Below are 57,417 nucleotides of genomic sequence, written 5' to 3'. Positions count from 1 at the left end.
ATTCTTCATCTGAGCTGTCAACGTTTAAAAATTCCTTTTGTAATATATGAATGTGATCTGGGATTGTCATGTTTCCTGTCTTCCTCTCAGGCTACAGCTCACAAAGCAGCATGAACAAGCAAGGCACATACATTGTTTCACATGAACCTCTGGGGCTACATCTGATAACTCTGCCTGGAGTAGACAAGTATTGTACTCCATCCAGAGTTTGACACAAGAAGACTATTTTTACATTCATCTGCTGAATGGAGAAAGTTTCTCTGTGCTCATCAAAAGTTTAAGGTGTGTACCTACAAGCAGGATTTATGACATCATAACTAGTTTGGAGCCAATCATGGTCCAGCATTCAAATTAAATAAGTATGATGTGGAAACTTTATATTAGTCAAACTGAAGGTTCCAGGTATAAACATGTTTATCTGATATTGGTATTTAAATAACACATTTTTAAAAGCACAAAATGTGACTTTTTCTAATAGTGGCATTATGTTTTGTGATTCTGAAAAATGAATCTTAGTTTTGTCAGGCCTGTAAAGTTTACATTGTATTTTACATACTGATACTGAGTGTTATTCCTACATTTACCAGCAGATGTCAGCAAATCCAAAGTAATAATAAAGGAAGGCTGCGGAGTGTAATAATAATGTTGCAGGTAAATGACTCCATGACTTCATGTAAACGTTACTGCTTATTAAAATAGGTAGTTCTGGTTGTCGTCTCTGATTGGTGCACCAGTTGGACAACATGCTGAAGGCACAGTAATCATACACACCTGTGATGAATCAAAATGCTAATTAGCCCGCCAGTTAGAATGAGCATAACCTACATTGCTCGTGGAGAGAACGGTAGGGTTATCTTATTTTTACAGTCATACCATAAAAACCTAAATATTTATTAAACAGTTATATAATACAGTGAAGCCAAGCTAAAATAATACTAATACTAATCATAATAATATGTGCTTTTGGCCCTCCAAACTAACTGAATATGTGAGCTTTCTTTGCATTCCTTAGTTCATTTTCGTCATATTGAGCTATTTTAAGATCCACCTCCTGAAGGCTGTTTTCAAGGCCAACATTTCAACATGTCAGGACAAGCGCAGGTCTAATAAATAACATTAACAATGATTGCATTCCATGTATGCCAGTTGGTGGACTTTGGTATTGTGTATGCCAGCTCACCAGCACAGCCTACCTTTACTGGTGAATTGTAACAGAACTCGAGTAGGCCTACATGTGGGACTACTTTACTTTAATATTTTCATTTCATGCTCGCCTACGTACTTCTACTTCACTACATTCCAAAGGTTAATACTTTTTACTCCACCTTTACATAACTACTGATTTGCGTTCATAACATAAGATTATCTTAATGCGTCACATTGCATAGGCTAACAATTTTAAACTGCGCAACAGTATAGTGCACGCTAGTTAAAGTTAGCTCCACCTCGACCATCTCCAACATTAGTGCTGCTTACACATTAAAAAACAATATTCACATAAAACTCACAGGTACAAGTATATGATAGCATAAGGAACTTGAAGTTGAAATTTTACTTGAAATTTTTCTGGTGATACTTTTGTACTTTCACTTAAGTAAGCTTATTAATGCTTTTCCTTGTGATGAGACAGGCTTTCTTACATTGTGGTGTTTTACATAAATGAGGGAATACAATTCTTTCACCATTGTATGGACCCTAAATGCTGTTTAGCCACTGTTACCTGTGATTGCTACAAGTCAAAATATCTGCTGTTAAAAAGGTTCATATCGACTCAAATGTCAAACTAAGGAGGACATTTTGGGATTTAACGTCTCCCAGCAGCGCTTGTGTAACACTGTGACGCATTTTGGGATTATAACAAAATTGCTAATAAACTACCAAATTATGGGCTCTGGGGACGTTATACAATATATTTATTTTTAAATTAGCTACAGTGAGTGTTATAAATGACATTTAGGAACAGCTGAGGTCAAATAAATTGCTAATTGCGGTCTGACTAAATGCTAAAGTTCAATGATAATGATACAGTTCTTCTACCAGCTTCAATCCCTTCTCTGTAACGCTCTCTCTCTCTCTCTCTCTCTCTCTCTCTCTCTCTCTCTCTCTCTCGCTCGCTGTGTGTGTGTGTGTGTGTGTGTGTTTGTCTCACTTCAATTCAATTCAAAGAGGCTTTATTGGCATGAGAAACACATCTTTACATTGCCACAGCGTGTCTGAAATAAAAAACAACAAAATAATGTAGCCAACATAAACAGAAGAATTGTGGTTTTCTTGTTAGAAATGCATAAACCGATAATTAAAAAGTAATTTAAAATAGAAAATAGAGCTGACTTACAGTTTAAAAAAAAAGTAAAATAAATGAGAACTCTTCAAACACTATAACATTTATTTAAACCAGTGTATTTAAAGATAATTGTTCTGAATGTACAGTAAGTCTCTCTCTGTGTGCGTGCGTGCGCGCGCGCGCGCGCCTCTGTCCCAGTCGCGCTGCCTCTCAGTCAGTGTGAGGAGCAGCTGGCGGTCTGTGCTCTGCTCGGCTCACTGCTAGCAATGGCGCTGCGGGCTGGCCACCTCTTTCCTCCGTGTCTACTCGCGGTGGCTTTGTTATTACTTGCTAGCGGACCACAGTTTGTACTTTGTTGTCCGAGTCGCTGTTTATGCTTCCGAACCACCGTGAGATGTATGCATCTAAACCTGGAAACCGTACCAGCAGTCTCTCCTCAGACTACCATTCTGTAAGTAGCTTTTTCCTTAAATCTAACGGGAACTCACCCTGTGGGCACACCAGACGGGAATGCAATGAATGCTCAAAGCACTATGCCTCTCTCCACGTTTCAAGCCTCTGCTAAATTCATATTTGTTGATATTATTGGCGTCAATAAATCAGTCTGTTAAAACCAACTTTTTTGGACTTTCAGCCACTGGTTGAAGTTGGAATGAAAACAAAGGCTACTTGATAAAATAGGTCTTGTGGTAGTGAAGAGGTTGTTACAGTGTCTCAGGACGTTTTCACCAAGTTAAGACACCTGCCGAAGAGTTCAGCTGTTGGCTGTAGAGGTTAATGAACAGGGTTTTTAGGGTCACACAGCTGGTGAAGTGAGCCGCAAGCAATGTGGAGGAGGGTTAGGCTCTTCAATAGGTCCCTGCATGAGAGAGTTTGTATGAGCAACACAGCACACATCTCCCTAATGAAGACACGCTTTAATGACTTTAAACAAAATGCAAAGTTATAGTCCAAATAGATCTGATCTTAAGCACACTCTTCACTCTTCACTGGGTGTGTTATCATGTTTTTCCAGAGAAGATTCTTGCTCGAGGTCAGTCTCAACCAGCAGGCTTGCTTTTTTACAATGGATCTTTAGTGTGATAGAGTCATGATGTGGAGCAGTTTCTTGAGTTGCTTCCTTCACTTACGTCAGAAAAGGTATCGTTGTGTTTGGACTGTTTTTGTGTCTCCATGTTTGACTTTCCTTCTGAGATGAAAGGAAGGAAATACTTCTTACTTGACACACACTTGTGAGTGAGTCCTGGATGTCAGGAGCACTCTGCTATGGTCACCCAGCTAAACAGTTTCCTTTTTTGATGTAGCTGGCGACAGTCTCTCAGAGCCACAATGAAGGAACAAAAAGCTCCAGATCAGTCCAATCTCCCAAATATGTGGCACCCTTTGTCTGTAATTGGCGGCTGCAATCTTGTTGTGCATTTCAGTCTATAATGCATGGACCTATAAATAGCTTCATTCAGCCTGTAAGCAGGGGGGACAAAGGGGCAACTCAGCCAGCCTGAACCACACCAGCCACTGCAGCATACTCACAATTAGCCTTGTCCTCCCAACATCTGGGGTCAACCCACAGCCTTGAAGGGAGACCAGGGTGCAGCCATGCCCAGATACCCCCAAAGGAAAGATGAAAGTCCATCTTTCACCACAGCAATGAAAGGATTGTTTAGGTCGTCTGTAGGATGTGTCTAAATCTGTTAGAGGGTTGATCAGAGCAGGAGGGCATGCTGCGGTTTTCCCCACAAGCTTTCATGCTGGTGAGCTTTGAAGCGGCAGCCACTTGTCGCCTTTCCTCCCCGCTCCGCTGTCATGTCAGGACATGAACACAGCAGCTCCTACTCAAGCCTTCCCTCTTTTCCACTGTATAAAATGTTCAGCAAATCACCGGTCCTCCGCGGTGACAAAACACCGCTATACCAAACTTGAGTTGACCCAGGCACTGTTGTGAAGAATGTCTTACAGTGAGGTTGCAGTTTGAGGTCTGCATGCAGCGGCTGATCAAATTAAGCCTCATAACACGGCAGTCAGAGTGGATTCAGTATGTCCCCTAACAGAGAGGTTGTATGTTAAAGAGTCTACAAATTCTAAATCCTAAGAATATTTGTGTCTTTTGGACTTTTTCTTGCTGTAGAGACACTTCACATGGAGCTAAGTAATGTGTCAGTATAGACACTGCATTCCTCCTATCACCTGGCAGGATGCCATACTCCTAAATAGGGATTTCTTAGGAATGTAAAACAATCATTTCATAGGAGTGTCAGATGATCAGAAAGGTTATCTGTTAGAAAAGTGATCTGATTTCGTTATATTTTTATTTACTGGTATATTTTTTACAGATATATTCTTGCTGGCATGAGTGATATCTTTAATGTAGTGGTGTAAAACCCTCTGAGATCTATTTATAATCCGGTAGCATTAGGGACATCATTAGGGTTTAACAGGAGTAGAACTACAAAACACGCAGAGGTGTCACTTATCTTTATTGTGTCTGTTGGATTTTTGAGGTTGACATGAACAGCAACAAAGACCTTTTCCCTCCTTTAGCCCAGGTGATCAAAAAGCATGTGGGTGACTCACCTTAGACTTCCGCAGGCTGGGAAACCTCTGAGTGTTGTGTGTTTGTAACCATAACAATTCAATCAGTGTGTAGACGTCTATATGCATGTGTAGGATTAACACACACTGTTCAGATAACTTTGGAACAATGAATGTGTCTTCAACTTCTTGAAAACATCTCTTTCTCATTGCTCTGAGCCACACTGCAGTAGAGAATCAAAAGTCTTGGCTCAGAGGTACTACTGCACATGGGCTCTGTGCCAAGAGCTTTTCTACATGACACTTGGAGCAAGGAACATTGACTTTTTTTCCCCAGATTTTTTTTTTTTGGTTCTTTCTGGCCTACATTTGTTTTTCAGCTGTTTTCTCAAAGGACTTTCTGTTTGAGGCATGATAGTAAATTACATTTCCTCTCTTTAATGACACTGCTGCATATCTTCTCAGGGATTTGGTGGCGTTGGAGAAATGATTACTTTAACATTAGCGCTATTCTTCCAACATCATATATATATGGGTTGTTTTACTTTTTGTGCTGGATTATGGGTGGTAGGCTATTACCTCAGCAGCTCTTTGTATGACACACAGTGTCAGAGTCTGCCAGTGTAACTTCATTTCACAGGTCAGTGTACCTGTGGTTTGGACATTTTAGCTGTTTGCTTGTCATTATTTTTGAATATATTATTGCCTCAATGATTAGTGTATTCATTGGTTGCCAGGCAACTATTTTGATAATCAGTAATTTAACATTGAAGTCATTTTTTGAAACAGATATGCCAACTCTTGTCTCGTTCCAGCCCCTCCAATGTGAGCATTTGCTACTTTTGATATCATTGTAAAGTGAATGTTGTTGGGTTTGTACTGGTGGACAGACAAAACAAGATATTTGATAATGTCACCAAGGACTTGTGGAAAATATCATGGACATTTTCTGATGTTTTATAGTTGACATGATTAATTGAGAAAATAATCTGCACAATAATCAATCATGAAAATGATGATTAGTTGCAGCTCTAGTCTTGTTTTTATGCTGCTTGAGTGTGGAATTATGTCATGTTTCAACACTGGAGCCTTAATGTACACATTTATGTACAGAATGTGTCTGCACAGCTGCTAACAGTGTCAGTCTGTTAATGCACTACTGTATGAAGTGGTTTGTGTCTGTCTTTCGGTGTTCATCATGTTTATTTAATCTGTACGCAGTAATTCAGTTGGTTTCTAATGTATTGTGATACTTGACGTTCTTAAGCACAGTTATTGTAAACAACAATTTGAAACTGTGCGGCTAGATGTCAGTTCAGTAGCTGTGTGTGCTGAGTGAACGGCAGTATTGAATGGAGTGAATGTCCAGATCATGAGTGGACACTGGTGTTTGTGGGTGCAGGACGGCCGGTGAGTCCGTTCAGTGGGGGTTGTCGTCACGCTGTCACCAGGCTGTAGACCTGATAACGGCTGTGAAAAGCAGACACATTTCTGTGTCCCCCCCTACTTGAGCTCTGAATGGTGGTCAGCAGCCAGCCACCTCCCTCTGTCTACATGTCTTAAGGTTGTTTACCCCTCACCTCGTGCACTGCCCCACAACAGTGGCCTGGTCTGACTGAGTGACAGTGTTAGTGAGTCAGGGAGGGAAAGTGGAGTTCCATTGTGTGGAATTTGCTGCAGTCAGGCTTTGTGAGGCGCTCAGTCTCTGCAGCATTATGGAATGCAAAGCCAGAAATCCCCAAAGCTTTGCTCATTTGCACAGGGAGATTGGGCCCAAGATAGTTGTTGAAAGGAACTCTACTGGCCCCTTCCTGTGCCCATCCAGTTCAGGACAGCTGGTGAATTTGGGGAGCACTGTTTCACATTTCTTTTAAATTAGTTCCTGAAAATGTATCTTAAATAAACGCTGAACGCTGGTTATTTTAAACCTGGGCCTTATTTTACTTGTCATATTGGCTAAAGGCTTGTGATGAAAGTTCAAAGCTTACTGCACTGCAATGACATGGGTGTACAGGGATACTGTTCTTCATGCAGGGCCAAGACAACTTCTAACAAATGAACACAAAAAACACATGAAGAGCATGAAGCACATATTGTGAGCACAATTTTTCTGTTTGTCATAAGATTTTATTGCTGCTCTTTTATTGTCTGATTTTATTAGTTCTATATGTCCATAAAGCACTTTGTACAGTGTTTTATAAAGTTTTTTGTTACATTCATAGAAATCATACAAACCATCAGCAAAAAAAAAACTGTAGTAGTAGTTACACATTTAATATTAGAGATGTTTTCGGCAGCTTCACTAACTTTCACCTTGTGTCCTGAATTGTGGAATTCAGTACAAGAAGTAACAAGCGCCACGCTAGCAGCTCTGTGAGGCTGCATGGAGGCACAGTGGTACTTTGAGTTAAAATCATGGCTGTAGTAAAGAGCTTGATACGGCACAGCCTCTCTGCCTTGCTGCCAATTTGTCCCACAATTTGTGGCCATCAGCGGTTTTGCCTCCCCTGTGGTCCAAAAACCATTTTCCTCATAGTCCTCCACCTTGGTATTATGAAGTTTTAATTCATAAAGGTTTTATGTTTGTAAAATGTGTCCAGAGCCCAGAAAAGTTTTTTTTTTATGTGCATGACATCATCTATCTACCCATCTAAGTGCATGGGCCTAGCAGGAACATGCGGGCGAGGCATGTGCAGTCAGTGGGCCACACAATGCTGAAACTAACCCTCACGCTAGAAAACTTAATGCTCTACTTCCTCAGTGAGCAACTTTAATTCAATTTAATAGGCACAATGGTGACAATTGTAACATGCTGATGTTGAGTAGATGTTATGTTTACCATCTTAGTTTAAGGTGTTAGCATGCTAACATTTGCTAATTAGCAAATTGGGATTAATCCTCTGGGCAACATGGATGTCTGGTTATTCAAGTGTATAGTAGTTGATGTATTTTTATTGCAGTCTGGATCAAAGTGGTGGACTGACCTTGCCATCCTTAGAACTATGCTGCTAGCATGGCAAATAAATGTGAGTCCAGTCCACTGATGCCGGCAGTCCAGTGCATTTAAGTTCACAATGATAGTGATAGTCTGTGATATGGCCTTAAGGAGAGAGAAGACCAATGGCTAGTAAGCAAGCTAAAGAAGGGACTGTTGTATCTATATGACATTGTAATTAATGACAAAAGGATATTTAAGTTATGTGACTGTTACTGTGTTAAAATGGATGATGTCAGTGACAAAACTATGAACTATGAAAAGGCTCAGGATGACAATAACTGGAGTTGTTCATGTTTGATGGTGTCTGACATATGGAGCTATATGCTGAGAAAAGATGATATTAACCTGCTTAAGAAGAATCTTTGATGCATCAACATAAATCTGCGTGAGATGCCCAGACACTGATCATTTACAGCTGTCTCTGAGCAAACCTAGATGAGACAGTGGTTAAGGAAATCTTACAAGACAGTTTATGTTCAGTAGTTCCGGTGATTGTTACCCTAGTTGTGTGTACTGTATGTGCACTACTCCTTCCAGCTGTCTTTGGTCAGGTTTCTGTTCTAGTAGTGACTTCTCTCTCATGACTTCTAGTTTACTTGCCATCTAAAAAAATGTGCTCGAAAATGAGTTCCCCTTGTATTCATTTTATTTGTATGACTCTTAGCCGTATGTAGTTGTCTAAATACTTCTGGCACTGTGGGGTTCGATAGGCTCTCGCTGTGCACTAGTGCTCCCTTGACAAGACACAAATCCTTGTCATTTTTACACAGGATGTGTTTAGTAGAGAACCATCGCAGCCATGTTTGGAGATCCTGGTTCACTGTTCTTCCAACCAAGCAAGAAGCCAGCCATGTTCTTGTTTAACTAAGAATGACTCACGCGCATTCGAGAGTCCTTGGCAAGCCCACTTGGGCATGTGTCACAAAGCCAAACGACTCCTCTGACTAGAGAGAGAGAGAGAGAGAGGGAGAGAGAGAGAGAGAGAGAGAGGAGAGAGAGAGAGAGGAGAGGTCCACACATGGCACTCAGATGCGAGTAGAATTGGGCAGCAGCCAGCTTCACTCGTCGTTCTGGCTCAGACAAGAATTTACAGAAACCTCTTCTGAAATTTTCCTTGCAGCTATAGTCCACATTTGCACAGCTCAGCATCATATGATCTTTGTTTTCTCTTTGAATACACAGAACCGTTCAAACTCAACACATGCTAAATGCCACGGTCGAAGATATGCACACCAGCGGCAGCGGCAGATATGTTTTCTCATTAGTGCTGCGAGGGCGGTTAATTATTTAGCAAGTACACTCCAGTTTGCATGTCACTTATTTTCACACAATCATTTCTGAGCAGTAACACAACTTGTACATCAGAGCAACAGTCTGACAGCACAGCTACACACTCTCATAACACACTGATTCAGCACAACAGTCAGCATCTACAGACATGTGCCAGCTACAGTGTACACACTCAGCACTTTCAAACACAAGATTTGTTTGTGATTTTTGTCTTTATCAATGAATTCAAGAACTTTGCACACACTGAATGTCGCATGTGTACCGGCGCTGCCTTCTCTTTTTGATTATATTATTATTCAGCCATTATGTGCAGGATTTGGCGGACACATGTTGTTGTCGAAAGCATGTTTTGCATCTGACCGGTTCACTGTGCTACAGCAGAGCAACTAGCCACAGATTCACTGCTTTCTGCTGCAGCTTTTCCATCAGCTCTCTCCTCAGTACCATCACAGTTTTGTTGCTAGATGGTCAGAGGGAGTTCACATCACTTGTGCTGTGTCCATATAGTTGAGCAGCATCATTAACCCGTGTGGCACAGATAAGTAACAAAATACAAAAATGAAAACATGTAGAGCAGTGAATGATTAAATAGACCAGACATAGGCTAAATATGGCCAGCCTTTACAATCACAGATCATTAACCAGAGAAGAAGATGACAGGAGCTTGGCAGTGCCACACAGAGTTAAAGCTCTTGACTTAAGAGCAACATTGAACTATTTTACAGGCTTTACTGGCCTGCCAAGAATAGGATCCTGATAAAACAGTGAATCTTTTCAATTATTTTAAAATTCAATTTACATCAATGATTAAATGACAAAATGTTACAATACAAAGTACTGACTATTAGTACAGCTTAAATACAGACATGCTAGTATTTATTTTGGCCTCTAAAATTATGAATTGATTAACCTGTTGTCCAACATTCAAACTCTCATGTCTGTTGGGATAAAGTCTCGGTGGGGAAGTTTGTTATGGAAACCAGTAGACATATGAGGGATGGAGTTCTTATCACGCAGGCTATTTGCTCAGACTGGATAGGTTACATACTGGACCCAGTAACAGCCCAGCATCAGGTCCCCTAGTGTTGTGATTGACATCACTGTATCAGCATCAGTGTGTGTCAGACCTGCCTGCTCAGGAGACACATGGTTGACAGAAGACTTTTACAAGGATTATCATTTAAAACATTCACCTTAAAGTTCAAAATACCATTAGCAGCATTAAATGCAGGCCTCCCAGAGCTTTTGGGAGGTGAACTTGCTCTGTGTTCATGTTGTTTTGTGTTGACTTCAGTCTGTACTGAGCTCAACTGCTGTGGAAGTAGAGCTGAGTAGAGTAGAGGCATGTTAAATGTAATTTTCCTGTATGGAGCAGAGTAAGTGTGTCCCTGAATCACCTCTGTGCACTCACTGGACCTGTACTTTCATCTCAGACACAGTGTGCCCAAAACACTGCAGGCAGATTGTTAGCATTGTCTACTCTAAATAGGTCATTCTAATTATCTTTTGAGAAATGTAAGTCTTGAGTTTAGTTTATGCCAAAGAGCTGCAGTGCAATCAAAGGAGCTTAATGGTAAAATCATGCATTCAGTCTCCTAAAAAGTACAGTACAAAAGTCTCTAGAAGTAGATCCCTGGGCTAGTTTTTCATTAAAAAATCATTTTCTCTTTGTCTGTGGGCTTTGTTCTTATCAGCATGGCATGTTAAATTGTGGGCCTGCCATCCTGTGTGGATAGATGACAAATTTCTTTGTTTTCAAAAAGAAATTAAATGATCTTTTGTTCTGCCCTCACAGTATCAGTGCTATTGTTGTCAAATTCCCATGGCTCCCTCATTAGTGAGCCAGGGAAGCTGTTCACTTTCAGGCTTTTTGTTTAGACAAACTCAGAATAGTCTGTCAGCCCCTCTGCAGGGTTGTTAGCCTTGCTGTTTTATAACTCCCTCTGGCGCGTTGCCATCAAAACACATTAATGGGAGCTAACAGACTCATTTAATAAGTCCCGGAACAAATATCATAAAACATTCAAGCAGACTGTGCTCATTTTTGATGACAACATCCCAGCATTCTCCGGTCCCTCAATGAACTATTTGCTGAAGAATGTCTCACAGACGTCTTGTTTACTAGATGTCCTCTGTGCTTCTTCCTGTATTTTTTCCCTTTGTGGACTGACTCCTCCCCTGCTTTTTTCTCGTTCTCTGACGACAAACCATCACAAAGCAGCTTTACAGAGCATCTCGCTCCTCTGACAAATTGTAATCACTTCCTGTTTAATTGTTGTGAAGTTGTTGTTGATGTTTGCTCTCATGATTGCAGAAGGAGCACTACTGCTAGTGTAGATCTTGTGAATTAGTATAGTGAAACAGATGAAGTGGGGTCAGTGCAGATGCGTCACAGAAACAAATGACATTATCAGGGTATTGATGGATAGGCAGGGTCAGGTTCTGGCCCACACACACACACACAAAGTTTTTATTAACTGATCTGACAGACAACACAACCACTCAGAAAAACACACAGTACTGCTCAGAGTGCCATTCAGTCTCACTCACTGCAAGCCTGAGAGCACACAGGATACAGTATATCAGTACTGATGTCATCAGCTCCAGTACTTCCAGTACTCGCTGGTCATCTGAGCCGCACCTCCCCTTCATCAAGAGCTGATGCTTTAAACACACCCAGCTGCTACAGACAACACTGTGCTTGACCTTATTTAGCCTTCTTTTCAAAAAACACCATGAAAGTGCATGTACACATACACACACACACACACACACACACACACACAAACACAGCAAAAATAACATATCCACCAGCAAGGGCAAATAGTTCAGTGAACTACTCACATTCACCCACACAGCTCAGGGTAAATACTGTATCTTAAGAGGGTTTGAATAAGAGACATTTACTTTAAAGCTGTATTTGCTCATCCATTAACCTATAGAGAGTATATTACGTCCAAGTTCAAGATAAAGCTTCGTATGAATCCCGAGAACGAGCACGCAGCTTCATCTTTCCTCCAGACGTCCCTCAGCAGGAATCAGAAGCGCTGAACCATTGCTTTCATGCCTGCATATCAGATGGGTGCTGCTTGAACCAGCACGTAGCCCTGCGCTAATGCTCCCCTCATGCCTTCATCCCTCAGAGCTGGAGGCAGGTATGCAGGACAGCCCCTGCCTCAGCATGCCTGCGTAGTGCACTCTGCACCCTGGGCCCGTTGCCTGGAGAGAGATGTTTTCCTAAGGGTGCAGCACCTCTTCACCTAGCAGTGATCCCTACTCTTCACACAGAAGACCCTCACCTCTATTCAGTGTATTTGACAGTTCATTTAATGAGCGCTCCACATGCATCAAACCCTAATGAGCTTTTTGTTGTTTGGTTAGTAGTTCAGAAGCTGTTGAGTCATTTAAATGTAAAGTCTTATCTTGACATTAAGACGTTTTCTCACCTACTTAAGGCGGTGCCAGAAACAACAATATCACCATAGCTGGAGGACGTTCCACACAAAGCATGTCAGTTACAAAAAAGCTCTTTGACTGGATTCTTGCACTAGCTTACAGTCTATATGAAAGGAAGTCAGCATATGAAAAAGTTGGACTCACTCTGATTGGATCCATATGCGAGGGATTTTATAGAGCGAGTGACCCATAAACATTTCACTGGCTATGAAATCAGTTGATTTTGTTATTTGGCCCACATTTTTTTTTACAGAAATATAAGAACACAAAAAGTCAAGAATGTATAGCTTTATGGCTCTTTGCCTGTTGTACATATAGGGAAACGGACAACATGAATAGCTCAGCTAGTGCAGCAGCTAAATTAAATGTGGCTGCTCGGGACGGACTTCAAAGCATGAAAGTTTGTGTTAGATATCATGGAAGAGAAAAGGATGCTAACGCTAACATCCTCATCACCCTGGCGCCTTGACAGTTTTGCATAATCAGTGAAGTATGTTATGTCTGTGTCACCCAGTCTCAGAGTATTTACTTTTTAAGGTCATTGGCTAAGAAGAATGCTGGTAGAGAGTGTAAACTGTTATTGGGAGGGTTGAGCCTTCTAGAGGGGAAAGGTTGATGTAGTTCTTCCTTTCCTCAGTGCTGTGGTAAATCTGCTTTGTGGTTCCACCCTAATGCTCTCTTCATCTCTTTGTCTGGAGGTGTTTTCAACAGGCTTTTCTCCCAGAACACCATGCTGGGTCAAATAATGCTCAGCTGTCTAGTATGGTTGTTGTTGGTTAAAGCAACCACTAAAGACCATAAATGAGTGTAGATGTGAATGTTTTCAGGAATAGTGGGGGACTAATACAGTGTTCCTCAAACATAACATAATTGTTCAGATGAGATGTTCAAATTTCACATAAGTCGTCTCTCTGTGGCTGGTAATGCCACATGTGGTTAAGAATGATTTCACCTTCACAGTGCTAATTGCAGCATTACAGTCTTTAAGCTTGTCACTTTCACGGCACTCTAAGTCATTGGCTGTAAGGCCCAGGAGTGATTAGTGTCATGTGAAGCTATACTGTTATCATCACACAGCCTCTTTAAATTAGAAAGTAAAAGGAGAGAGATAGTGAAACCTGCTGACTAGCCTTGTGATTGTTATCTTTGGGGCAAGTGTTATATAAATCTACCCTCATGATTAAAGCTTGACAAAGGCATTCTTGTGAGATGAGTAATGTGTTCAATTATCCTTGGGGATTATTACATGAAGGCTGTGCTGTGTGCTGTGAGTTCATACAGATGTGTGTTGCCTGCTTTCTACACTTTAAGATATCTTCCAGTTAATGTATATATGCAGCTAGTGTACATGTCATTGATGTACTTAATCATATCTTTTCCTGAATATAAATGTCTTTCTTTCTGCTCTACAGTGACCTGAGGTTCAACAAAATCAAGGATTTACAACCCGGCTCCTTTAGACGATTAAAGAACCTCAACACACTGTAAGTCTTTGTCTCCACTCAGCATGCATAATAGTGAACCTTTTATACTACATCATATCCTGTTTTTGTTATGAGATTGTTCCAAAATAAAATCCAGCTTGTGAAAGAGTAATATCACCATGTAGGTAAGAACTTTCAAGGTTTCAGCAAGGCTTCAACAAGACTGCTATTCACAAATTAATCAGGCCCATTTCCTTAAAACAGCATTCTACTGAATGATTGTCACTTCCCTAGAAAGTCCTGTTGTATTACACAAACACGGGCAAACGCTTGCTCTGTTCTGCTGTGGTTTCACACATGTAGGTCAGCTCGTAATCTGTGAGGAATTTATTTTTCCACTTCCACCCACAGGGCTATTTATCATATGTCCAGTCTGCTAGATGGTACATTGCTAAGCTAATAAAGTGTTCTTCATGGGTAAAATATTAGTTTAGCAACCTTCTTTACTTTGTCTTGATATGTATGCATTCTTTAACGTGGAGTATCTTGATATACCCACACTTTAGACTGTTCAGCTGACTGCCATCATAAATCAAACATACCTGACCTCTCTCAAATATTTGCAAACATTACTGAGATGCCTGCTCTTCATGCTGAGGAGTAAGGTAGAGATATGCAAAGAAGGGAGTTAGCATGATGCTAAAAGTGAAGCTGTCTAGATTCTGATCCAGTCATATATCCATGATAGTTAATAAACATGAGAATATGTGCAGGGCACAGACACAGTGGCTTAGATTGCATTTCAAAGTGAAGAAAAGTCCCGTAAGGCAGAAGAAAATCCCAGCTTTTCCTATCAGCCAGCCAGCCATGAGGCCTGTTGAGGCTTTATATCCTGAACAGCTCTTTATGGTTTCAGGCTCCAGTTCCTGAACAGTTCCTCCAGACTGAACAATAACACATCCTAAAGTATATCAGTCTTTGAACTACAGAGACATGTCCAATATTACTGTTGTACAGACAAAAATATTTCTGTAATGTCCGTTGGAAAGGATAGCCATTTGTCTTCTCTTGAGTTAGCCACAGATAAACTTTCACTTTCTAACATATGTACAATCAACATCAAAAGTTCTTATTGTTTTGCATTTGTGTTGGGTTCAATGAGGCAGTACTCCAAAAGAGGAAACAAGTGATCACACACCAAATGACATTTTAAATCACAGTCCTTGTGATTTCAAACTGCAGAACTTGTGTGAACAAGGTGAGCAGATGATGTTAAGAACTCCTCTATATCTTTAAAGAGGGGTCAACTGATGAAAACAACTCTGAATGACACTATACTGCATCCTGTCTTAATATACATGGCATAATCCACTCAGAAATAACCAAGAACAAGTGTACTGTTTATAACCTCAAAATAACCTATGTTTCCTTCACAGCCTCCTAAACAACAATCATATACGAAGGATCCCCAGGGGGGCATTTGAAGACCTGGAAAACCTCAAATATCTGTAAGTTGCCCTCGTGTCAATCTCCTATTGCCTGTGAGGTCAAGTGATAGATTTTGAGACAGCGAGGAACTATTTTTGTCCTGTCAGGACAAACAGGCAAAATGCCACTGTTGAAGTGATTTAGTCAACAGAAGAGGAGGCGTGATAACATATATATCTTTTCTTTTCACAAAAACAACATATTGACTGTAAAAGCGGAAGACAGCTGACGTCGCTAGACTGCTTAGTCAGTAAAAAAACATCAATGCAGTTTACGGAAAATGCGTCAATGACTCCCTTTGTCTGATCCTTTGTACTTATGTGTCTGGAAGTCTTGACCTGGAGGCGGTGTGCAGAGGTGGTTTTAAGGCGTATGTAGCTTCAGGCTTTCTGTGGGTTTGCTCCCTTTGTTAGTCACTGACCTCAGTTGTGGTGAGAGCACTGTCTGTGCTTCCAGATAGACACCGTCTCATCTCCCCACTCAGTAAGTACAGTACTCTAACACTGGAGCAAAACCTGAAGTTAATGAAGGGCACACTTAATCTGCTTTTTATTTTTTTTTGTTTGTGTTTGGTGCACATTTTGAGACTAAATATGACGTCATGTTTTATGCTGTCTCAAGTTGTCTGCATTAGGCTGATAACAGCAAAATATATCAGCAAGAACTACTGATAAAGACCTGTGTGTCCGGGGAAGAATATCACTGGCCAGATAGTATGTTGTACGAGCTCTGCACACTTGATACAAGATCATACACATCAGCTCCACTCAGCAAGGCAGAGGGAAGGGAGGATAAACGGATGTACCCGTTTTTTCTTTTTCTTTCTTTTCAGCTCACTGACCCTCAAACACAAACGTAAACATTCTGTCCCGGCATACGTCCCCGCTCTTCACGCTGTAATTAAACGCTGTAGCCATTTACGGACTGTTTTAATTATAGAGCCCCTCTCTCTTTAAAGCAGAGTCAATCTAAAGCCTGTACCATAGCCCCGACCTTTGTGATTAGGGTAAAGTGTCCCCCCCCAAACTTCCCCCTTCCTGCTGATTCAGTCTTCTATAGCTGGGGGCTAGATTGTATCTCCCGCCTCACCTCTTCACTTCCTTTGGACCCCAGTTAAGTCGACTCCCTGTCATCTTTCATGTCCTCCTAACTTAATAGCCAGACGGCTGTCTATACAACAGCCCCCCCCTCTCCCACGACCAACTCCATAAACAAGTCAAACAGAGGTCACAGAGCCTGTTTGTGGGAAACTTTTACTGTTTATTTGATCCCTTTTCAATTTGTCAATCCATCTAATCGGGCATCAGTGTATTTCTTATAGAAGCACAGATCTACTTGCATCAAAGTACATTAATGCAAGTTTTTTTTCTGTAGTACATAATGTGCCTTTCCCTAGTGCACGTATGTATAGCTTTGGGTTTTTTTAAGGGTTTAATATAGATAATTTGGTAGTGCAGCAGTCAGGGAAAAGCCTCCTGTGTCCTAAACCACAGTAACAGGAACTGTTTTCTAATGTGTAGTTCTGACAAAACATTTGTCTTCTTAATGGCAGGTTATTTAATCACTGCTGAAGGATATTTGGTCAGTGAAGTAAAGCCCCTTGAGATTTGAGTACGAAACATCCGAATCCAGTTTCCCATGTAAACCTCCACACAAAGCATGTGCACACACACACACACACACACACCCACACACAAGGCTGCAGTCACTTGTGTTTCACATTCAGCCTGAGGGGGAGTTCTTGAAAGTGAAGCCAAACTTTAAGTCAGTTACCCATTGACAAGTGTTACAGCAATGCCTCTGGTTGCTGCATTGTCACTAAATTATCATCATGGTTTTTTTGCAGAATTGCTCTGTATGGAAATGTAAAAACAATGGATTTGGTCATTTCTTAGTAGAAAGTCATCTGACACATGTATGAAGGCTCTATCATTTCTCAATGAATGTCACTATCTCAGGTTTGGCTTTTAGCTCAATCTGACTATCACACGACATACGATACAGTTGTTTATTTTTTTTTTGCATGCACCTTTCATCTTCACTGGTAAGAAACTTGATAGCATTGACACAGACAAGCTCAAGTGATGAAAAGGGCACGCAGTGATAAAAAGAAGATGTTTATTTTTCCATGAATTGCGTCACATGGGCTGTGGGGAGATCTGTATCTCTCATCATGTTTCATTATGAGTGCGATGGTGGAAAGTGTAACACATAGATAGGAGATGAAAGGACAGCCAGCTGTAAGCCATCGCTTCTTCTAGCATTACATTTCTGTGACATGTATAATGTAGGGAGAACATGCACACATCCAGGGTGTTTGTCTTTCAGTGTGCTAAAATACCATGTTGAACTTGTACCGGCTGCACATTAGTTCAGTCTGTTTCAAGTTCAAATGTGGAAATCACTGAGAAAAGCAAAGACATATGGAGAAAAGATCTGACACACAAGGAAACATATTTACTGGTTGTCTATTGATTGAAAGCTTTTTATCTGATGCACACACCATCTTAACAGCTGTGCTTTTCTTTTTTTCCCGAGGTGTGCAAGTATCAAATCTTTGAGTGTTTAATTTGAGTCTTAATGAGTTGTGTTAACTACATAACTATAATTAGATGATGTCCATGAAGCAGGGTAGTGTACTTTATACATTTCAACATTTCTGTCTATAATAAACATATAGTACAAGAAGTAGCATGACAACATGAATATCACTTTAAAATGACAATACTGGGAAAAAAAACGGACTTATTTGGTCAGATCCTCTCTGTTTTCTTTCATAATAACCAGGCAGAATTCAGATGATCCTGTGTGAGTGTGTGTGTGTTACTAATGTAACTGATTATCTCTCCTTTCAGCTATTTGTACAAGAATGAAATCCAATCAATTGACAGACAAGCATTTATGGGGCTTGTCTCTCTTGAACAACTGTAAGTGACCAACCTCCTCCCTCGTCCACCTTTTCCTTCTGCTCGCCCTGCTGCTTCTCCTCCACCTACTGTCTCTCCGTCTGTAAAATACCTCCACCTCCCTTTCCCAAAGAGCTGCTATTCATGAAACCTGGTAAGGTCTACATGCTCATGATTTATAAGCTAAGTCATATGATGTAATAGTGCCAGGCATGCTGTTATGAAAGCCATATGACAGGGCTATGTAGGCCTTACACAGGTATCATGATAGCTCTGTTAGTAAGTTATTTTTCATTACAGTGACACTCTCCCCCTCCACACCCCTTTGTGCGCCCCTCTATCCACTTTTCCACCGCCACCATGCATGCCGTGTGTGCACCCACCCTTGTATGCCGCGCTGACCCCCTCTGACCCCTTTGCATGAGTCGCATGTCTTGTCGTCACGACGACAGATATGCACCGCCCTCATGCGAAGCTTAAAGCATGGTATCTAGCTCTGTGCTGATAATAGTGCCGGCTGTGTCGTGCTGTAGACACAACTTCTGCTCCAGAGCAAAGCTTGACTTGCATTGTGTTTATCCTGCTACTGAAGAGGCAACTCTCCTGCTCCAATTTACTGTAATCTGCACTAAGTGTTTATTTGTCAGAAACCTGCGGTGCATTATGAATGTTTAGTCTGTGTGATAAAATTCTACTGCTTCCTGTAAGTCATGACACTCAGAAACATATTAGTTCCTTGCTGCTTTTATAAAACACTCTGCCTCTACTTTTGCATGTTTGACAAGAAAAACACATTACAAATTGTTGATCAATGTTATAAATATGAATTGTTTTTTCAGACAAGTGATTGAATTTCCTTGTCTACTATTAGCAGAAATGATCCCTGTGGTGTCTCAATAAGCCAGTTCTTATTGTATTATATCATTACCAATATGGCTGACATGCACCTTTTCCTTAGAAAATGAGGCTGTCTGTACTCGGTGACTTGCTGGACCTCACTTGAACTGTATTAACAGAGAACAAATGACTAATTCACCAAGTAAAACCAGCTCCAACATCAGGCTCCATGCCTGACAGCTGTTTTGAATGTTGTTACATTAATGAAGGGTTTTATAAGTTGGTGACAAGTTCTGAGCCAGATTGCATACACTTTACTAGTTCTTCTACATCTCCACTGGGCAACAGATGCCAAAGCCTGAACTCAAACACTTCTTAGGGGGAGATAAACTGCTCCAAACCTTGCACCTACATTCATCCCCATATGACCCACTGCCATTCATCTGTTGGTGTTTTATCATCAGTCAGTGGGTTTGTCAGTGAGCATAGATTGATCACACATCACAGCTTTATGGTAAAACAATGGTGCGAAACATGAATGCAAGGCCCACTGTCTTCTAGCCATCTTTACGTAGTTAACACCGTTCATCTCGGTGCTATCTAATCTTGTGACAGCTATAAAGGATCACAAATAGTTTGAAAGTGTAATGATATGAATGGTGTGGGATCATCCTAGAGGGGGGATTAAGTGGCTCTGAGATGAGTTTACTGTTGGCACCATGAAACCTTTCTGTCTTTCGCTGGTCTGGACTGTGTTGTGTTTTTCTGTTCTGGCCCCTCTGCAACACATAGTTTAGGCAACACCCAAAGACATAATGTTGGATGTCCAGTACAGCTTGTAAAACAGCAAAGCACATGAGATACAATAACGGACAAAAGTGAAACGGATTTACGTGTGTGGAAGACATCTAAAGCAATACTGCATTTGATTTGTATTCTGCATAATTCAGTGTCTTTTGTGTCTGTCTGTTTTACTGCTGCAGCTGCTTTGGCTGTTGCTTTCCCCCTTTTAAATAAGCAGATACCCAATTGAATCCTTACAGTTGTTACCATACAGCCATCAGGTGGATTTCATTTGCCTAACCTTTTATTTGTTTGCATATGGTTTGATTTATGTGTTCTCAGCTCAAAGGCTTTTGGGGGGCATAAATGCTGTTTGCATTCCATGAGATAATGGTTGTACTTGCTCTTCACCTGTGGGCAACCTCATTTCAAACTCAGCCTTCAGCCATAGATGTTCAGGCCCTGTATATCAACTGTCTAATATGAATGTTTGATCTGCAAATTCCTCCAGTCTGTCTACATTCATCTTATCACATTTTCTAAAAGTGTTACTTCAGTAATATGAAGTGCCAGGGATGGACATGTGAACAGGGAGGACAGGGGAACACCTACTAGGACACTGAAATGACATGTACTCAGACAGAGAGCCCTAATCTAATAAGCTTTGTGTGCAAATTGTTCTTCTCCAGATATCTGCACTTCAACAACATCGAGTCTTTGGAACCAGAATCCTTCACTCACCTACCAAAGTTGGAACGACTGTAAGTTCATCCTGTCTGGCCTTTCGCCCAAGATTGCTTAAATGTACACAGTTCACACACAATCTGAAAAAAATCTTTCTCAGAAGGAAGAATAATTTCCCAACTTGAATTTTCTCACATAGATCAGATCCACCGGTTGAACTGGACTGAGCAGGACACTTGATAGAAACCAGAAAACAGTAACTAGCATGATGTACTTGGCATGGAATGAAGTGTCAACCCAGGCAGGTCCAGACCTTCGCTTAGCATGATGTTGGATTGACCTGCAGAATGCAGCTATAATTCAATACAGCCACTGAGGCTTAGTTGGTTTGTCCTTGCTTCAAAATACAGTAATGAAAGCAGATTGTAGGGGTTGATCCCTGACTAATATTTAGTCCCCATGAGGTTAATTTTGTTGATCTTGTTAGAGCTGTGAGATTATATAAGTGTTCTTTCACTCTGTAGTTTATTTGTTAAACATACCACTGGAGTTCAGTTGTTTAATGGACCTACAATATGTCAGGAAATGTATTGGGATGCATTTTTGTCCATTTTTTTTTCTTTACACTGCTTCCAAAAATACTCACTTTGGGACAATCAGTCAGAGAAAAAGAAACCGGGGGAACTGGATGAGATCACAACGTTCGAGTCAGTCCTGGATTGGACCGAGGATTGAGAACACATCTTGGTCTCATTAAACACAGAGCTGAGCTAATTGCAACCACAGATAGGAGTGTCACTCTTAACAGACTGTTCATCAAAGATTACTGGTGACATACCATAGAAATATCCATCAATAACATTGTAATGGATTCCACCAATTATCCTAACTGTAACGGTTACCCTGCATAATCTGCATACGGTTATCTTAATGTGACAACTTTATATCACATTCAGTTCCAATGTTCCCATAATATCAAAGTGAAAACATCTTTATCTCTTTTAAGTACTCAACTTTTTGCTTCACTAAACATCTAAATGTACAGTATGTTTGTAAATTTAAAACTGTGGTTGTCTTGCACACAGATGACTATGATGTTTTTTTTATGTAGCCTGTTAGTCCCTAGCATTGCCTGTGAACTCTCTGGATCTGAACTTTGCTGTCAGCATGCAGATGTGATGTCGCCTCTGCCTCTCAACCTCTCAACCAGATGTCGAAATCCTGTTAAATTCCTGTTTCATTGTCCCTGTTTATGGGTCAGTGGCTGCCCAGTTTATCCATACTCCCCAGTCTCTGGAGAGGGTGAGGAAAAGGAGGGACACCTGCAAAAAAATGAGGAACAAGGCGGGAAGGAATTCCCAGGTGCACACTCTGAGTGGCTTGTTGGGGAATATCTCCATGGTCACGGTCAAAGCAATCACTTTGGCAAAGTGGCTACAGAACATATCTGTACTACTGTTTCCTACAGGCAAGGATGGAAGATAAAGAGCTGCATATCAGATGATCCTGAGTTATGTTTTTTAAGTTATTTAAAATTAGTGGATACTTTTGGAGATATGTTTTTGGTTGGAAGCTTCTATAAACAGGAAAATGTTTTGGATATCTGCTTTAAGCCAAGGAACACAAGTCTCAGAGGTCCCATTGCAGAACTGTCATGTCTGGGAAGATGATCATATTTCTCTCCCCATTTGGAATATGGAATTTGATATTAACAAGGGCCACATATATCTGCTATTATTAGTATGGAAAATTAACTTCAAAAAGGTTATTTCTGAAAAATGTTTATTCATTCAAATAAACACATACACAGCCCTCATGCTCAGCCATTACTGGACTTAAATTAAGTGAGTCTTTGGACATATTTTTGATTGTGTCACTTATTTATAAACACTGATAAATCATCTCATCGAAGTTTTCTCTCTCACTCAGGTTTTTGCACAACAACAGAATCACCCAGCTAGTCCCAGGAACCTTCTCTCATCTTCAGGCCATGAAGCGATTGTAAGTGGAAAAGTTTCCTAACAACCACTGAAACAGCTGTGTGAGAATGCATGTCGGTATCAATTTCTGTAGTTTACCCCCATGACACCCAGCATCAACTGGGGCCTGTTTGTCAGTTAAACGCCATGTTAACCACACTACACTGTTCTCACGCTTCTTTGGCTGCAAGATGATTTCTATTTCAAAGCTCACAGCCCAGTCCTTCTCATAGTTTTGCTATTCTCTCTTTGAGTCATTTGCAGTCGAGATTGGAAGGGACTGCGCGGGGTGGGCAATGAAGAGAAAAGCAGAGAAGATAAAAAATTATGCTCTCTATTTTGTATAAGAGATGCTATACTGAAATGTGAATATTTGGGGTCTTACAACACGAAGCCACTATCTTTTAATACAGCTTCAACCTCTGTCTTCCTCAAGCCAGCACACAGTGAAGAATAATCAAAGGTTTGGCCTCGTACCATTATTCTCTCCCATCTTGTCTCAGCCGTGAATTACCTTTTAGTATTTGTTAGATCCTGGGCCAGCGTGCTTAAAAAGAGATTCCAAGAGAAATTGCAGTAGACCGACATTGACTTCACCATGGCATTCAGTGTTGGAGGATACTTAAGTGTATAAATGATCAGTTTAGCCTTAAAAGGCTGAGTGTGACTGAGAATCTAATTTGTTCATAAAGCACTTTTCTTCTAAACTATTAACAAAGAGAGCTTCACAAATAGCCTCACCAATGTTAAACATTGCCAGTTACATTTTTTTCTGAAAGGCATGTCACAGATAATGGACATGTTGTGGTAGAGCTGAAAGCTGGATCAGTTACCAGAAGACGAAGCCAAGCGGAGAGATAGTTTCCCACGGCAGGAAAACAGTTTCTTCCAATATGGCCCTGCTTAGCCCCACTGTTTGGATTGAGCTGGGCTCGGCCTGCCCATGCCAGACCAGTTTTAGTTCATAAACCACCAGAGAGGACTTACACAACACTGCTGCATACACAACCCCACAGTTACACGTACTCTTTGACCAGCGTAGAACTAAATGCCCCTTCTTTGTCTCTGTGTCTGTGCATGTTGTGTGTTAAGGCGACTGGATTCCAATTCATTAAACTGTGACTGTGAGCTGCTGTGGCTGGCTGACCTGCTGAAGCAGTACGCTGAATCGGGCAATGCCCAGGCTGCTGCCACCTGCGACTACCCCAGCCGTCTGCAGGGAAGATCGGTGGCAACACTCACTGCTGAGGAGCTCAACTGTGGTACGGAGAGAAAAACCAGACTTCGCAAGGCGCATGAAACTTCTGGAACATCATGGAATGTTTCTTGGCACATTTCAACACAGCAACAGTCATGTACTTAGATTATAGACTTAGAGTTCTTTATTTGTAAGTTCTGTCTTGTCCTGCCAAGTTGATACCGTTAATGTTGTAGCAGCACATTAAAGTTCCACAGAGATTATCAGTCTAATTTCCACTACAGCTGGGCTTAATGTGGAGAAGGGACAATACAACGGAACAGCTGAAAAAAGTCTTAAAATACATTGTTCAGTATAACAAAAGCTGATCAGTTTACATAAAAAAACCCTTATATTCTCCAGCTCTGCACACTAATCTTATTATATCTGACTTAGTTCTTGAAAGCCACATTATTGAAACCTTATTGAGTTTTTCAGTAGGTCTACTTTTGAAACTGAGAGGAACACACACGTGGGCAAGCATACATTAAGCCATATACATGCAGTATGGTTGTAGAGCAACATGCGTGTGATTTCCATGTGCCTATTTGTTTACACACTCTCCTAACTTAAACCAAAACTCAGTCCTCCAGCCTTCCTGCCTGCAAATAGCAGGTATGCTCAGTCACCCTGTCTCACACATACACCCACACACACACACAGGTGTATCCTCCCTTTGTGTCTGGAGTCTGCAGGCACCCAGCTGTTTCACTCTTCATACACCACCCACTGTGTCTCTGGTCTTAGTAAAACGTCAGTCAGGACCCCTCAGTTTGGCCTGTGATCTCTTCAGTATCGACCACCAGCAGCTGGTTAGTTCTTCTAGAACTGACGCTGCTGTTTTTGTTTGTGTGCGCATGTATGAATGGGAGGTATGGTGTGATGGAGAGACCTACAGACTTTGTCATTAATGTGAAGAAAGTATCTTTTATGTAATTGTTGGGTGCTAAAATTTTCTTCTGACGGGCTGATACAGTTCTGGACTAAAACGAATTTTGATTGACTGCAGCTTTGATGTGTATAAAACAGGAAAGTACAAACTTTTTCAAGCATTGAGAGAGTGATGGTTTTATATTCAAAAGACACATTTTGGGTCAGGTATCACTTGCAATCTTTGCAAGCCAAAGGGAAATATGCTTAAGCATAGTGTGTATTGATCATTTTTAACACTGCAAGTAGAAAAGAAAGTCCACATTTTACTGTAAGTCTATGTGGCTGATTTCCAGTTGGTTTCAATAACAGCTCCTGTAGCAGTAAATCCAAGTGTCTCAGCTCTGTGTTTCCTCCAGCTCCCACTGAATACTGAAGTCTGAGCCAGGCAGGCAGGCTAGTTGGCAGCTGACTGTAACCCAACCACATCTAAATCTCAGCAGCTAATTTGATGGCCCCAACTTGCCCATTCTTGCTCAATGTAAACCCCCCACTCCCCCACTCCATCTGTCTACATAGCAAGGCACCAGGGGAAGAATGTCTGCTTAAAAACATGGTGGAAGTCATTCCACACCTCCCTCCCTCCCTCCCTCCCTCCTTATTCCCCCTCTTTTCCCCTGTAAACGGGGCGGAACAATTCACGGCGGGTTGAACAGCTGTCAAAACAGCAGCCCTCCTTGAGATGAAGTGCCACCTCCCTGCACATCTGGTATCTGATGAGCCACACTTGCCTCCTCATCGGGCCACGATAAAGGCTGGGTTACCACAAACAGGATTTCCAACCCACTGAAATTAGCAGCCCCAGTGTTAATATAGACTAATTGTGGGGTGAGATTTTCAGTCTGAATTTCAGACGCCTCTTATGAGTTTGGGTTTAGCTTACCTGCTGGTGCTGCACAGATTTATCACTATCCCATGGATGTTAGCAGAGTGCAGAGCACCATTTGAAAGAGTACGTCTGAAATGTGTTTATCACACTGAGAGTGTGGGGCAGAGGCCACAGGGAGAGTGTGTGCTGCCTGTTGGCAGGTGAGTGTGAGAGCTTGTCTTTTCTGCTGGGCCAGAGGTTAAATTAATGTGCACGGTGTTTTGGGAGCTGGCATAGTCATGTTCTTGCCTCCATATCTGTGTGTGTCAATACAATACACACACACTTATGAGTGTAAGAACAATAAGTAGACACCACTTACCACACTTAGCAAAGTCAGTTCCTTGTACTGGAGACAGTTTGAATGATTATTTCTAGAAGGACTTGTGTTTGCACACTCGGTGAGTATCTGCCTGGACATTATGACTGGCTCGGCCTTGTCACTCAGCCAGCAGCCTTGGAAAAAATAGACATTTTGACTAGAGGCTTGGTTCAACAGACAGTGATTGGTGCAGGATGTAGGCATATACTGTACATATAGACATGCATTTACACCTGTATATAATTGTCTTCCAATCCTCCTATCTGGCTTTCTCTCCAGAGGTACCCAGGATTACCTCTGAGCCTCAGGATGTTGATGTCACATCAGGGAACACTGTCTACTTCACCTGCAGGGCTGAAGGCAATCCTAAACCACAGATCATCTGGCTCAGGAACAAGTAAGACACTCACTGTTAGGACCATGTTACCCTAGTAACCAAAGACTTGAGTGACTGTTTTTAACTTGTTCCAGTTGATTTAATCAACATGGTTATATCCCATAGTTTATATCCCAAAGGAATAAACAAAAGTCACCGAGTTCTGACATCGCCGTTCCCATTACAACACTGTTGAGGTTATGCCAATAATTACACAATGATCACAAAGATTTTTATAATGATAATGCAGAATTGTAGACAAGTACAGAATGTGAATACACGCTGCATACATGATGTTTATGTCTGTGTTACCCTGGCAGCAACGCTCTAAACATGCGGGATGACAGTCGTCTGAACCTGTTGGAGGACGGGACACTGATGATTCAGGACACCAGAGAGACAGACCAGGGAGTCTACCAGTGCATGGCCAGGAACGTGGCTGGGGAGGTCAAGACCTCACAGGTCACACTGCGATATTTCGGAGCTCCCTGTAAGTGGCTGCTTTTATTCTCTGAAGATCATAGACAGCCTATTAACTACTAAAGCTGCATTATGTAGTAATTTGAGCTATGGCCAGCAATAGAAAGACTACCAGAATATCTTACTGAAGTGCTATTACTTAAAATAAATTTCACTGAAGTAAAAGTAAAATTACTTTTGTAAAAATATATTTGTATGAAAATAAAAGTAAATCATAGGTCAGTTAAACAGTACTTTGTAAAATACTTATTTTTCAGTCGGCACTCTTATCAATCTAATCTACTGCACTCGTCAACTTCATATGTTTTAACATGGAACATTGGAAAATACTGCTGACACATTCAGTTTGACAGGAGTAAATAAGAGCAGGATAAGGCGTCCTGTGTACGTGTGTTCTCCTTTTGTCATTGTGTGTAATATTATGCACATTGGATAGTAGGGGGTTATCATCACTATCCGACTACGTACGTGACCAGACACATGATGTAATCTCTGTCTGTTATGAGGGGAAACTGTAGAGCAAGGTGTCTGCACTGTGAGTAGCGCTGAGGTTACCTCCAGAGTTCAGCAGGTCAAATAACTGGGATGTCCCACTGAGCTGTGAGCAAAGCCTGCTGGCTTTCATGGGAAAATTTCCCTGCCCACACACACACACACACACACACACACACACACTCACACACACACACACAAAAGTACATTCAGTCCTGTCTGTTGCTCTTCCTTTATATCTTCTGTTCTGTCTGATAACATACAGACACACTTAAACAGCACTCACACATCAGTCAGTCATAGTACCAATAACTTACTGTGGTAGATTAACATGACTGTCTCTAGATGACCCGAGGGGGTCATCACTGGGGTGATGGGTGGCCCTGGTGACGACCTCATGTTAAGTAACGGTTTCTAAGAGCAGATGTTGTGCATTTCCTGTCTCTGTGTGATTGTAAACACTAGGCCCCCTCGCTGTGTACATATTTCCTCTGACTCATCTGTAATCACTGGCCAAATATGGACAGGACTCGACCACGTTCTGTGATCCACATAGGAAGTTGTTTTAGCAGTAGTCATAGTGGCATTATAGACAGAAATATACAGAGATGATCTTTGTGAATGAAGTGATGTTCCACATGCACGTCTCTCAACAGCTGATCATTTTGCCAACCTTTATTTAGGTCATGACTAGTCTCCCAATACCCTGAAGTTACTCAAACCAGACAGCCAGATGAAAAATGTTATCACCTCTCACCTTATTAATCTTACCCCATTCCCATGTTCTCCCCTCTCCCTCCTACTCCTCCAGCACGGCCAAGTTTTGTGATCCAGCCCCAGAACACAGAGGTGCTGGTAGGAGAGAGTGTGACCCTGGAGTGCAGTGCCACAGGTCAACCACAGCCCCGGGTCTCCTGGACTAAGGGAGACCGGACACCCTTACCCAGCGATGCTCGCATCAACATCACCCCCTCCGGAGGCCTTTATATCCAGAATGTGGTCCAGGCTGATGGGGGACAGTATACCTGTTTCGCTTCCAATAACGTCGATACCATACACGCTACAGCTTATATCATCGTACAAGGTAGAATCCATCTGAATCTATTTTTCTCTGTTTTGTGAATGATTATAAATGGATTTTCCAGGGCTGTAGTCGATTAGTTGGTCAATATGCTCTCATCCCACCAAATTCTCATCAAGCGAATAATTGCCGTGTTACTTTCATAAGGAGAAAAGTGCTACATCGACAGCCTTCCAGGATTAATCCATTATTTCCTGCAGGGGGAGGGACAGACTCACCAGTTCCCTGTGTTTTCAGAACTTTTAACTCGCCCAACCTAATGGAGACAGCTAGGTCTAACTGTACTCAACATTTACTGAGCGTTTACTGAATCAGTGTTTCTCCTAAAATTATAACAACAAGAACTCCCACCAGCCAAAGAAATATTTTTTAATGTGAAAAATAACACCAAATATCCATTCATTTGGAAATCAATAGCGTTTGGGAGCCTCTGTGCAGCGCTGCTCTGGTACGTGAGTCTACCTCTGTGTCGTTGCCTGGGAAACTATTGGTAGCGTAACTCCGTTAAAGAATACGACATTGCATAGTATGTTTGCGTAGCAAGTGTAAAAGAGTGAGTGGCAGGAAAGTGGCAGTGAACGCGAGCAGAGCAGAGGAAAAGGTTAGTAGTAAGTTTTCAGTCTGGCAGTAAATGTACAGTACAGACTCCAGTGTAACAGTTAATAAATGCTAAAAAGTCAAGTCTGTTGTTTCCCCAAGTGCTGGAAAAGTGAAGGGGGTTAGCTCCAAAGTTAGCAACTCAACTTGAAGAAGCAAAACAGAGAAATAGAGAACGGAGAAATGTGTGACTGCTGCGTTCACTGTGCACTCTGTCCCGTTACATCTCGACCAAGATTATCTTTGGTTTACTACAGCCCTAGGATTTTCTCAGTGTATTTTATGTTTCAGCGTTACTTGAGTGTACTGCATATCTCACACACTCAGGCATCAAATGATTTTTCTCAGTCTTCAACTCACCCAATACAAAGTGAATCCAAATTTTAGCTTCATGTCCTCAGCCTGCAATGGACAGTAAAGGCTCCTATACATTGAGGTTTCATTTTCATACACAATATAACTACTCTTTTTTTTCCATCTGTCCCCCAGCTATCCCCCAGTTTACCGTCACGCCACAGGACCAGTCAGTCCTGGAAGGTCACACAGTGGACTTCCTCTGTGAGGCAACCGGTTACCCACAGCCAGTCATCGCCTGGACCCGAGGGGGCAGCCCATTACCCCTGGACCGCCGTCACGTGGTCCTGTCTTCTGGTACTCTCCGCATCACTCGGGTCGCAGCCCACGACGAGGGCCAGTATGAGTGCCAGGCGGTCAGCCCTGTGGGGACTGTGCGCACCGCTGTGCAGCTCAGCATCCAGCAGAGAGGTGAGGGTACAGGGTGAAGCTTCAAAGTGAACTTAGATGATTGGACATAATACTCTTGTTCATTGTAAATTGACTTGATGGATAGTTTGCTCCAGGTTTTACTCCCAACTTCTATATATTAGCTTTAAAGATGAATGAAAAGGAGTTGACAGGACCACCATGTCAGACTCTTATCTAATATACGGTGAAGACATGCATGACGTGCTGCATTTGTTAACATGGAAGCCTGTCTGCTCTGTAAGACAGATGACTGAAAGACATGGCTGTCATATACAGGCTGTTAGTGTGGCTGCTGTAAGGCTCTCTTCAAACACTGCATGTCTGTGTAAGAGGAGGAGTGGTGCAGTGCCTACCATTCACAGCTAATTTGTCACTTACACATGCAGATCTGCTATTAAACTGTTACAGTGCATGTATACACTGAAAGACTTATAGCTGTGTGTGTGTGTGTGTGTGTGTGTGTGTGTGTGTGTGTGTGTGTGTGTGTGTGTGTGTGTGTGTGTGTATGTGTGTGTGTGTGTGTGAATGTGTTTGTGTGGGCAAAAGCTTCATCTTTATGCGTGTATACAGTATGTGCAGTGTAAATGTACTGTACTCTATTATACTATACTGAGCTGTAATTCATTCTGCGTGTCCATATGTGTTTGCATGTGTTTTGTTGGGAAGAAGGCATGCATAAGTTGGTGTGCCACACTGCTTCCTTCTTGTGTGCGGATGGTTGTATTTTGTGTGTGTGTGTGTGTGCAGCTGAAATTACAGGCTTGGCGTAGCACAGGAAAGCATGGCAGTCTGTAATCCTGAGATGACACCATGTTTTTCCATGTAGTAATGGCTGTTAACATGGCTCAAAGTACACGTTACATAATGGCCCCACACTGTTAAAGTACTGCACAAGCCCACAACCATGATGGCAGTGTGTGATAGCTGCGTTATGCTTTATACTAAGAGGGCTGTGCAGAGGAATAGACCAGGCATTAGAAGAAAGTGAAAGGGATGAACAGGATGTACATTTTCTTGTGTGGATGTTTAACATGACTCCATTCCACTCAGATTTTAATATTCCTGTAATATTATTTACTGTTTTTATGGCGCCGTGTTCACATCCCTGAATCTTCTGTGGCACAGAGTGGGACTGGCAACACATTGAATGCAGCTTTGATGCTGTGTACTGTACACTGCAGTGAACCCTGTGTTTTAGAAAGTGCAACTCTGATTTAAAGACGGTTAATTAGTGTCAGACTATGAAACTGCATCCTCCTCCGCTTTTTGTTTTAAAACTTGTGAGATTTTCCCATGGCCAGGTGGCTCACTGTTGGCTGCTACATGGGAACCATGGAGGAATTTGAACATGGTGTGTGGGGGGCCAGACATCCACCCTCTCCCACCAAACACCTCAGCTGCAGGAGGGTTGTATCATGAATCTTAGACAATATAACACAGTGACTCACTCTATAACAATGCTCAACATAGACTGTTTGTGTGTGTGTGTGTGCGTGCGTGGATGGAGTGATGGTGCAGTCAGTGATTGTTGACCTACTCAATCGCTGTACACAAATGGAAAACAGCTGTTTTCCCTTAATTGAAAAACCACAGTGTACATGTGTATGTGTGTGTATCACATTTGTGAGTCAAAGTTTATAGTTTGAAAACAAAAAATACAGACACCGTTCACACGACAGGTTGAAAGGGAAAAAACCGAAAAGCAGTTTATGAATCGCAGCACAAATTTTCTCCACTAAAAGTTTCTCTACCACATGCAGCAATGCATTATTTCCTTTTTAAAATACAGTATGCTTTCATCTCCCTTTGAACTGCACACTCACTTTAAGCTGTTTAATGTTTTGCAGCCCTGTAATAAAGGAAAGAAAAATAGCAACTGCAGTGTAACACAAACACTGTGAGTGTGTGTATGTTATGTGAGCATATGCAGGAGTCTTTGAGTTTCAATTTCTGCCGTGATTGATTGTTAAATTCACTTTACATGTACAGTACTGGTGCACAATCATTAACACATGCGTGTGTGTGTGTGTATGTTTTAACTCATTCAGTAACGCCTGTTTTCACAAATGCTCCAAGGGACCTGACGGTGGAGTCTGGCCAGGACGTCCAGATTCCCTGCAGTGCTCACGGCCAGCCACAACCTGTCCTCACCTGGAACAAGGTTAGATGCTTAAACTCTTGTTGGCTGAGTGAGGTCACCTCATCACCACAGAGGTCATGGGTTATACAAGTGGTTGAAAGAGAATAGTAAAGAAGAAAGGGACTGCGGCCAGGAAATGGTGTGTGTTCACATTATTTGTAATTATATGAATTAATGAAAATAATGACAATAAAGTAACTCAGTCATTAATATGTTTAAGCTTAGTCAAGTTTCTGTCAGTGGTCTGACACAACAGGCCCAATCTGTGAGGCTCTTAATCACTGTCTGGTAATATGATCCCCACCTCCAACATGCCAGCCCCCAGGATCATGACCTTTGCCTTTGTCACCCCCCTCCACACCTTTTTCTCTCCCAGGACGGTGTACAGGTGACAGAGAGTGGCAAGTTCCACATCAGCCCTGAGGGTTATCTAGAGGTGAAGGATGTGGGGACTGCTGATGCCGGACGCTACGAGTGTTTCGCCCGCAATCCCATCGGCTATCAAGCTGCTAGCATGGTGCTCACTGTCACAGGTAAGATGCAACTGATGTCAGCATCACATAACCTGATATTTTTGGTTATGCTTATTAATGCTGCAGCATATATGGTCACATGGCTGATAAAACCATAGGTGAACTAAAGTGTTTTGTCATTTGTAAATCTGCTGTCAAATTAAATGAAAATGATCTGTTAATTAACGCATATTAATTAAAACAAATCATTGACCATCTCAACAATAGCTCTTTCCCACTGCACCCATTGCTATTTGGATTGAAGGTTAATTACTCAACAGAAACAGCTACATGCCACTTCATAAAAAGGTTTAAAAATCAAAAGTTATGGCATTAATGGACAAAGGTGGGGTGGGGGCTTTGTTCCTTAATTTACATAAAGCATAAGACACTGTTAATCATAACATCCTACTGCATAAACTACTCAACTTCAATTTTTCCACACAGTTTTTCAACCTTATCAAATCCTACCACTCATTCAGCTCCCAACTAGTCACAATTGATTAACCCCCTATGTCTATCAACTGGTATCCTGCAGGACTGTATACTGGGCCCAATACTGTTCAGCGTGTACATTAATGATCTACCTTCTGTGTGGACAATGTGATATCTTAATGTATGTTGATGATACAGTTATTTTTACTCACAGTAAAACTGCAGAAGATGTTGCAAACAAGCTGACAAATGTTATATTGAAGGTCACATCCTGGCTTAATCAGTGTTGTTCGCAATTGAATGTGTTGAAAACAGTTTGTATGTTTTTCTCCAAGGGCCACAGAGTAGATGGAGAGCAAGATATTCTTATCTCAGAAGAGAGACTACAAGTTGTCTCAGAAAATAAATATTTAGGAGTAAACATAACACACACACAAACAGTACACACAAACCATGGCTTCATAGAAACATAGAAAGGGTCTGTAGTAAAGTCAAGTGAGGCAGATAAGATAAACTGTATTAACACTCAATGGTTCTGTCCCACATCACCTATCATCTAATAAGTTTGTCTTATACACACTCTACAGCCTTAAAACAACTGCAATCATTATACAAACAAGCACTTAAAACTTTAGACAAGAAGCCATTCAGTTAATATCTTTGCCATATTCTAAAGAAGTATCATCCACTTAGCTGGGAAAACCTCATCAAATACAAAAAAGTCTGCCCAGTTTATAAGATTATGCATGGTTTGGCTCCTCCTCCTCTGTCTGGCTTCATCAACTTCAAATCTACTGCAAACAGAGCTACTGGAGGTGCAGCTAGGGGGGACTGCACAATCACACTCAGAAAGACTGCACTTAGCCACACTGTCTCTCCTTTAGAGCATCACATCAGTGGAATTCAGTACCACAGTCAATTCAAGAGTCCCCATCCTATTATTCATTTAAGTGTGATAGTAAGAAATGGCTTATTGAGAACCAACAATGTCAACACTGATGCTGTTTTTATCCACCTTTGACATGACTGTACTCAGACTGTACTTGTATCATCTGCCAATGGATTTTGTCCACTCATGTTGTTTAACTGTATTGTATATGCTTTTTATGACACTAGTATTTTTAGCTATTGTACATATTGTATTATTTTTATTATTCTAGGATGCCTAACAACATTAGGTAAAGGGACTGCAGATGAAATCTAGCCTTTTGGCTAAATCGGGTACATTTATGATTAATGTACATTGTCCCTTTTCAAATGAAAATGAATTAAATTAAATTAATAAGACATCAACTTGCTGCAGAACATATATATAGCAGTGGACTTTTACACTGAATGTACAAAATACAAGAGACACTCCCTCTCTTCCTGCAGCACTGATGAGGTGAAACCATGACAAAGCAATTATTCTCTGATTTCTCATAAGAAGATAAAGTGAAAGTGAAGCATCTCACAGAGTGAGAGCCCCTCTGTTGATCTTCTTTGTCCAACTCAGTCAGTAATTTAGTCAAACTCTGTTGCAATGCTATCATATTCCTGTCAGCTCCTCCCTGTGTGAGTTGGTGTTTCCTGCTGAGATTTCTCAGGTCAGACCACAGCACTCTGCTGGTGAACCGTAAACTCTATCAATGTGCGCAGTTGTTGTTGGACTCTCTTAGCCCTCACGTCACTATCTCACTGTTTTCAATGGCACACTAAGATGAAGGAGCGTGCCAGAAATGTGTTCACGCCAGCTTCAGGAGGGAAGCTGAAGTGCAGCACCTACAAGGTTCAGTCACTTACAGTTCTCATCTGGAAATAGTGAACCCAAGCTACAAATACTGTTGCGTTATTAATTGCATACTAAGTAAACTATTAAGTTGCAGGTCCAAACATTGTACCTGTTTTAACTTGGTTCAACTGGGCTCTAATAGCCTGTCTGTCTGTGTCTGACAACAGTTCCTGCAGTGAGCAGAGAGGGGGACACCTTTGTTAGCACGTCCATAGAGCAGGCCATCCGTAATGTGGACAGTGCTATTGAGTCTACAAGGAGACGTCTGTTTGATGGGTAAGCTGTGAGAAACTCACACAACAAAATAACTCACACATTTAGGTCTTGACACTCAAGTGATTGAATCAGAAAGCTACAGTGTTCATTATGTGTTTGCAATGAAATGAAGCCTCTACATATTATGTCTATTCAGCATATGTAATATATATACTAAATCTTGTTATTTTCCTCTTGTACTGTAGTGCATATTATGATTGTACTATATATTGTACTAACACTAACATTTTACTGCAAATATTCACATTCCCCCATGTTAGTGTTGCATAGAACGGTTTTGTGAAAGACAAAGAATAAAAGACTTGCAGTCAGAGTTCACTTGAAAAAACCATTTGGGGGTTAAATCACGAATGCATGCAGGAAAACATCATTTCATGTCCATGGAGCAAATATGCATGCTGTGCATTGTTTACACAAAAATGATGTCAGTGTTTTCCTAGGTTGACCGCTTTGGGGTGGTGGTGGGCTGCAGGGGGAGGAGAAGCACTAACCCAATGAATTATAATATCAGAGAACATTTGGACGTGATCAAACAAACAGTTAGAGGAGTTCTGTTTTACAAGTCTTCCCATATTTCATTTTACTTCCCAGTAATCCACTCAGAACAATTTTTTTACAGTCATGCTAGCTTTTAGCATCCTCGCCACTGTCACCAGATTCAGGTTGGATACATTTAAAAAAACAGATATTTTGGCCTGAATTTCAGACATTTAGGGTCGATGTCTGTCCATCTTTTGATGTGATTACATCAATAAATTACTCTTTTATTGAGCTTACAGTAACGTAATGAGTGTAGTTGTCGTCAACTTGAGTAACCTTATCTTCACTTCACCTGTCTCTCCTCTGCTCCGCTCAGTGTGTGTGTGGAGGGGTTGAGCCCCACCAGAGAACAGAGGAGAGGAGAGAAGCTAGCATGACCATAAATGACAGCAGAACACAGTAGACACTCTCACACTGAGCTGAAATGAAATAAGTGCATATAAATTAGGTAAATAAAATATTTTGTTTCTTTCAGAAGGGCGGGGGGGTCAATGTTAAGAGTTTTCCACGCAACGACACAGGTTGACTCATGCCCAGGGCACAATGCCTGCCTGAGCAGTGCGTGTGCATCACGGAACCTCTTGCTTTTCATTTCAGCGCTCATGTTAACAGGTTAGACAGCCACACAGCCCGTGCGTGTGAGCTGCGTGTCTCAAGCATGTTGTCTAGAAATTCCGCATCTCGCGCACGCGGTTCTCAGTAAAAATAGACGGTGAAAATGATGGTCATATTGACATTGTACCAGCAACATTACACCTTTCACTATAGTTTCAATTAGGGATGCATGATATTATCGGCAAGTCATCAATATCGGCCGATAAAAGCTCTAAAATGAAATATCGGCATCGGCCATTTCTGCCGATTATGAGAGGCCAATTTGTTGCCATCTCCTCCACCTCCCTCTACAGACTGTGTCACCCTGACTGTCCCGGTCCTTCCTCCACAGGCTCCACTTCACTCAAGCTGCCCGTCAGACCCGCTGCTTCTTTCCACTTTAACTTGAATAACAAACCGGGGCTCAGTGCTCTGGTTGGATCCACATGCAGAGCCGGGGCTAACGTTAGCTGGGAGGCTAGCAGAGGCTAGCTGGCTGTGCTTCCCCCCCAGCCATGCTGTGGCTAACGCTACGCTGGTTACCTTCCTTATTTGTTGCCAGTTTCCCTCCTGACAGTTAGATTGGGGGTTTGTTTGTTGGAGTGTGTTTGGCTTGTTTGGGGAACTTGGTGTCATATGGAGGGCTTTTCTTCACTTGGAGTGGTGACAGCAGGGGTTTAACTTGTCCTGTGTGAGGAGTGTATGTAGCCGACACAGAAGTAGCTCCAACCAGACCCCACCATGCCCGTCAGAAAGAAAGTAGCTTTCACCTCACATATTTTCACAATTGAGCGCACGCTTCTTAACCTTTTTCTGTCTAAACTAAATATAAATTAAATGTATAAAGGAAACATTCTATTATTAATGGCTATTATCAAGGTTAAACTCTATATAGAAAGACAGGGCTGGCAGTAGCAACACCGCAACAGCAACGCCGTCTGTGTGGACACCACATGCATGCGAGCCGCAGCACACAACACACACAACACACACACGCTGCTCAGGTAGAGGAAGGCCATGTGGCCCAGGTGTCATGTTTCAGAACAGCGCTGCACAGAGGCTCCCAAATGCAGTGATTATTGATTTCCGAATGAATGGATATTTGATGTTATATTTGGCATTAAAAAATTGTTTTTTTTTTAGCCCTGAAAGTAGTACTAGAATGTAACTAAGCCTGACAAGAGCACCAATCTGCAACATTATGTCATTAGTCCTTTTATATTGGGACTAATTGAAATATTCTGCCCTGCACACACTCAGTCCAGACCTACAAGCTCATGTGGCCTGAGTTAGAACAAATAATTTGTCTCACATCATCTTGGCACCTGACTTGCATGTTCTAAGTCTGAGTCAGAGCCTTCAGGGAAAGACTTTGGCCATTCAGATGGGTTGTTAATATTGCTGCAAATGTCAGGACCAGGACCAGTACCTTGCCGTTTAAGTGCAGAAGGTTTGTAAATTTAAAGATTTAGATCAGAATGCTCCAATTAGAAATGCTGCCTTAGTGCCTTAGACATTATTCTGACAGCTACAGTCAATATATATTAAGAGCTTTTCATATTTTAACTATGCATCAACGTAATCTTTGTGGAGATGATAAAGGAAATAATTGTCTTGAAGTTTTCATTTATTCAGTGAAGTTTTCATCACACTCTATGTCACTGTAACAGATATAGTTGGTTTCAGTGTAGTTCATAAGTGTTTCCATCCTGTTTAATGATGTGGTAAGCAGTTGGGTTTTTCTTGGCGTGCACACACATACACTCTACCCACACTTGCATGCACTAATACAGTGAACGAATACATATGCACATAGACACACATGAAGTAGAGAACTGCACGCACAACACACAGTGGTAACCTAAATTGAGAGGAGGGGATTTCCAGCTCTCTTTAATTACAATCACAGAATAAGAAGCAGTCTGCTTTTTGGTTGATGGTATCAGGTCTTTGAACATTGTTAGGAGATGAAAAGCCAGAATGACAATGGAGAAAGATAACATATCAGTAGAAATGCTAGTAGCACAAGTACTCTGATCATAAAGCACAGTGACTGTGTTGCTGCTAAGTACAAGACAATTAGATCCTAGCTGTGTCTCAATTCAGGGGCCGCATCTGTCATAGGCTGCATTTGAAAACTGAATACATCACAGCGCCACTACCAATTCTGTCCCATACATGAGAGCAGGCATACATCACTTCCCTCTCGTCAGAGCGACCATGCCCCCCTTTTGGGTGAAAACAAGTGCTGTGAAAGTGCCGGCGCCAAATTGGAAAAACTGGTGGCAACATGCTGCTATGTCGCATTTTGCACATCAAACAATAAAAAAAAACAGTTTATGATTAGCTTTGCTTCTCCAAAGAGCAAACAACAGTAAAAGAAGAGATCTGTGGCTTCAGGCCATCCGCAGAGATTATGAAAATGATAAACTGTGGGATACGTCTGTGGCAAACACTTCATCACAGGTTAGTTAATGAGGTTAAAGTCAACAGTTATAATGTTAAAAGTCAAAGTAGTGACTGTTGATGCATTGAGAGGACAGTACATAGAACAGCCAAGGAAATCCCTATTTAATGTTAGCCTGTAACAGCTATCTCTCTAGCACTGGCTGCAGGAAGCTGGCTTTTCCCAATGGTTTGTTGAAACATAGCTACTACCTGCCTGTTCCCTGAAGTCATTTTATATCATGAGTGATTATCGTCATAATAATCCAAATCTAAATTGTGTCTAAATGCTGCATTAACCTCTGCCCAGATGAAGTTGTGACCTGAAGCGAATTGTCTCATTTCCGGTTGCTGGTGTTTCTGTGTAACTGGAAGTGTTTTTGCTGCTCTCAACCCAGTTAAAACAGTATTCTTATTTTATGCTATTAAATTGGCAAAGACCTTGGAATTTGCATTTACCGGCACTCAAATTAGAAGGGCCGTTGTCATCCAAAAAGGGGCGTGGGCATGACACAAGGGCAAAGTACCCGGACGAGCTGCTCTCATCTCTTTCGAAGGCTCCTTCACATGCCGCCGAGAAATGTGGCCTTCTTTTCCTGAATTTGGAGTATCCAACGGATGCATCCTTTGCAGCCCAATTTATCTAGGAATGCATTTCACGCCAACTGGCAGTAATATGACGGAGATTTTGAGCCAGGCTAACGGTCTTTTCAGACAGGGAGGGATTGACATGCCTTAGTAATTCATTTTCAATGAGAGGCGAGCAGGCAGGTAAGGAGGCGTGGGCAATCTGACAAGTGGAGCAACAAGCAGGTGCAATCCCATGAAACTGTCACAGTCGTGGTTGTCTCATGTACATGCCCACTCGCTGCCAGAGTTGAACTGTCTTGAAATTTTTTCTACATGATGCACTGTGCAGATCAATGGACTAGAGACTGATCCTTGCTGTTTGTGAGTTCCCTGAGTTTTATAACTGTCTTCTAAACAGTTATCAGGACATAAACAGGAGAACTTTGTCATGGCAAGACTGGGTGTATCAGGTAACGTTAGCTATAGTTTTATAGCCTATAAAGAAAATAGAGATGTACCGACAGGGATACAGTAGTGCACAGAAGCTGTTTCCATGGTTACTACATATAGAATACCTGGCGTTTACTCACAGAGCGTTTGTCTGCCTGTCTATTCACATGAGGAGCGTGGTGAGATCCTGCAGATCTAAACGGGTATACAGGCGGAGTGTCACCTACCATCTGAAGAGACCTTAAAGCTGTTTTAATTTTCACCGTAGGGCTTTTAATATGTCACTTTACTAAGTTTTAATATTTATTTCAAGGGAGAAAGTAATATGTGGTCAGTGTATAGATGTGAGGAGGAGCCGCTGGCCAGGTGAGACCAGCCAACCATCTCTGCTGCTAGCAGCCCGACTCCTGAAATGATCGGCTGGTCAACATATGTTGTCATCCAAAGAACATGAACTGATCTGTGCAGCTCTTTGGTGATTTACCGCTGGCTCTAATGTCTCCATAGAATTTTGATATATGATATAATTCCTCTTGGAAGATAAATGTTGGTCTCACAGATGAAATCTAACAATTGTAGCTGCCACATTAGTTTGTCTGAATGTTAAGTGAAGCTTCATGTTTTTACTGGACAGAACAACAGAGCTGCCTCTGGGGCTCTATATGTACAGATATCACCACATTTACATAAATACAGATGTATTAAAATGAACAGATCAGTCTATATTAAATTTTGTTTTATTTTATTAAGCTACATAACCGATTTTTATTATGCTACATTACGGACAATAACATCATTTACTGCATCTCTCTGTCAATGAGGTTATTTTTTTGTGAGAATAAAAGTGATAGTGGAGCTTTGAGTTGAGATTATTTTGTCACAGTACAGTCAGGTAGGCGTGTTAAAGGTGAGCTGCTGCTGTCAGCAACTACGCTGCTGTTCCAGTTACAGAATGATTGTACTTTGTCCTCTCATCCTCCCGAGAACAGGAAGACTCTTCTCTCTACTCAAGAGATTAGTTGAAAAATAAAAAATATTGAAGTAATTTTTGAATACATTGTTTATTTCATTTACATCAGTCTTAACAACAATTTACAACATAAATACAGTACATAAGAAGTGGAATAACAGGGTGTCTGCAGGTCATTAAAAAGTCTTAAAATCCATTTTATAAATATTAGGTCTTAGAAAATGTGTTTATGTATGTTTTGGTTCAGCTGAGCAGAGATTCTCTGGTGCTGCTGCTGGACCTGTGTGGGCTGCCATAATGGTAGAATTAGAAGTTCTGGCTCTATTTCTATTAGCTGTGTCCAAATTGTCAACTGCAGCTGTCAAGGTTGCTAGGCGACAGGAGCGGCGCTTAGTGACGCAAAGCTAAGGGTGGAAACAGCCGGTGACGCAAATAGGAAATCCTCTGTAGACCAGACCGTCTCATGTAAAGGAATAGTTTGGATTTTTTAAGCAAAGTTGTATCAGGCAGTTTTCCATAGTCAGTGTATTACCTGCAGTAGATTTGGCTCGGCACTCTTCCAGTCTGGAGAAGCAAACAGGAGTATCGGCATGGAAGCTAAGCACTGTACTGCTGTGGACGGGGCCAGCAGCAAAACGTATTTTAGCCACCTACATAAAGGCCCACCTAAAAAAAAAAATCAATATCAGTTTAAGTGTACACTGTATTTATTAAGTTTTCACGGCTTTACCTTGCCGACAGACAGCACTATACCTTGGCACTACATTTTCTCAACTGTAGAACTTCAGTCTTCCTGTGTGTGCTGCGTACTGTATTATGCTGAAGCCACAGTTTCTGATCCAAACAGCTGATATGCAGTGTAATACAGCGAAAGTTTTACACCCACCTACAGTATGTTAATGTTGTCAGCTGTAGGAGTAAGAAAAATCTGATTAACCACAGAAAGTATATATGAACATTATCTCAGTCTCGTTCTGTAAAGTCCCTGTGTGTGCTAATTCACTACAGAAGGATATTACAATATTCTACATTAAGGTTTTCATTATAGAAAATATATTTATATCACTATATATTTTATATGTTAATAATATGTTTCATGTATGTTACATGTGTGGTGTAGAATGTGTACATTTGGGGTGTATTGTTGCCTGTACCAGAAATCAAATAAAAAAACTATGTAACTTAACTGATCTTTGCCAAAATTTCTGTTTTAAGCACATTAAGATGTCAAATGAAGTGCTCTTGTTTCAGTAACCACTTGGCTTGCATGTGCATTATGTAATCACCTAAATGCGCTTCCAAAATGAGAGAATTTTAGTTTTTTGTTTTTCATCTTGGGAAGGATACCTGTGGATCTGGCACGTGGCTTAATGGTTTGACACACCCTAAAGTCCAACTCTGGCAGAGCTTTAAAGGCTGGACTTGAAATGAGAGCTTGTTTAAAAAAGTAGCTTGAGGTGATAGTAAAACAGTCCAGTGGTCTTCAAGAGAGAGTGAAAGCAGGAACAACACACAAACTCAGTGGTAGACTTATGATGGAAGAGGTCCAACTTATGAGTGGAATGATGTGTGTGCATGTTTGGAGCTTCTCGGGATTCTTGTTTGAACTCTCTGACCTGCTCTAGCTGCAGCAATGAAAATTTCTGGAAAATGTCAGCAAAGGCTCTGCCTGCTTTTCCTGCCCATGAGCAAAAACAAAGTAACGCAAAAGAATGTAGCTTGAACATGCAATTAAAAATTGTTCTTTTCTTACTTTCTTTTCATTTGTCTTTCTTTCATCCCCTCATTACTCCCACACATTTTTCAATTTTTTCTCACTCACTTCTTCTCTACACAAACCATTATCTCTCCCTCTCTCCCACCTCCCTCATACCCCATCTCTCTATCCCTCATCCCTCCAGTCAGCCTCGTACCCCAGGAGAGTTGCTTGCTCTTTTCCGGTATCCACGTGACCCCTACACAGTGGAGCAGGCGCGTGCTGGGGAGATCTTTGAGCAGACTCTTCTGCTCATCCAGAACCACGTCAACCAGGGTCTCACGGTCGACACCAACGGCACCGGTGAGGCTGATAACCACATATATTGTGCTGATACTAAAGGGTCCAACCAAGTGTCTGCAAACGTACAAGGGGCACACTATCTGATGTATATAAGACATCAGAACTGCTGTGTAGTAGAGGCTGGACACGCTGGCATATAAGGGACTGATGAAATTAAGGGGATTGTTAAAGATTCACAATGTAGTAAAAGTGCATCTTCTTTTCCACAAAAGTGAGTGAGAGATAATCATTCCCTTTAAATAACACACTATAGATTAACCCCTTTATTGCCTATAAGAAATTCAGGTTGACATTCAAGTTGGTCAACCTGTAGTTTGTTTCAGTTGCATAGTTCTTTAGATTTTGAGTTCTTGTAATAATGAAAATGTCTTACACACTTAATGAGTGACACCAGTGAGTTTGCTTTACACAAACCAAACATTGAAAACTAAAAACAGAAAGTTGTTGTATAGGACTAAACTTTTAAAATTCACAAATAGTTTTGACCTGCTTCTTGCACTGCATCACTAGCTAGATGCTAATATTGACATTGCATCAGCTCTTAGAGGAACGGGCAGTACTGTGAAGAGGCTGAGGAGAGAGGAGAGCCAAGTCCTGCTGCTTTCTGTCAGGGTGTGAACAGCCTCCCAGCACCCATGGCAGTCTGTATTTTGGTTTACTAGTGTTCCAGGGTGGGGCCTTTGGCACACCATTACTGTCGATTATGCTATATTCATAGCATGGGGAAGAAATACTGGAGAAACTTAATGCTTGCAGGAAATGACTTGGAGGTGTCCATGCACTTGAACAAGTACAGTATGATGCCATCTAGACAAAATTATTTCCATCTTTTTTTTCTGTGGACTCCTGACAAGCGTTTACACAGGTTAAGACATACATGTAGTGATCAGTACATATGGAGAGATTGTAACTTCACCTACTCATGAGATATCTAAAGTTGTGTCCTGCTGCCATCGGGTCATAATCACAAAATTACTTCGATGATGAATTTAGTTTTACTTTGAAGTCATATTCAGATCATTTACAGCAGCTGGCCAGTGTACACATCTGCACTGCTGTTGTCGGGTAAGATTTAAAGAAGCTATAGTCTAGGAAAACTACAGTAATACAAGTAAGACAAGTATGTAATCCAATTAAGTCTCTAGGTTGCACTACATACAGATCAGTGGACACATACACACAACCCAGTACACATTCAGATGCATATACATCCTGTGTACAGTATATTTGTTGGTTGTCTTAGCAATAAATGTTCTGACAAATGTCATTTTTTGTGGAATATACGTAATGTCCTACTAAAGTTTCACTGTGGGCTCAGTTAGAAGCTCATCCAGTTTCTTAAACAAATTCTCATACAGCCAATAATTGGATTCTCAACCACTCTTACCATGTAATTGTGAGCAACATTTGGCTTTGTATAAGCCCTGCATCTGTGTGCCATTTTCCCTTAAGCATGACCCAAGGCGTAGAGACGTAATCATGGAGCAGTTGACGTGGAGCCCGTAAACAGTTTTATTAGCCCTATGTCACACTACTCAACTTAACCTACAGTCACTGTTGAGCACAGGACAAACTTAAAGATGGTTTGTGTTGGTGTACAGATTGTCTCAATTATGCATGCGTGTGGGGAGAGCATGGGTTGATTTAGATGTTTATATGCATAACCATCTGTCTTTGTTTGCATTCACGTATGCATGGAAAACTGTCCAGTGGTCCAAGGAAGAAAAGCGAAGCACCGTGTATTTTGACTCTATGGTGCATGAAAGAAGTCATTGTGATGGGGGGTTAAATTTAACAGTACAAGGGTCCAATGGATGTGTTGTGTACAGAGTCTATGTTTTGGGTAATGATGTCTGATATTCTGCTTGAATCAAGAACAGATTTATGAAGAAAAAGTGTTTGAGGAAAAAGAGAGATAGGGAAAGAGAAACAGAGCAGTGTGAAATATGAACAAAGAGAGAGAGTGAGACTGTGTTTTCATTACTTATGCCAACAACCAAGTGTTCATTGTTGCACTGGCCCCAAACCAAGCTAACAGAGAGATTTCTGCCCGTCAGCAGAAACAAACGTGCTGTTTTTATTGTATCACTACTTCATCTGAGAGGGGAACACCACAGTTCCCCCTTTCTCCTCTGACCCCACACACATACACACACCTACACTGGAGTTGGTAGCAGTTGATGCCATTTACCTAACCCTCGTTGAGGTTGGCTGCACACACTTGAAGGGAAAATTCTTAAAACGAAGTCACCTATGTAGTTGAAATTTGCAATTGTTTTTTAAATTGGTGCCCTATGACTAGAGAAAACCTACAACAACCAGGATACATTGCACATGTCTCGCCCAATCAGACTGACCGACTTTACTGACGGTTACGTTTACAGCCAGCAGAGCAGCAAAGACAAAGTTGGCAGAAACAAAATTAGCGAGCAGCTGCATTATATCTCTTTACTGAGGCTTATTTTCATTTCATCAAGTCTGGATATATCGTACCGGTGTGCAAGGATCATCGTTGCACTGGAGTCAGTTACGTTATGTGGATCAATGCAAGCTGCAGGCGCCTCTCTCTCAGCTGCCACTGTTAGAGCTCCTGTGGTCGCTTCCTCCTCTATACTCTGTTTTGTCTGATTCAACAGCAGTATATTCAGAATCATAAGTTGTAATAGTAGCGTCACATCTCTGCTCTGATATTATATTGTGAATCTAGTTGTGTGTTTGTGTTAGTGTTTGTTAGGAATCATAGAGAAACTCAGCAGCTTAAGTCAGGCTGCGGCTGTAATGTAGCTCTGGTAGTTGCTTCCTCTTCCAGACTCTGTTGATTCAACAGCGCGATATTCAGCCTCGTATCATGAAACTAGTTTCTTCCAAATATGTTAATATTTTAAAGTATTTAGTAGTATGATATTTTAGTGTCTGCTTTTCCCTATCGCTGAAGTAACATGGTAGACGGAGTGTTTTGGGAGACCCACATTTCACCGTCCTTGAGGGCACCACTACAGAAAATGCGGAAACATAGTTTGTAGCCTCATGCAGATCCCCAATGTCTGCAGGATGACGTGTTTCGCATCACCCGGCAGATTTTTGCTGGCAAATGAGTTCCCCTTTAATACCTCTCATGCATAACCATAACACCACATTGCTAACACATCACAGACACACACATAGACATTGATATGCCGCACATTGGAGCTTCCACAGAGGAGCTCTCACATATTAAAGCGAGTCAGGGCAGGTTAGAAAAATACTGAAACCTGTGCCCTGAGAACAGGAGGTTCTTTCCACACTGAGAGCCAGCAGCCGTGCATGGTTGTGTCCACTCTGAAAATATTAGATACATATGTGTGAACATTATAAATAGACAAGGTGTCTCGTATCCTAATTGATAGCGTAGGTCTGTTGCTTTTCCAGTCTAATCTTTTAACACTTGATGTGTTGCATTTGTGTTCCCACAGCATTTCGCTACAATGACCTGGTGTCCCCCCACTTTCTGGATGTGATTGCCAACCTGTCTGGCTGCACAGCTCACCGCCGCTTCAACAATTGCTCTGATATTTGCTTCCACCAGAAGTACCGCAGCCACGATGGCACCTGCAACAACCTGCAGCACCCTATGTGGGGCGCTTCACTCACTGCCTTTGAACGACTCCTGAAATCAGTCTATGATAATGGCTTTAACCTTCCAAGAGGTGCCACGGACAGGCAGCATAATGGATACAGGTTGCCTCTGCCGCGGTTGGTGTCCACCACCATGATTGGAACAGAGACCATCACTCCTGATGACCGCTACACTCACATGCTAATGCAGTGGGGTCAGTTCTTAGACCACGACTTGGACTCAACCGTGGCAGCCCTCAGCCAGTCACGGTTCTCTGACGGCCAGCTGTGTTCACAGGTCTGCACCAATGATCCGCCATGCTTCCCAATCCAGTTCCCTCCTAATGACCCACGGCAGCTGCGAAGCGGTGCCCGCTGTATGTTCTTTGTGCGGTCCAGCCCTGTGTGTGGCAGTGGGATGACATCTCTCCTCATGAACAGCGTGTATCCAAGAGAGCAAATAAACCAGTTGACCTCTTACATCGACGCTTCAAATGTCTATGGCAGTTCACGACATGAATCTGAGGAAATCCGTGATTTAGCCAGCCAAAGGGGTCTGCTCCGGCAAGGTATTATCCAGCGAACAGGGAAGCCACTTCTGCCGTTCGCCACTGGACCACCCACTGAGTGTATGAGGGATGAGAATGAGAGTCCGATCCCATGTTTCTTGGCTGGTGACCACCGTGCCAATGAACAGCTTGGTCTGACCGCCATGCACACGGTGTGGTTCAGGGAACACAACCGCATTGCTACAGAGCTGCTGAGACTGAACCCACACTGGGACGGGGACACCATCTACCATGAGGCCAGGAAGATAGTGGGCGCTCAGATGCAGCACATCACCTACAATCACTGGTTGCCAAAGGTAATAGTTGTCAGCTTTAGCTTAATGTTCGTTTGTTATGCTGCTATTTCTAGTGTTTTAACCTCTATTGCTCTGTTCATTTCAGTGTTAAAATCGTACAAAAGACAATAATTAACACTGATAAGAATAATGATTGTTACATTCCTTTTTCCATCTCTTAGATCCTGGGGGAGGCAGGTATGAAGATGATGGGGTCATACGATGGTTACAACCCCAACATTAACGCTGGCATCTTCAATGCTTTCGCCACTGCTGCCTTCCGCTTCGGGCACACCCTCATCAACCCCATACTCTACAGGTTAGATGAGGACTTCCAGCCTATTCCCCAGGGACACATCTCTCTGCACCGGGCCTTCTTCTCCCCGTTCCGCATCGTGAATGAGGGTGGCATTGACCCGCTCCTTCGCGGGCTCTTTGGCGTGGCTGGTAAAATGCGAGTTTCCACACAGCTGCTGAATACAGAGCTTACAGAGAGGTTGTTCTCTATGGCCCACGCTGTGGCCCTGGACCTGGCCGCCATGAATATACAGAGAGGAAGGGATCATGGCATACCGCCATATAATGATTACAGGACTTTCTGTAACCTGACCTCAGCTAATACGTTTGAGGACTTGAGGAACGAGATAAGGAATCCTAATGTTAGGGAGAAACTGCAGAGGTAATCATACACTCCACATTATTATAATCATTTTTCAGCAGTAAATGAAAAATAATGGAACCAGATTTGAGACTAGTAAACGGAACCCTGGCCCATTCACAGTTTCCTGTAGCTGAGTGTTTTTCCTGTGTGGCAGGCTGTATGGCACTCCTCTGAACATCGACCTGTTCCCTGCCCTGATGGCTGAAGACCTGGTCCCTGGCAGTAGACTGGGGCCCACCCTCATGTGTCTGCTGGCATCTCAGTTCAAACGTCTGCGGGACGGAGACAGGTACAGTAAGATCACAACACAGTCCAGCTCATCATTCACAATCGAATGCCTCCAGTTCATTCAGTCGCTCAGGGACTGTTTGGTTGTTTTTCACCTTTTTTTCCCAAAATGCAATGCACTGATGATTGTGACTAAAACTTTCTAGCAGTATTTTTTCTTTGATGATAGAATATGTTGAGGATGTAAAATTAAAGCCGTACAACATCTCCACCCACTGTTCCTGTGTCCCTATGAAGTGCAAACAAGACAGGTGAAAAGAACTCACTATAGATTTCACTTCCCTATCCTCTCCCCGTTTTGTTCAGGTTCTGGTATGAAAACCCAGGCGTGTTCACTCCTGCCCAGCTGACCCAGTTAAAGCAGGCCTCTCTGACACAGGTGCTGTGTAACAACGGAGACAACATCACACGTATCCAGCACGATGTCTTCTCAGTGGCCGAGCTGCCCCACGGCTACGGCAGCTGCGACGACGTCCCTCAGATCGACCTGCGCATGTGGCAGGACTGCTGCGAAGGTGAGTGCAAGTGGAGAGACAGACTTGCTACAATCACACTTGCTTTGTAGCTTAAAGTTTTGATTTTGTTATCATGTGGTTTTGATCTTTTGTTCACTCTCATTTACATACGTAAGGACAGATTACTAGAGACACATGACCATTACAAACCTCGTAAAGACAGGACTGGATTAGATTGTAGAGGTCTACATATGGTAACAACGCCAGTATAAATGTATCATTTTACAAAGGCTTCAGTTTCAGTTTCAACAAATACTTTTATTTGTTAGTAATTTAAACAAATTAGCTGCTAAATATCAAGTCATAAAATGCTATACAAAGATCAGCAGGCCCAGTCTTCCATGTCTAAAGTTAATGTGATGTATTCTGAAAACACAACTACATACAGTGACTCTCTTACAGTCTTATCTCTCTACATATGCCTTTTTCATGACGAAAGAGCATATTTAACAGCACAGGAAGTTGCCTAGACGTCTCAGTCACTTTGGTTCAGTATCAGGGCTGCTTTGTAAAATTAAAGCCATACAATATCCTCACCCTTTGTTTCCCTTTGATAACATCTTCCTCAAGGCAGCCTTGCTTCACAATAATAACTGGTTACAGTATTCGCTGCAGTTAACAACACCCCCTTTGAAAGTCCCAAGGTTGTTCTTTGACTGCAATTTACTTGACAGCACTCCCGTCTGTACGGCTGATGTCAAATGGATGTCACTCAGCATGAATGTTGCTCAACTGTGTGTGAAACTTGGAGGAACAGATGAAATGGGAAAGAATGGAAGAATAAACATTTTTTCAGGCTTTCAACACTCATAATGAAATGAGGTTTGACTGTAGGGAAACAGAGTTTGAGATCATTTTCTGCCGCTTCCAGAAAGGCAAAACGCCCTTCTGTCAGATGTTGATTTTGTCTTGTTGTGAAATCAGCATTAAATATAGTTTGAAGTCAAATGCCATGAAATGTCATGCCATTGCTACTCTGCTGGATCTCCACTGCAGTGAAACAGCAGACCACCCTCCCCCTTCCTGAACTCTCATGACATAACCAGTGTTGTGCTTTTCACAGACAGCTCCCGCTAATTGTAGGGGTAAGAGATGGGATTTGGAGTTAACTCCCGGATTTTTAAACATTCCATCTGTGGGCGCAGCTGACAAAGCGAAAAGGAGATGAATGAAGAGGCACCCCTCTGCTGTTATAATATACCAGCATGAGGGTTTATAGTGATTGTTTGCCTTGTATCATTTGTTTGGAGACACGGTCAGTTGTGAAATGAGCAAATGGCTTAGATTACAAGAGATAATCTAAGGAATTAGATACAGCTGCAGGGACTGTGAGCTATGCAATGAATGTTTTAATAGAACATTGAGCAATCTCAATGATGAGCTCTGTTGAATGAGCCAGAGGTATAAAGAAATCTGTTATTTGTAGCATCACACTCGGAATCAGTTTACTCAGCTGTTGCAAAGGGCTTGCAAGTGGATAGGCCTTCGAAGAAGATTTTTTTAGTATTTTTTTTTATTATTAAACTCAACATGTAAGTCATTTCTTTCATGATTTCAAAACAGCTCCAATATCTTCTGGGTGGTTGATAAGGAATACGCTGGTTTTCTAATGATGCAAAGCAGCCACAGTCTCCCTAGCCATTTCCATTTTATTACTAAACAAGTCATGCATGAAGTTTGGAGTGATGCTGTGAACGCTCTCCAGATTGTATTCACAAACGGCTATAATTTCATGCGTGTGGGCTTTTGCCTGCCGATGTTACCAGAGTCAATAAAATTCCACTCCATCAACACTTGATGTGACAACTGAATGTAGCACCAGTTCATTTTGAGAACTTGCATTTTCTAATGTACAGAGCCAGAATACATTCTTATATGACTCAATGATATGTTGCTGCTGTCAGTGCATTTTATCATTAATTAAAGAGTTCAATTTATAAAAACACACTGTTTGGAGATATATGGGTTATTGTCTGGGTGAATGATTTCATCTGATCTGTGTACATATTGAGGCTGTTTTACTTACAGTTTGTGTCTATTCAGAAGACAACTGTGCTGCTTTTGAATGAATGAATTGGCCCTGGCATTGAATGAATTAGTCTCTTTCTCCCCAACTCCGCAAAGGTAATCCAACACTTTACAGAATTAACAATCAAACTTCCGAAAGACCGAGCTAGACTGAATGACGCCTTCACATCAATTCATTGTCTTCTCACAGTGAGCTGAAGTATACTGGGATTAAAAAAAAATAGTTTGACAAGCAACACATGGTGCCTCTTAATTATTCTCCTTCCATCCCAGATTCTAACCCCAGCATTCACTCTTCCTTGACAAAATGTACAAGGGAAGAGCTAAGCTAATAAACAGAGAATATCCTGCCAGAAAGAAGAGGGAGGGAGGACCAGTTAAGGCGCTTGTTTCTGTCGGTCTGTGAGGCAAGCTGTAGCCAGATTCACAGTTGTGTTTGGCTCAATTAAGAGAGAGGACACCGCTGGGAACTTATATGTGCCTGTGTGTGTGTGTGTGTGTGTGTGTGTGTGTGTGTGTGTGTGTGTGTGTGTGTGTGTGTGTGTGTCTAAGCATGCAGCACAGCAGGGTTGGAGCATGCATCTGTGTGCTCATGCGTATCTGTCAGCATGAGATAGGAAGTCTTGTTGTTATTAGACAGTCTTTGTCTTTTACAGACTGTTGTCGGGTAAATCAAAGACATTCTGAGGCTGAGCAGCTGCTTTAAACTTTTGAACAGATAAAGATGCAGCCTGCTTAACGACAGGGCCCGATCACATTGATCTGTCCTTCCTCAGGTTTATTATCAACTGTCTCTTGATGATCTTTGCTGATGCTCAGCATGCCCCTGATGTTTACTGGAGCGTGAGCAGTGTGTGTGTGTCTCTCTCTTTTATTCTCTTTGATCTGGGTACAGTGATGGCAGTGTGAGAGTGAGGCATGGTAATACAATAAGCCTCAGAGTCTTGGATTAGCACTGTGAAGCAGATAGAAAGTGGCATCAGCAGTCATGGTTTCCTGTTTCATGTGTGTACTGTATGTGTGTACACCTTTTTTGTTGTGTGTCATACTTTGCAACCACATTTTCTCATCAACCTCTGTGACAGTTTTAGCATCTGTGAACTGCAGCGTTTTGTTGTTTTTGACACCACCAGACTGCAGAACCAAGGGTCAGTTCAACGCCCTGTCATACCACTTCAGAGGACGCAGATCAACAGAGCACAGCTACAAAGATGGTAGACCTGCCTACAGCACCCAGGAGAACAGGTAACACAGCAAGGCAAACTATGTGCAACAAGAACATCAAAAGCTTGATGATTAATAGGCAAATGACATTTTTACTGCTCACTTGTTCTGTCAGTGAAATGCAGACAGACATTCTGGTATAACAGTGTGATATTATATATAGTCTCATAAAGGCTGTAGAGAGGGTAGTTAGATAGAAATCTAACCTCATTTTATCTTTCTTCATGTCTTTGCAGCCCAGTGGAGGAAGCCAGAGAAAGAGTAAATGTTACTGTGACCTCCAAAAAAAGCACTGAACTCCCAGTCAACGACTTCCAGGACTTTGTCTCTGACATGCAGAAGACAATCACAAGTTTACGAAAGCAGGTATGTGTCTGTGTTTACACACGCGCACACACACACACACACACACTCACACACTCACACTCACAGATGAATTTCTGTACATTTGTTCCCCTGGTTTACGTTTACTGCCAATGCTTCGTTGGTAATCTCAATGTCTTTGAACATGTTTGTGTCATTGTGCATTAGGTGGCAGAATGCAGAGAGACAGTCTCTGATGGTAATTTAAACATCCTACTGCACTGCCAAGCTGGTACCTGCACAACTCATGCAGTCACTGTTACACTCTCTGTGTTTATGTGTCTGTTACAGTTCATACATGACTGCTTTATGCTAGTGTGTGATCATAGAAATAAAGGTCTGTGTCAGTGTATTGATTTGTAGGTGTAATCCTTATCTAGAAAGCAGAGATCTGACTTTTTTTTACATGTAAAAAGGAGTTAATTGAAAATGTTCTTGATGTTGAGGAGGATAAGCAATTCTTTGTCTAAAAAAATGTCAAAACATTGATAGATTGAACATTCCTCTCTGCTTCCTAGTAAATTTAAATCAGTTCTATGAGTCTCAACATGTTTTGCTCTCACAGGTTGCCTCTCGAACATGCTGCATGCCATGTCTGTTTAGAGAAACTAGGCTGAGGGCTAACACATTGACACTCTAAGCCTCATACATACATTTCTCATTAACATGTCAGAGGTACAGTTAATTCCTCAGGATGGGGCCCAGCATCCTGACTGTGTCCTCTGGTCAGCTGCAGAGCGGATGATAGACACAAAAGTTTACAGTAAACGTCTAGATAAGGAGTGGATGTGGAGGATTCAGTGTGGCAGTATCCCTCACTTAATAGTTCATATTGTACTGAAGTACACACATTCTCGTGTATATGTGGCTCATGTTTTGTAAAATCTGTTGCAAGGGTAAGAGAGTCATGTTGCAGTGTTGATGTCACCAGACAATGACTGCTTCTCTGACTCAGATGTTCTGTCCTTGTATCTTTGCAGATTAAAAGACTTGAAGCCCGTCTGAGCAAGACTGACTGCACTGATAGTGAGGGACACGAGCGAACAGATGGAGAACGATGGAAAAAGGATCCCTGCACCATATGTGAATGCAGAGTATGTTCAACATATATGTCTTTATGCATGAAACGGTTTGTTTACCAGACAATTAGCCACGTATACACTTCCACCCTGTCATGCATACACAGTAATGAATCATTGAATTTCTCCCACTCGGAGAAGCTGATCTCATGTGAGTATGTCCATGTTTCTCATTAGGAACAGGTTGTCCATCTGTACCACTTGTATGTGAGCAGTCTTCCCAGTTTTAAATGCCCCAGTTTCTCTGTCTGGCACTCCTGCCAGTGTTTCACCTCTTGGCATCACCGTCCTCTTGGCACCAGTGTCTTCCCACAGTGTGTTTGTGTGCACCAGCCGCGTTTCTGCCTTTCATTCTTTATCTTTCCACTTTTTCAATGCCAACTGCTGGCAGAGGTGATGGCACCCACATGCTAAATGCTGTCTCTGTTCTTCAGTCTTCTCTTTCCCGCCCTCTTACCTTTCGTTGCCATCTTTCCCACTCAAGTTTATTTTGCCCAACACGTCTGATAATACACCTGTCAGTTTCTCTTTTGCGTTTCTCTTTCTCTCCCCGTTTTCTCCTAAACTACCTCTTTCCACCTTCCACGCCTCTCTGTAATTGGAAGATTTTTGCAATAATTAAATTTGGCAGGCTGAAGCAGAATGAGAAGGACTGTCTGGGAAAGAGCAGTTTAGTTCAACACATCATGTTGTTGCTCTAAAACAAAGCACTTCATTGTTCATTTCAGCTGTCATCAAGCACCTTAGCAAAGGCTGGTCAGGGTCAAAACTTCTCAGCTTCTGTTCTGTGCCAAACAAAAGCAGAAGACAGTCAAAAAAATAACCGACCAGCTCATAATATACATATTGAAATCATTCACTCCTGTATTTTCTATTCAGGTTATCCACATCTGTGAAGGTTTTTTTTTTCTTAAGACACTTTTTATGGACACATTGATAAGTTAGATGTAGATTCTTTAGTTTAGTGTGGTACAGCGTAGTTTTCAGCTGTGCTGTATATAATAGTTTCCAGTTCTCTACTGTTGTTTCTTGTTTCTTTTTTCTTCGCTCTATCTCGAGTTCCCTGCTGCAGCTGTTCAGTTCCCCACGGTGATTTCATCCAGTCCAATCTAATAAGTTAACTGACCTGTTGCCCCTTCTTTGCCCCCGCAGGACACCCAGGTGACCTGCTTTGTGGAGTCTTGTCCACCAGCCGAGTGCAAACGACCCGTCAAGCTAAAAGGCGCCTGCTGCCCGGTGTGCCTCGAACAGGCAGATGTCGAGAACCGGCAAAAAGCAGACACCCGCCACGAATAATCCTCAGGACTCCCCGACAAACACACTCTAGTGTCTGAAACTCACACGCTCACACTCAAGACATCCAGACCAGAGAGAGGATGAGACTCCTAAAGGTGCGCTAATCTGAAGCCACCAATAGCCTCGATAGACCCAATAGCCTCATTTTTTGTTTTGTTTAATTTTGTATTCTTTTCTTTGATCAGGGGAGGGGGGTGATTTTTTTTTTTTTCTTTTTGGATTGTTGCCCCCTCCAGGGCCAGCAGCCTGAGGCTCGGTTGAAATTCACTGGCAACAAGCCAGCGATTACTAAATGGATTTATTTCTGAACCGATGGGTGGATGGATGGATGAATGGGTGGATTGTAAACAAGACGGACAACCTCTCCTCTTTGCTCAGAGTCCACTGAGGCTTCTGAAGTGTAACAAACAGCCACTGTGTTTGCTCTCCTGCGACTAACACTTGGTGATGAAGCGCAGGGCCAGTTGCCGTCAACAAGCAGGAAAGGGAAGTAGATTGAAAGGCGGCAGCCATTTTGTTTTCTCACAAAGTTTTCTCAGGTTAGAGATGCCGAAAACTGGTGCTATTTTCCCCCTTTTTTATTCATGATTTAATCACTAAATAAGATCCTTCAAAGTATTGTCTTTTGTATGCAAAGCAACCTATATACACTCAGTATATGCCTCTTTATGCTAAATCACAATTGAGAGGATCGTTTTATTCAATTTAAAAGACATTTTATGAATAGAGTTACTTCATCTTTAATCTAAGGTGCTTTATATCATGTTATTAAAATATATTTTTTCTTCCCTTTTTGTATAAAAATGCTTACAAATGAAGATAATGTGAAGCCCTTCAAAAATGTTTGTAATGCAAAAGAAATGTCTACTGATTACTGCTCCTCTATCCATGGACAGCTTGTTGGTTAACTTACTTAATGTCTCTGCTGGCCTGTCCTGAACTTGAGTGAGGTGGAGCTGTGTGGTGCTCCCCATTGCAGGACGCTCCAAGCAGCTCTTGCACTGTTGTGCTCCTTTCAGAGTTTCATTTTGCTTTCAGAAAGCAGTGAAAGAATATCATTTTTACCACTGTAATATTGTGAACGTTGTCCCAGTATTTTCCTCAGTCATCTAAAGCCAAATGTATTTAGTATTTAGTAACTTCTAAAATTACATAAACAGCACATGTCTATCTATGAAACTATGTATGAATGTTGTAATGAGGTCAGGATTTAGCCTTTGGTACTGCTAACTCTACCACAGCAGTATTCTTCTTCTGACCTGCTCACAGATGTTTTTTTTATTCTTGTATAGTCTTTAGTCCACAGACTAACAAACAATTGAAGGACTGCTATCACAACTGTTGACTGTTCTCTGCTGTTGTGGACCTGCAGCTCTCTAGCTCCAGTTTACACAAGGACACGCTTGCATGCATTCCTTTGTCAAGCACCCACTTTGACTCCTCCTTTTCCCTCTTTAAATTTTTGCTCATGTGTGTTCAATTTTTGGATATTTTGCCCTGTGAGGGCCGTCTTCAGTGTTGATATAGTTTAGGAATGCTCGCCCTGCTCATGTTTCTTTGCCATGTTGAAGTTTTTCAGACCGGGGTGACGTCATTCAGTCGAGCATGTGTGGAGCGCAGGATTCTCTGGCCCTCTGACCCTCATTCCGCTGTAATGGAAGCCATATGAGAGGGGAGCAAGGATAATGTTGGGGGAGGGCGGCGATGATTGGGATACAGTGTCAATCAAAACAAGCCTCCACCATCTCGCTATTGTATGCACCCAGACAGACTCCAGTCAGCTGGCCTTACACACGTACTGTACATAGACAACTGCCACTCACTGAACCCCATGCACTGGCTCACATAGTGTAACACAAGTCACGATTTTGTTTTCCTGTTTTGCTTTGCTCCTAATTGTGGTGAAGCGGCTGCAGCTGCAGTGTTCCTCTCCATTGTTTTCTTTTCATGGTAACGTCCTGAGCAAGCATCTGTCACTAAACAGAAATAATACTCTCCGGAATGTTCCATTCTGGATTCCAGATGGATTACGGGGATGGCAGTCGCACTGGCAAATTAGTATCATATCATATGTTTAAATATACTGGACAGGTTTGTACATCAAACTGTGTGTTTACAGTCGTGCATTTTTCTCTCTTTCATTACTTTCTGATTGTGACTCCACCAACTAAACCAGTATGTAGTCATCCTATTTCCAACATGTCTTCATGTTGTATGTATGTTTTACTGAATTTAGTATTTTGATATATTTTCATAAACTTTGTGTATGGATGAGTGTGTGTCAGTAACAGGCTAAAAGTATTTTGGCAAGTGTCCCAAGGTGTGGCTGCCAAAAGCACTGTGAGCTCTCTTCATTACCAGTCGTCATGTTCATATATCTGTTGTATTAGTTTTTTTTTTTTCTCTTTTCATCCTCTTTTTATTCTTTTTATTCCCCCCTAAAAAAAAACCCCAGTGTCAATGGAATGCACTGCTCTGCAAGACTGAACATGCTTTACCTACACTGTCCCTTAACAAGTGGTCAATGTGGATATACTAGTACCTATCATGACATTTGTATTGTACGTTTGCCAAAGAATGGTTTGCACTGTAATGTATGCCTCTCGACAGTAATAATTAATAAATAAGCCACATTTGAATTACAGTCGTTCATGTCCGCGCTGCTTCTTTTTTCAGCTCCTGTGTTTGGCAAAGACTTATCAGCAGATAAGATCAGTCCAAAAGATGTAACCTGTCATCAGCTCATCACTGCTCAGACATTTGGGGATTATTGTTTTGCATATGACACAGAAGCTTAAACATGTGAGGGCTGTGATGATCATGATCAGTGAAGCTCTAACTTTAAAACTATTCTAGTACTTTGCACCTATAGAGTACACTTTCTTAGTAGTTCCTTTTCTTCCATGGGAATCTAAAGTGCTTTTTGATATTTGCATTTGCAGACTTGACTGTACTTG

At 41.8% G+C, this 57,417-nt stretch overlaps 1 protein-coding gene across 5 annotated transcripts; it reads left to right on the top strand.

The window, feature by feature from the left end:
* The first annotated feature begins 832 nt into the window (after positions 1–832).
* Positions 833–57,104, top strand: LOC121880577 (peroxidasin). 5 transcript variants are annotated; one of them, XM_042387869.1, is made up of 23 exons: positions 833–844; positions 13,970–14,041; positions 15,418–15,489; positions 18,325–18,396; positions 20,685–20,756; positions 22,609–22,680; positions 23,751–23,920; positions 26,295–26,412; positions 26,712–26,881; positions 28,175–28,447; positions 29,531–29,806; positions 31,855–31,967; positions 32,323–32,479; positions 34,832–34,940; positions 42,411–42,568; positions 46,021–47,027; positions 47,189–47,685; positions 47,822–47,956; positions 48,262–48,470; positions 51,632–51,743; positions 51,959–52,088; positions 53,066–53,179; positions 54,317–57,104. In XM_042387869.1, exons 4-23 carry the CDS (start codon positions 18,371–18,373, stop codon positions 54,458–54,460), a joined length of 4,062 nt encoding a protein of 1,353 aa, XP_042243803.1. In that variant the 5' UTR covers positions 833–844; positions 13,970–14,041; positions 15,418–15,489; positions 18,325–18,370; the 3' UTR covers positions 54,461–57,104. The 5 variants fall into 5 exon arrangements, with proteins under 5 accessions (XP_042243803.1, XP_042243801.1, XP_042243799.1 ...); XM_042387867.1 differs by lacking the exons at positions 833–844; positions 54,317–57,104 and adding exons at positions 2,454–2,735; positions 52,254–52,284 and having other exon boundaries at positions 53,066–53,139; XM_042387865.1 differs by lacking the exon at positions 833–844 and adding an exon at positions 2,456–2,735.
* The last annotated feature ends 313 nt before the right edge of the window (positions 57,105–57,417 follow it).

The sequence above is a fragment of the Thunnus maccoyii genome, chromosome 16 (assembly GCF_910596095.1).
Source record: "Thunnus maccoyii chromosome 16, fThuMac1.1, whole genome shotgun sequence".
NCBI lineage: Eukaryota > Metazoa > Chordata > Actinopteri > Scombriformes > Scombridae > Thunnus > Thunnus maccoyii.
This window is presented reverse-complemented; position numbering and strand designations above follow the sequence as displayed.

What these genes read in the sequence shown, in the direction of transcription:
- LOC121880577 (XM_042387865.1), top strand. Translation starts at nt 2,551, where the DNA reads ATGGCGCTGCGGGCTGGCCACCTCTTTCCTCCGTGTCTACTCGCGGTG. An exon ending in GGTCGACACCAACGGCACCG is followed by an intron (nt 42,569 to 46,020) that starts GTGAGGCTGATA and finishes GTGTTCCCACAG; the next exon opens with CATTTCGCTACAATGACCTG. An exon ending in CGTCTGCGGGACGGAGACAG is followed by an intron (nt 47,957 to 48,261) that starts GTACAGTAAGAT and finishes CGTTTTGTTCAG; the next exon opens with GTTCTGGTATGAAAACCCAG.